Source organism: Bufo gargarizans, chromosome 3 (assembly GCF_014858855.1).
Source record: "Bufo gargarizans isolate SCDJY-AF-19 chromosome 3, ASM1485885v1, whole genome shotgun sequence".
NCBI classification, from domain to species: Eukaryota; Metazoa; Chordata; class Amphibia; order Anura; family Bufonidae; genus Bufo; species Bufo gargarizans.
Window position 1 is genome coordinate 339,551,759 of NC_058082.1, and position 72,089 is coordinate 339,623,847.

Below are 72,089 nucleotides of genomic sequence, written 5' to 3' on the forward strand. Positions count from 1 at the left end.
CAGGTCAGGAGAGTTGGCAGGCCAATTGAGCACAGTAATACCATGGTCAGTAAACCATTTACCAGTGGTTTTGGCACTGTGAGCAGGTGCCAGGTCGTGCTGAAAAATGAAATCTTCATCTCCATAAAGCTTTTCAGCAGATGGAAGCATGAAGTGCTCCAAAATCTCCTGATAGCTAGCTGCATTGACCCTGCCCTTGATAAAACACAGTGGACCAACACCAGCAGCTGACATGGCACCCCAGACCATCACTGACTGTGGGTACTTGACACTGGACTTCAGGCATTTTGGCATTTCCCTCTCCCCAGTCTTCCTCCAGACTCTGGCACCTTGATTTCCGAATGACATGCAACAGTCCAGTGCTGCTTCTCTGTAGCCCAGGTCAGGCGCTTCTGCCGCTGTTTCTGGTTCAAAAGTGGCTTGACCTGGGGAATGCGGCACCTGTAGCCCATTTCCTGCACACGCCTGTACACGGTGGCTCTGGATGTTTCTACTCCAGACTTAGTCCACTGCTTCCGCAGGTCCCCCAAGGTCTGGAATCGGTCCTTCTCCACAATCTTCCTCAGGGTCCGGTCACCTCTTCTCGTTGTGCAGCGTTTTCTGCCACACTTTTTCCTTCCCACAGACTTCCCACTGAGGTGCCTTGATACAGCACTCTGGGAACAGCCTATTCGTTCAGAAATTTCTTTCTGTGTCTTACCCTCTTGCTTGAGGGTGTCAATGATAGCCTTCTGGGCAGCAGTCAGGTCAGCAGTCTTACCCATGATTGCGGTTTTGAGTAATGGACCAGGCTGGGAGTTTTTAAAAGCCTCAGGAATCTTTTGCAGGTGTTTAGAGTTAATTAGTTGATTCAGATGATTAGGTTAATAGCTCGTTTAGAGAACCTTTTCATGATATGCTAATTTTTTTAGATAGGAATTTGGGGTTTTCATGAGCTGTATGCCAAAATCATCAATATTAAAACAATAAAAGGCTTGAACTACTTCAGTTGGTGTGTAATGAATCTAAAATATATGAAAGTCTAATGTTTATCAGTACATTACAGAAAATAATGAACTTTATCACAATATGCTAATTTTTTTAGAAGGACCTGTACAGAGTGCAGGAAGGAGAGGGCACACAATTATAGATAGTGAGACCAGTGACTGCTGCTAATATCACTGACCTCGGCCATACTCACAGCTCACAAGGGGTTAAAGCTCCTGAACTGTTGGTCTGGCAGTAATATCATGTCTGTGATAAGAACACAGTGCAGAGGGGCCATAACAGGACAGACACTGGGATTGCACACAGTTTGTGGTTCACAGTGCTGCCCTGGCTCTGCTACATCCTCACATGTTGGCAGGATCCTCTAAGTACAGGGGAAACAGAGGGGGCAGAGCCTGCAGTCAGATCAGCCATCACAGCTTCCCCTCAGTCTCCCTTCCTCCTGCAAATGTTTCTTTATTTTAGCTTTAAACAAGTGTCCCTTCTAAGCCCCTGCCAGCCCGGCACCACCAGTCACAGAAGGAAAGCACCTCTGATACGAGTGCTTTAGGACCCAGACAGCAGCACACTCCTTCAGGCATGGACGAGTTTGCCCCTCCATGTCACGTGCCGGGATGGACGAGACAGGCAGCTGTGAGAACAAGACAGGAGGGGGCATAGCTGCCAATAGCAAGGAAACCAGGCAGATCTGCTTAAGAAGATATATTAGTAAGGGCTCATTCAGACGGCCGTATGCTGTTCGCAAAAATGTTCAGCATGTCCGCAAACAAACAGATTGCATTCCGTTTTTTTTGCTGATCCATAGTTATTAATAGGGACATGTCCTGATTTTCACTGACAAGTATAGGACATGTTTCATTTTTTTTGCTGAGCTGTGCAATGGAATAAAAGGGCCCCATAGAAATGGGGCCCCCATAGAAATAAGTTCTAACAGAGTGGCCAACCCCTTTAAGTTTAACTTGAGTCAGTCTAGCTTTGCCTAGTCTGGAGAAGGGAGCTCGCTTAGCTAAAGCCTGCTCTGGATTGGTCCACTTATAGTCAAGCACTAGATAGCAAACCGGAGGACAGCTCCAGTGCTATTGCAAAGGAGTATGACAAATTTCAAGGGGATGCATGAAAAAGTCTGTGGAGAATTACTGTCTGATCAGGACCTTTGGCCTCCATAGCCAGCCAGTGTCAAGGAGTTTCAAGTATTACAGTGCCCAAATACACCTGAAATGCAGACTGATCACCTCTGTGAAATTCCACATTCTGCAGAGGACATTTTTGGAGAATTTGTAATGCGAGTAGGACAACCTGTCTAAAAAAGGTGCAGCACTATGTCTGACATTTGGGGACCACCCCATGGTTGGATCATCTCAAACATTCTAATATTGCAACCCCAAATTCTTGGGTACTCTACAACACCAGTCAGCTAGGGAAGTGCAGCATAAGCAGAATAGCTCTAAAGCCATGAAACCTGTGACATTGGTGACAACTTGCACTTGTGTAAGGATTGCCTGTCTATGCATGCTGAGAACTGTGTCTAGTGTATTTGAACTTAAATCCTCAGTAAAAAAAAAAATAACTGTTTGCTGATAATCTGGCCTGCTTGAAGGGGTTGTCCAGGATTAGAAAAATATGGCTATCTTCCAAAAACAGCACCACACCTGTCCATACGTTATGTATGGTATTTCAGCTAAGTCCCATTCACTTCAAAGGAGATGAGATGCAATACCAGAGAAAACCTATTGACAGGTATGGTGCTGTTTTAAGAATAAAACAGACATGTTTTTCACACTGCATTGACATTCACAACTGCACCAAGGGATCCTGCCTTGCACCTGAAATCCACCAACACCAAGGGCACCTCAACCGTCTTCAAGCAGGAGAGTCCTAAATGCAGAGAGTGCCCCAAAGGGAGTAAAAGGTGCACTTCTCATTAGTGCACGGCCCAAGGAGTGGCAGAACCCTGAGTACTACTAGGGAGCATTCACACGACCGTAAGTGTTTTGCGGTCCGCACCTGGCCAGCGCTATATAGGGAGTGCCTATTCTTGTCCGGACATGTATAGGACATGCTCTATCTTTTTTTGCGGGGCCACAGAACGGAACAACAGATGGGGACAGCACACGGTGTGCTGTCCACACCTTTTGCGGCCCCATTGAAATGAATGGGTCCGCACCTGTTCGCATATTTGCAGAATGGATACGGATCCATTTATACGATCGTGTGAATGCTCATCTCCCTGGATTTAGATCAGTTCTAGCCTGGTAAAGATCTTATCAACTTGGGATTAATGTTAGTGGATATTTGTCCTTTACAGTTATTTTATTTAAAGGGAATCTTTCAGCAGATTTGTACCCGACACTCTGGAGTCCGAATTCCAAGCAGTAGCACCCAGCCGCCTACAAGTAGGGGCCCCGCCCCCTACTTGTGATCCATCTGACATCATCTTCTTGACTCCTTCTGTTCCTGTACTTGCCGGCCGCGCTGCGAGTAGTAGCCTGCGCGGGCATGAGTTTGTTCAGTCACTTTGGGCAGAGTGAGCGGCACGCAGCTACGAGACCCTGGTGTATTTAATTTAGCCTGTCTTTCAGAAAAGTTTCTCCTGGGATTTGAACTCCCAACCTTTCACATCAGAGGCAATGCATTTACCCACACAGCTATGAGAGCTGTATAATCACAAAAATAAAAATCAATCAATCAATCTTCTACTGTAGGTAACTTTGATACCTAGTGTACATCCATACACATGACAGCTGCCCCAACACACCCAGCCTGCTACATCCATACACAGTGTACTGGGGCAGCTGTCATGTGTATGGATGTACACTAGGTATCAAAGTTATCTACAGTAGAAGTTTTTATTAACTGGTTATACAGCTCTCCTAGCTGTGTGGGTAAATGCCTTGCCTCTGGGACAGAAGGTCATGGGTTCGAATCCCAGCATAAACTTTTCTGAAAAACAGGCTAAATAAGAACACGAGCACAAGAGGCTGGTGGGAACGCAGTCCGGAAGAGGCCTGCATCGCATCGCTGACATAGAGGTAAGTATAAAAGTTTTATTTTTATTTTTTTATACCGGACTGTTACTTTACTGCCACGAGGGGGGGGGGGGGCCTATTGGCACCATAATACTGGCACATGGAGGGGGGAGGAGAGAGGCATTTTATACTGGCACATTAGGGGGCAGGGGGCAGGGGGAGAGGATGGCACTATGATATTAGCACATGGGGGGGGACAAGAAATGGACATGAATCATGAGGGGCAGAAATGTGAAATGATGGGGGGAGGCAAGAAATGGACATGAATCATGAGGGGCAGAAAAGTGAAATGATGGGGGGGGGGCAAGAAATGGACATGAATCATGAGGGGCAGAAATATGAAATGATGGGGGGGGGCAGAAATGTGAAATGATGGGGGGTGGGGGGGGAGGCGCCAAAATGTAGATTCGCTTGTGTTGACAAAAATCCTTGCACCGGCCCTGACTTCGTGCACGCAATCCCGCGAGACCAGTGACCTCCAGAGGTGGGTCTCGCGGGATCATGTGCCGAAGACACATGATCTTGGCAAGAGCCAAGACAATGTGGACCTGGAGCACAGCGAGGAGCAGAACCTGGTGAGCACCCATGGCAACCGCACTCTGTCAATCTATACTAGGGTGTCAGAGGCTGCAGGACAGTGACTGGCAGCAGGGTGGCACACACTTGTGTACAGGGGTCAGGGCACACCTGCTGCTTGACTCCGGGCCATAGATTCTGACTGGCACAGGGTGCCCAGCAGTGGCACATGGAGCCTAATAGAAGGCAGACTGTCTAAAGGGCTCTGAATAGTACAGGGTGCAGGACCTACTCTATACTGATGAGGGACAAGCAACATGAAACAGCTGTCTGTGGGTGGATGTTTGGCTTGGCTGTTTCCCTTGTCATGTCCCAAGGCTTAGTTAAAAAGTTGGACTTTGACTCATAGGAAGCTACTTCCTCAAGGTGGTACAAGTGAGATGGTTCTCTTTCCCTGGAAAATACCTTGTTGCATATTATTTTTCCATGGTGTTTTGCCAATAAGTTTCCATACACAGATAGATAGATAGACGTGGCAGTCTTTTACTTGTAGTTCAAGGGCTTTTGTTGTGTTAAAGGGGTTGTCCCATCACACCTTTCATAGACAAGATGGGAATAACCACAGTAAACACCTTACAGAAACAGTCGAGTGGCTGGTTCTCTGCTGTTTCCATAACTTTCATAGCAGTGAATGGAGCTAAGCAAACAGTGTAGCGCAGCAAGTTACGCTGTTTCCATAACTCCTGAGTTATGGAAACAGCATAGCCATACCTTATGGGAGTTATGGAAACAGCATAGCCATACCTTATGGGAGTTATGGAAACAGCATAGCCATACCTTATGGGAGTTATGGAAACAGCATAGCCATACCTTATGGGAGTTATGGAAACAGCATAGCCATACCTTATGGGAGTTATGGAAACAGCATAGCCATACCTTATGGGAGTTATGGAAACAGCATAGCCATACCTTATGGGAGTTATGGAAACAGCATAGCCATACCTTATGGGAGTTATGGAAACAGCATAGCCATACCTTATGGGAGTTATGGAAACAGCGTAGTATCAATCATTTGGCCATTTATTTAACTCACCTTACCCTGCCCGGCGCTTGCTGTAGCAATTTCCATCTCGGCAATGAAAGGCGAGATGGGACAACCCCTTTAAGTTTCAATTTGAATTTTGCTGCAACAATCTATTTAACACATTAAAGGTGTTTAAACACCTTGTTAGACTGACGCTATCTCTCCCCGTTCCCCCATAAACATGAATGCTTGGGGAAAGAGGAGAATCCCATTGCTATACTCCTCTGCTAATGCCTTATCTCCAGCAAGAATGGAAGAATCAGGTGCTGAAATTCAACATGGCCAGTACAGTACTTCTTCCCCATACATATTAGATTGTTGGCTGGGTTTGGCCAACAATACTCTATGTGTATGGGGGCTCTTAGTGTCGAGGTACATCCATAGCTAGACAGGCAGATAGCGAAATACCTAGAATGTTCTTTTCAGGAGTCTAGGTGAAATCCCAATTCACTGGTCCCTTCTTAATCTTTACTCAGACTGGGCTTGCTTTCACTCAAATATAATGCCGTGTATATCATTTGATTATATAATTGGTCTCTATATCTGTCAACATTTAATAGAATTTTACAGCATGTTATATATTTATATATAATTATATAGAAGTTATGAAAAACTATGAAAATGCCATTTATGTTTACCTCATAGATGCGCATGGATGACACCCGTGGTTCACTTTATTTTCAGGTATTTCTGAGGAATTCATGACATTCATATATTTTACGTTTATGTACAATTTTGAAAAATATTTATATCTTTGACATTTTATGTTTCTTGTCACACGACATGTTCTTCATTGATACACCTTGGTCTGACAAGCCCTATAGCGCTCCTCAAAGCCTTCTTTTGACTACAGTATGCGTGGTTAATATTTCACATTTGCTGCACCCTTCCTGTGCGCTGCAAACATTTGAGAAATGTTTAGACTTAACACAAAATGTCTACCTAGCTCTTTTGTTCTGTCCTAAAATTGTAGAGACTCCTGAAGCTATTAGCTGAATTAGGCAACAAACAGACACTCATGTATACAAATATGCTTTTAATGATAACCATCCCAAACTATGACGTTATTCAGAACTTGCCTACAGCTACTCTTGATTATGCTGACCCCTCACCACCTAAACCACAAAGGCATATTTCTCTTTTAATGGCCCTACCCTACTGAACACCATGACTGTTCCACCCTGTGTATATTTAGCAGAAGCTTTGATAAATAACATTTTCTGACCAAATATTAATGTTGCTAATATTTCACAACTTTTGATATTAAAGTTAATTTCCTCACAAATAATATGTAGCTGAGGAAGTAATAACAAAACTCTAACTATAAAGGGGTGATTAAAAATAGCCCTAAATAACTTCTCAAATGTTGTTATTTCTTCAAATTTCTCCTAGTCAAGTACAAGTTCTACCTAATTAATTGTCAACCTGATTTAATGCTTAGAGAAGTAAGTCTAATTTGTTTAGCCTCACAAGAGACCACAAAGTTCTAAAAAGCATTATGCAGGTACCAGCAGCCTGTCAACAAATGGTGAGAAGGGCATCACGTGTTTGTTGCAAGCTCATGGTGCCTGGATTGTTTGTGTTGCACACCTAAAAGAGAATGTCCAGGGATAAGGTGTTTTTAGGTAATGCTGGTAGCCTGCCTCAGTATGTGAAAGACTCATACTTGCCTGCTCCCTACTGCTTCAGTCTTCCTTGACGGTTCTGGATTGTCCATCTTCCGGGCCCTGGCTTGTATTATTTTGGTGTAGCATAGGCCTGTTCATATGCTCCCCTTCAGGCAATGACTGGATCCAGCAGTGATATATCCACAAGTATCACATCACCGCTAAAGCCAGTCATTGACTGCAATGGAGCTTGTGACCATGCCCATAGTAACATAGTTTATAAGGCTGAAAAAAGACATCTGTCCATCTAGTTCAGCCTGTTATCCTGCAAGTTGATCCAGAGAAAGGCAAAAAAAAACAAAAAAACTGTGGGGTAGAAGCCAATTTTCCCCACTTTAGGGGAAAAAAATTCCTTCCTGACTCCAATCAGGCAGTCAGACTAACTCCCTGGATCAACGACCCCCCTCTAGTAGCTATAGCCTGTAATATTATTACGCTCCAGAAATTCATCCAAGCCCCTCTTGAATTCCTTTATTGTACTCCCCATCACCACCTCCTCAGGCAGAGAGTTCCATACTCTCACTGCTCTTACCGTAAAGAATCCTCTTCTATGTTTGTGTACAAACCTTCTTTCCTCCAGACGCAGAGGATGTCCCCTCGTCACAGTCACAGTCCTGGGGATAAATAGATGATGGGATAGATCTCTGTACTGACCCCTGATATATTTATACATAGTAATTAGATCTCCCCTCAGTTGTCTTTTTTTCTAAAGTAAATAACCCTAACGTTGATAATCTTTCAGGGTACTGTAGTCCCCCCATTCCAGTTATTACTTTAAATGAAACACAGAGAGAGAATGCACCAAACAGACATAACACTGACTATGCTGGCAAGACATGAATGAAGGTATTAAAAGCTGAGACTTTTGCCAATATATTCCAGTCATGGAGATATCGGAGCCCATCATGCACCACGTCACGGTTCTCAGCATGGCAAGGGGTCCTAACCGCTGCTCTAACTGTGGTGTGAACACGGTCTGGGGGTGATATAATTCAGCTCGCAGCCAAGCTTCCCACAAACGCCCAGCATGGATACTGCGGTAGTACGATGTGAATGAAGCCAGGCCGCGAGCCACACCCACACCAGACCATGTGATGGAGGTTACCAGGTGCAAAGGAGTGTTTGAATGCCAGGTAAAGGCAAACGCACTCAAATCTAACAAGGCAGAAACCAAAAAACAAAAAGATATATATAGTGGCAATTCTGGAGGAGCTGCCAAACCCCTGACACTGTGGCGTGTCTTTTATTGGGGGAGCAGCCCGACCGCATGTGGACCGCAGTAATCGACTAACCCCAGCAAAATATGCATACAATGGAGGATGTCGGCGCGGTCCACATGCACCACAAGAGCAAACTACACAGAATGTAGCAATCATATGAAACACAGAGAGAGAATGCACCAAACAGATATAACTGACTATGCTGGCAAGACATGAATGAAGGTATTAAAAGCTGAGACTTGCGGTCGGGCTGCTCCCCCAATAAAAGACACGCCACAGTGTCAGGGGTTTGGCAGCTCCTCCAGAATTGCCACTATATACAGTTATTACTTTAGTTGCCCTCCTCTGAACCCTCTCCAGCTTTGCTATGTCTGCCTTGTTCACAGGAGACCGAACTGTACACAGTACTCCATGTGTGGTCTGACTAATGATTTGTAAAGTGGTAGGACTATGTTCTCATCACAGGCATCCATGCCCCTTTTGATGCAACCCATTATCTTATTGGCCTTGGCAGCAGCTGCCTGACACTGGTTTCTACTGCTTAGTTTGCTGTTCACTAAAATTCCTAGATCCTTTTCCATGTCAGTGTTACCGAGTGTTTTACCATTTAGTATGTACTGGTGACTTGCATTATTCCTTCCCATGTTCATAACTTTACATTTGTCAGTGTTAAACCTCATCTGCCACTTATCTGCCCAAGCCTCCAATCTATCCAGATCCCTCTGTAGCAGTATACTGTCCTCTTCCATGTCAATTACTTTACACAGTTTAGTGTCATCTGCAAAAATTGATATTTTACTGTGCAAGATCATTAATAAATATATTGAAGAGAATAGGGCCCAATACTGACCCCTGAGGTACCCCACTAGTGACAGTGACCCAATCTGAGTGTGTACCACTAATAACCACCCTCTGTTTTCTATCCCTCAGCCAGTTACTTACCCACATACAGACGTTTTCTCCCAGTCCAAGCATCTCATTCTATATACTAACCTTTTATGTGGTACAGTGTCAAATCTTTAGTCAAGATATTTGACATCCATCGATTCGCTGCTGTCAAGTCTAGAACTTACTTCCTCATAGAAACTGATTAAATTAGTTTGACATGACCGATCCCTCATGAAGCCATGCTGATATGCCCATGCTGCACTGAAAGAAAACAAGCCAGGGACTGGAATATGAACACACTGGGGCAATCAAGCATAACCAAAATGGCTGGGAGCAGATCTGTATGAATCTTTCACTTACTAAGGCAGGCTGCGAGCATTAGGTAAAAACACCTTGTTCCCGGACAACCCTTTAAGTATATCTCTCACTCTGTCGGCACTTGGATAGACAGACACATAGATAGAAGTATGCTAATACATTCTATATATGTTAAATATGTGCTAGAAAATAATAATAAAAATCAACCAAAATGAATTACAATAAAAGTGATTACTGAATAAGATAAAGTTTGTTATGCTTTTGTTACATAGAAACAAAAAAAATCTACAGATATTGGTGATTTCCATAATCGTAATAAGAATTGAGTTAGCACTTAATGTAAACAGTATTGTGTATGTAGTTGCTAGGTTTGGGGAGGTGCCAACGCTACCCTGGGTCCCCCAGGACACCATCGAGGTGTCACCACGTGTTGCTGCTCTCCAGAGGGGATGGTAATAGGAAATACGTCCAGAGAGTCAGGGTCTGCAGTAAACTATTGTGCTTCTTTACTAGAGGAACTCAAGTGCAAAACTATACAGGCAACGCACTGAGCTGGCTTCTCCAGTCTCTTTCCTGGCAGAGCAAAGGCCTGAAAAAAAAAAAAAAACATACAATAAAAGGTACTCATAACCTATCTAGTAAGTCCGTTTGGTGTGTATACCAAGTACCTAAATATCCCAATATTGTAACTGTCAAGACTCCAAAATTATCACCAAAAAAACACAAAATAGCCACAACATACTAAAGATATGCAAAAATATGAAAATCTTTATTGAGTTAGTACAATGCAATAGCAATACATAAAATAAGCATGAGAATCACTGGCCAATATACACCATGCAGGGTTATAAAGGTAATGGTGTTAACATTTGTATTACGGCAAAAATGGAAATGTTAATAACCGGATGTAATGGTCACCAAACAGGTGGGGCAGAAACTACCAGACATAGAACCCTAGCCCTACAGAACCATACATTAGGCCAAAGTCAGAATAACAAGAGTAACTTTACCTATGATGTGTGTGTCCAGGATGGATTCAACCCAATGTGCATTTTAGCATACCTTCGCTATACAATGTACTGTGCTGTGCTTGGTGAGTTGGGGGAAGGCGTTAATACACGCACTGGTGCCTTCTCAAACAAATGATCAGTGGGGGTTAAGATTTATAGCACTTGCTGTCCTTTTTTTCCAACTCAGTCAACACCAAAACTTTTAGGCAGATTTGTTATGTCACATGGTTAATGTAGCATTAGCATATTCTACAGCACTCTACACAGATTATAATCACAAAAATCCATGACCCTGTGTGGGGCTCACTGTTTAATTTCCTGATATCAGACATACACGTTACAGACAGTTTCATAGGAAGCCAAATAATCTGGAGGAAACCTATGCAAACTTAAAGAGAACATACAAAATTCATGGATATCTTTTTTCCAGACAGATCTGAAGACAATTCACAAGTCATTGATGTATTAGTGATAAGATGGTCTCAAAGCAAGGCAGACATCTGTGTTCTTCTCATTTTAAGATATTTAAATGGTACCTCTAGTCAAATGTTACAGTAGACATGTAGCATCAAGTATGAAGACATTGATTGAGATGTATCATCTCCATACAACAGAAAACCCAGGTTTGAGCTTTTTAAATTTGATTTGTGCAAAAATGTTTGTGCACGTGGTGTTCTACTGCTGCCTGCAGCACTTTCTGAAAAGGGGGCATGGTGGGGAGTGGTCTTGGCAGGGCCAATGGCTCCAGCAGATTTATCATCATTTATGCCTGTTTCTTGGTGTAAATGATGACTGAAATCTATGGTAGCTACAAGCTGGAGGAAATGTTTGTTCTGTATTTTTATCCAATTTTTATAAAAAGGGTCAGCCAGTTTCTGGTTACTGTTGACCAATGTGTTTGTAAGATGATTATATGGCTCTTACTAATATAGTTTTTGTTGAAATCTGCACCCTTTTTTATATTCCATAATGTATGCCCCCTTGTTTGCCAAGCCTTTTGTGCTGTCCACAGAGAGGTCTTGTGCATAAAATGGCTGCTGATGGAGGGTCATGTGACCAGGCAAATTATCTCCATGTGATGATACCTCAATTCAAATTTACTGTACCTACCATCTGCACTTGCAATGTTGTAAGTTTGGTGCAATGTATTAGGGTGAAGGAGAAATTACCATTGGTCTGGTCATATGACCCTCCATCAGCAGCCATATTATGGATAGCACAGATTTGCCTAACAATGGGGCAAGGCTGATGAATGATCAAACTGCACAGTACCATATAGTCATTTTACATACACATTGGTCACAAGTAGCCAGAATGTGGCCAACCCCATTAACTGTCACTTTCCTTAGTCTTAGAGGGGGACTAGAAGATTTGTTTAAGTCATGACGAGGCACACACCTCATCATAAATTAGGCACATCTTTTGGCAGTCTGTGTGCCTAAACTGAAATCTATGCCAGGTCCTAGCTGGCGTGTATTTCAGAAAACTGGCGTAAATGTGTTTGGGCCAATTGCCCTGCCAACACTATGCTCCCACCACGGCCCCTTTTTGGAAAGTGGTAAGGGAGTTTAAAAAGATGGAAACCCGGTTTCTACAAATTCTTTATGCATGAAAAAGGGGTGATAAAAAAAACCAAAAGACTTTTCTAGTTTTATAATAAAAAAAAATAAAAAAATAATATATATATATCAAATATTAGATATATCAGATCTTATTATGTATGGTGTTGCACAGGAAACGTGAAAGGGGTTGTGAAGGTTCCTAAATTTTTTTTATTTAATTGTTTAAACCTCTTCTAGTCACCTACAGAGCATAATGAAGTACCTGTCAACTTTTCCTAAAACTTCACTTCAATCTCCATGCTCCCGCTGCACTCCATTGTTTACAACCTGAACTTCTGGGTTGGGGGCGTAGATGAGCAGCAGCCACAACACTTCCTATAGTGTTGTGTGCTGCTACAAAAACTCCACCCACTACAACCTCCATCATCCCCTTGCCTACTCTGCTTGTGGATTGAGAGTGTCGACCAGCCCATTCCAAGATCACATTCCAAGTACAGTCTCCACAGAGGATGCAGTCACATGACCACTCTCCCAATGTTTTTGCAAATATACCTATACCTAAATATTTTATATATTGGTTTTTTTTTTTGCTTGATAAAAAAAACAACAGGTGGATTCTTTGCTATATATAATTTTTTTTAAAAGAGGACCTTTCATCTGTTTAGCACTAGTCTAATTAGGGTCTTAACTTATAGGGCTGCCCCCACTGATGTTATCGCACCTGTTGTCCCCTGTTGATTTCGGAGCCTTATATTCTAATTAGCCAACTTGGTTATACTAGGCAGAGACTGGAGCGGTTCTCTTCTCCCTGGCTGTGAGCACATCCAATCAGAGCGCACTGCTCACAGCCAGGGCGAAGAGAACCGCTCCTGTCTCTGCCTAGTATAACCAAGTCGGCTAATTAGAATATAACGACTAGGAGCCGAAATCAACGGGGGACAACAGCGGTCTTTGAAAAAAAAAAAGTCAGATGACATCAGTTCAGTGGGGGCCGCCCTATAAGGTGAGACCCTAATTAGACTAGGATTAAACAGATGAAAGGTCCTCCTTAAGGCGCTCTGTGTATTCTACTTCCTGTCCAGACTCTTTAACCTGCTTTGTTTGGACCTCTAGCACAGCACATAGCCTAACTTAACTTTCAGTCAAACTATTCACTCCGACTAGAGAGGGAAGGGGGTTAGTGACTCAATTCGAGCATCACACATTACACTGATGAGTGCGATGCTCTTCTGTGGCCATTTATATCAAGGCCTATCAAGTGAACAACAGAGCTGTCATAGTGTCATCCCAATTCTACAATGTACTGTTATATTAAGATATATGCCCATAACAGCAGCAGTAAACTGAGGATGGGTCACCTACAGTTGCAAGAAAAAGTATGTGAACCCTTTGGAATGATATGGATTTCTGCACAAATTGGTCATAAAATGTGATCTGATCTTCATCTAAGTCACAACAATAGACAATCACAGTCTGCTTAAATTAATAACACACAAATAATTAAATGTTATCATGTTTTTATTGAACACACCATGTAAACATTCAGAGTGCAGGTGGAAAAAGTATGTGAACCCCTAGACTAATGACATTTCTAAGAGCTAATTGGAGTGAGGTGTCAGCCAACTGGAGTCTAATCAATGAGATGGGATTGGAGGTGTTGGTTACAGCTGCCCTGCCCTATAAAAAACACACACCGGTTCTGGGTTTGCTTTTCACACGAAGCATTGCCTGATGTGAATTATGCCTCGCACAAAAGAGCTCTCAGAAGACCTACAATTAAGAATTGTTGACTTGCATAAAGCTGGAAAGGGTTATAAAAGTATCTCCAAAAGCCTTGCTGTTCATCAGTCCACGGTAAGACAAATTGTCTATAAATGGAGAAAGTTCAGCACTGCTGCTACTCTCCCTAGGAGTGGCTGTCCTGTAAAGATGACTGCAAGAGCACAGCGCAGACTGCTCAATGAGGTGAAGAAGAATCCTGGAGTGTCAGCTAAAGACTTACAAAAGTCTCTGACATATGCTAACATCCCTGTTAGAGAATCTACGATACATAAAACACTAAACAAGAATGGCTTTCATGGGAGGATACCACAGAGGAAGCCACTGCTGTCCAAAAAAAACATTGCTGCACGTTTACAGTTTGCACACGAGCACCTGGATGTTCCATAGCAGTACTGGGAAAATATTCTGTGGACAGATGAAACCAAAGTTGAGTTGTTTGGAAGAAACACACAACACTATGTGTGGAGAAAAAGAGGCACAGCACACCAACATCAAAACCACATCCCAACTGTGAAGTATGGTGGTGGGGGCTCATGGTTTGGGGCTGCTTTGCTGTGTCAGGGCCTGGACGGATTGCTATCATTGAAGGAAAAATGGATTCCCAAGTTTATCAAGACATTTTGCAGGAGAAAAGGCCATCTGTCCACCAGCTGAAGCTCAGCAGAAGATGGGTGTTGCAACAGGACAACGACCCAAAGCATAGAAGTAAATCAACAACAGAATGGCTTAAACAGAAGAAAATGCACCTTCTGGAGTGGCCCAGTCAGAGTCCTGACCTCAACCCGATTGAGATGCTGTGGCATGACCTCAAGAAAGCGATTCCCACCAGACATCCTAAGAATATTGCTGAACTGAAACAGTTCTGTAAAGAGGAATGGTCAAGAATTACTCCTGACCGTTGTGCAACTACAGGAAACGTTTGGTTGAAGTTATTGCTGCCAAAGGAGGTTCAACCAGTTATTAAATACAAGGGTTCACATACTTTTTCCATCTGCACTGTGAATGTTTACATGGTGTGTTCAATAAAAACATGGTAACATTTAATTCTTTGTGTGTTATTAGTCTAAGCAGACTGTGATTGTCTATTGTTGTGACTTAGATGAAGATCAGATCACATTTTATGACCAATTTGTGCAGAAATCCATATCATTCCAAAGGGTTCACATACTTTTTCTTGCAACTGTATATAGAAGTGTTATCTGTCTGTGCTGACGCTTACAGAAGGATAATATTTTGAATTTAATGGTAAGTAATGCAGAACAGCCATATAAAAAAAAACTGCAAACATTTCTAAAAACAAATTTTCTATGTATAAACATTTCTGACGGAAGTGTCCCTTTATTAAGTGATACATGTAAGTGCACTAGAATGTCAGTTCTATAAATGGCCTACAGCTGCATTATAGGAAACCTTATTGAATCCCTATATAGATGGTTACTGACAGACGTAAAGTAAAGGCCATTTATGACCACAGTCTATTGAGAGGAGCAAGAAGGTGATGATTTTAGACCAGATTGAAATGCAGGTGTGACGTTACACTTCATGGTCACAGGAGATGAAAGACTAAACTATGTGTAAAAGCAAACAAAATGGATGTTTGTATTGTCCCAAGCTCAATACAGATTGTGTGTATTCTTTTCACTCATCTACCATCATATAGCATACTGCGCCTTTTGTGTGTAATCCCGCCCCTGTGCTGTGATTGGTTGACTTGGCAAGTCTGTTGTAAACAGAACGGTTTAATTCCAAACTCCAGGAGCAGGAACATAGAAGTCAGTGTAATATACAATTAGGATAGGAATTGGATAAAGCAAGAAGGTAAGAAAGACGAAAAGTATTATATTGGTAAATCCTGTATATGTTTGTGTGTTTGCTTGAATTTTGTTTTATATACTAGAGATGCTAAAACTGATTCTCCAGGTTCAGGATTCTCAGCACATCTGGCTGATTTGTATGCAGATGTATAGCACAATGGAATTTGTTATGTAACTGGTTTATTTGGTAAGGTAAATGCAATCTCAGGCAATAAATTGACCCTTATATTCTTCTGTCCCTCTAGAATGATGAGGCATTTTTTCATTATTATTACTTTAGACTTTTCAGGCTTTTTCGGTTCCTAAAAAGTTGAAATTTGATGTTATTTTTGGCTGATTGTACCTCTCTCTCTCTCATTGTAGGACAGAACATGAACCCGTTGCTCTGGCTATCCCTCCTGGCACTCTGTTTGGGAGCTGCCAACTCCCAAAGTCAGTAATAATTATTTTCCCAACAAAATTAAGACTAATTTTTAAGTAAACGTTTAATGATTGCTATAGCAGAAATTTCAACATCAGTACAGAATTGTTTTTATAGATTTCATTCATTTTGTAGAATTTGATAATTTGTGATGATAAAAGTTTGATTACATTATTTCATCTTGACTTGACATGAAATGATACACTTGTGTTATAATTCCTCTAGTATTTATTAGAGCAGACTACAGATTGTCTGGAGAGAATATTTTAGACTCTTTTGGAGACTACATCACACAGACTACATCTGTGTTGGAGACTACATTAGGAGCCTCTGATGTAGATTCTGTCATGATGGACACCAAGATAGAAATCCGATGAACCTCATTATAGTTAATAGTGCTGGCGGACGCTGTTGACGTCCGTCGTATCACATTTCCATGATTGCCATTATTTTCATTTTTCTGTTCCTATAACAGAACAGAAAAACAGAAATATGAGCACAAGTGCCTACAACTCTATAATATGGAAGGAACAGTGTCTCTATACTGGCTCAATGCACACGGCTTCTAGGCTGATTCTAGCATTTCTGCTGCCTGAGGCAAAATTTGATATGCAGAAATATGGCCCAGCCCCACCCTGTACCCGCTAAATAATGAATATTACATACAGTGCTATCACATATACCGGAAAATACAGCACCACATACCTCTTACATCCAGTTATGTCCCCTCTGATGTAGATGTTCTCTTTTCTAATATTCTCCATTGCAAACCGACTGCCATGATGACGTCCTTCTGAGTTTGGCTCCAGGTCTCCCACTGATTCCGCCCTGTTGTCTCACAGGCACACTGACATCCTTGCCCCTGATAATGATGATGCCCCCTCTTCACCCGGCTCCCACGTGCGATCGGCTACATCATCATCTACAAATGTTTGGTCATCACTTGTGTCACCCTCACCTTCTTCTTGCACACATCTTTGACCTCTCGCAACATGTGTTCCCTGTCATCATCTGTAGTTGCACGCCTAAAGGAGTGTGCAGCAGACCTCTCCTCCAAATCTTGACTGGCCTGTGACTGCTAACTGTCCTCACAAAGCTCATAGTCGATGAAAAGCAGAGCAGACACGGCAGCTATCAATAGCAGCAGCAAAAGCAAGGCAGGTTCAGGACAGGTGAGGGCATAGAGGCAGTTCCCTGGCCATGCCAACTATGTGTGGTGCCAGAGGAACCCACTGATTCCTGGCTGTGTATATCTGTTGTCAGTTGAGATGATGTTGATGAGCGAGTCAACCATTCCAGTACAGCTGGATTGTTGGTCAAAACATGATCGCTGGATGATAGTGGCAGCTCTGGCCTGTTGCTGCGGCTGCTAACACCCCTCTTTTTTTGCTGCTATTTGTGCAGCAACATTTTTGCCATTGCCCGTTCCTTTGGAGAGTCGGGCAACTGTCTGTTGGCCGTAGTGTATTGCTAGCAGAAGGGATTAGCTATGATAAACTTTGCTCCACTGCACATTTATGTACAGGGTAATAAATTACACCTGCCCATAATATGGACGCAACGTAATGCTACAGCTAACAGAGGGGATTAGCTATGATAAATTTTGCTCCACTGCACACTTATATACAGGATGATAAGTTACACTTGCCCGGATTAACTCTGAATGTCGGTGCAGTGCACAGAGATGCACACAGGAATACACTCTCTCATCACTTTTCCTGTATTTACCCTGCCATCTCCCTGTTCTCTTCCTCTCCAATATTGTTCTATTAACAGGTTGCATTAACACTGTCCCTAGCTCAAGATCGCTTGCATACCTTGCAACTTTAGAAAATTGCAAAGAGGAATAACACATGCGCCGTGCATAGCAATTTTTTCCATACTAGGCCATGCCTCTAACCCTGCCCAAAGCATAACTATACACACCCAGTCCCTTTAATGCCCCCACATAGTAATTATTCCCCCCTTTGTGCCAGCACATAGTAGTAATGCCCACACTGCGCCCCTTCACAGTAGTAATGCCCATATGTGCCCGTTTAGGGTAGTAATGTCTACATTGTGCCCCTCATAGTAGTTACGCACAAATTGTGCCCCCTTCACAGTAGTAAGGCTCACATGTGCCCCTTCACAGTAGTTATGCAAATATATGTGCCCTGTTCACACTAGAAATGCCCCCTCATAGTAGTTATGTCCAGATGTGCCCCCTTAGAGTAGTTATGCCAAGATACGTGCCCCCTTCACAGTAGATATGCCAAAATGTGCACCCTCAGAAACAGTAAATACTCACCTGGTTCTATGCAGTCAGAATTTCATATTGGGCTTGTGGATCCCTAAAAAAAAAAATATTTGATTTATGAATAGCACCACTGACACCACTCTTTTCTGGTTTGATTTGGACGAATCTTGTAAAATGGCACCCAGCGCATAAGCAATCAGTAGTGTTCTGTTAGCAGCAGGCAGGAGATAATTGCAGTCAGTTGCGGCCAAGCAATAACCACAGTTTGCGGCAGCAACGATAAAAGTAGATACAGCTAAACCTGACACTGTATCAGAGAAAGTGGATGAGCGAGTGAAAATGAAAACATTTGTAAACAATTAACAAAACGAGATAGGAGCTGTAATTTAGAGCACTAGAGTGCGTTATATACCAATTTCCAGGGCAATTGGAGCAACTTTGGTTCGCAACGAATAGATTCGAACCCAAAACAACCTTTTTGAAAAATTCAGCAAATCCGAAACGCACAGAATCTTAGAAGATTCGGTAAAATTCTGACACTGACAGCACTGATTGGATAGTGTCAGACTGTGCAGAAACACCCCCCAAACTGGTAACACCCATCTGTATCTTTATCCATAAACCTCTTGCAAGAATAATAAAAGAATGGCACAACATAGACTCATGAGAATAGATGCTCTGGGATTGTCATTGTGTGTGGAATACAGTTATTTACTAAAACAGGCATGTCAAGAAAGGTGAAAGGTCCCCGTTAAAGCCCCTTTGCCACATCACACTGGTATTTTAAATGGCACAAATTAGGTGGGAGGCACTGTTATACTCTATGGGTGGAGGACAGTTCCCGATCTGATTATATGCATTTCTTTATTGAACTGTTTCCCAATGCTAAATCTGCATAGTACCTCTGACAGATGTATGGATTATCTTATACTAATACACTATTAGGCAATGTAGAAGTCTTAAATATCTAGACTGTGATAATTCAATTAATCCTGGTTTTGTCAGACAACTTTGCCATGCCAATCCTTGATGTACTTTCATTATGCAGCACCATTTCGTTTCTTGCATGAGACATTTCTACATGTATATGACATGCATATGTACTACTGTATGTTTACTTTATAACATGTGTACCGCATCCATCATTTGTTCAGTTCTGTCCTCCACCATGTCCCACACATTACATGTGCCATTTATAATATTGGCGTTTCTTATGGACTGAGGGGCCTTAAATCCCAGGCACAAGGGCCCAGGTGTGACTACTACACCTGCATTCCATATATCTATACATGGAGCCTCTTTGTTGGAGGTCCTGCTATTCTATAGATAATGCTTTTCATTTTTCAGTAACTACTATGTTATTTGTCTTTCTATTTAACACAGATGCAAAGACTTGTGCTTCTTGCCATCCTACGGCTGCTGTGTGCACCCAGAAAACAGGTTATGTGACCTGCAGCTGTATTTCTGGCTATGTTGGAAATGGAACGAACTGCGCCCTTATTGCCTCATGCACTACAAGTACCTGCTGTTCCCAAGGTTATTACTGGGATAACAGGATAGGGTATAAAGTCTGCACAGACATCAATGAATGTGCAGATTCAACACTGAACAAGTGTGTCCCATCAACGACTTGTGTAAACAGGGCTGGCATTTTTCTTTGTGGCAGCAGCAGAAATGTTGCATGCTCCAGTGCAACTTGTGCTTTTGACCAAGACTGTCTAAATGTTACTGGGGTTGTACAGTGTGCAGACCCATGCTTAAACTACCAGTTGCTGAATGGAACCAGTAGGTTGTCTACAATCAACTCCACCGGTGTATTCACCACCGATCGATACAACTTTGGTTGGTTCCGCTACACTGGAACTGGTTTAAGAATGCAAGAAGGTTGTGTTGGTGCTGTAAAATGTGGATCAGCTGAAGCTTTTACTCTTAATAGCACTCATCCAGCTATAGGACAAGGAATTTTCATGATGAGTCTGCAATCTAACACAGTAAGTGGATGCAGAGCAGCAGGAACCATTCCTGTGAAAGCCTGCCCCGGAGGATACTATGTCTATAAGTTCTCTGGAAGTTTGCAGTCTGAGGTTTATTGCACAGGTGAGAATCAATGACCCTATTTATAATATTGTTTTAAAAAAAAATTATAACATTTATCCATTATATAGCTTTTTTTATCATGGGGGTGTTATCAAAGGTCATTGTTTTATATCGGTCTATTATATCTCCTGCTCTGTCGGAAGATGCTCATAATTTATGAAGAGACACTTGCCTCATCAAAAATTAAGCACATTATACAGCAGTCTGTGCGCCTGCTTGTAGCTGGAGTAGATTTCAGTCTTCTTTTACTCCAGAAAATTGACATAAAACATCCTCACTTTCTCCATGCCAAGGGAAGAGTAGAAACAGTAATTGCTCCTACATTTAAGTGCAATGGCATTTAAAAGTGGCAAACACAAGGTTTGAAACTTCTTTACACCAGAAAACTGGTGTGGGGGAAATGATAAATCCTCTACATGACCACGCAAGTGCATGTGGTGAATAAACGCAAAAAACATTTTTCACAGTAACATCTTTCATTTGACATATTATCGACAAGGGGGTGATCCATTTCAGTGCAAATGTGCATACAGCCTGTATTCATGTGAACGGCCCTGCATCTTTGGTTTATCATATTTGCCTTCTATTCAAAAGGGATTGTTTGAAGTGGGCATTACCTTTAACTGCTTCTATACCATGAACAAAATGTACTTAGATTTATAGTCTAAATCTTATGCAGCAGAAAAGTTTTCAGTGTGTCCCTTCCTCCCTTTGTTAGTATTTATCATTCTGAATTACATATTTAAAGGGATAATTTATTTTCTTACTACATAAGTTATTATAAATGTTTAATTATTAATGTTTTACTTTCAGATCCATCTCCATTTGTTGTTCCAACTCTGCCTCCAACTACTACCACTACCACGACACCAACTACTACAACTCCAACCACTACCACCCCAACAACCTCAACTCCAACCACTACTACCACAACAACCACAACTCCAACTACTACCACTCCAACAACCACAACTCCAACTACTACCAGTCCAACTACCACATCTCCAACAACTACCACTCCAACTACCACATCTCCAACAACTACCACTCCAACTACCACATCTCCAACCACTACCACTCCAACTACCACATCTCTAACAACTACCACTCCAACTACCACATCTCCAACAACTACCACTCCAACTACCACAACTCCAACTACCACCCCCACAACTACAACACCAACTACTACAATTCCTACAACTACAACCACTATAACTCCTACCACTACTATTCCAACTACTACAACTACCACCCTAACTACTACAACTCCAATCACTACTACACCCCCACCACCAACTACCACATCCATTCCAACAACACCATTGAAAACTACCATTCAGCCACAACCAAATATCACTGTGACCACACTGAGAAGCAGCAGTATAGTCAGTGTCACATCCAAAACTGAACTGAGGAACCGCACAGAGATGTCGAGTTTAGAGCTGAATGAGACTACAACTGTCTATATTGAAGTGAAGACCATTAGTCCCACCACTGTTACAACCAATATCAACAGCTCAGCTATACCATTTTACTCCAGAACAACTATTGGGTTTGGTCCCCCCATGACATTCACCGAAAGACCAGCACCTCAAAACTCAGGAAATGAAAGTGTTGCTCCAAATCAGCAACCTTTTCAGGCTAACTTATACACCAGTACTCCAGCTCAAACCAAGACCATAACTGAGACCTTTACAGTTGATAATGGCAATTTTACAAGCACTACTACAACAACAACTATTACAACAGAGGAAGTCATTGTGATAGAACAAAATTTTTTGCCTTAAATCCGTCTGATGAGTAAATCACTAAAATATGTAACATATTATTCTACACTTAGACCCCTGTGTTCAAAATAAATAAAAATTTTAACCATATGTTGCTTGTGCAAAAACCAATAATAACTAAATACTAGTTTGTAGATCATTTTTCCTTGCATATCGAGCAACGTACCTATTCTATTACAGTCACGTAATTTATTAATCAGCGGGTGACATGGTATTAGTGAGTAGCCAACTGGTGTAGGAAGACTGATCTTGAGACTAGTTAGAACCAATGTTAAGTTACTTGCCATGTGAATCTGGAGAAACAATGTACCTGAATATTATAAAGACTCGATGTTGCTCTCTTTGTATCTTGAAAATAAAGTCATTGTAAAATGCATATGCTGAATGTTGGCAAGTTTTTTTCCTTACATCTGTGATTTTTTAGAATAATCTTAAGACCTCACGCACACTACTGTGTCCGTATTTCAGTCCTTCTGTGCACATTGCATTTATTTTCTCACTTCCATTAAAAGAAACGGATATTATCATCTGCAAAACAGACCTGTTCTATAACTTGCAGATGGAAAAACAGATCTGTAAAAATACTGATGTGTGTATGGCCCAGTAGAAATGAATGGGTCAGTGTGTCGTCTGCACAAAAGGCGGATAGTACGTGGATTAAAAATACTGTAATAAATGCCATACTGTTTACAATGTCTAATTTTAAAAGCTTTCATTTTCTGGCACTTTAAAATGCATTAAAATGGCAGCATTTTTTAAAAAATTTTTAACATCCACTATTATGGTGTTTTTGGTGCCATTTTTTATTTACCAAGGGTGTGCATAGAAATCATGGGGACCCATTACAAACCTCAGAATTGCCCCCCCCCCATTAAAAAGTACAGTTATTGCACTAGCCTAATAAGAACAGCATCGGTATGTTTTATGTGTGTATATATATTCTCTCTCTATATATATATATATATATATATATAATTAAGTAAAAGCATAAAAAATAAACCGTATAAATATAATATAGTGTCCATGGGTGTATCAAAATTAATTCATTTATCATAATCTATCAAGTTTTATAAAAAAATGTGAATAAACACGTAAAATACATATAAATATTCAATTCATGCTCAGGTGAAAATATCAAATGCATAATTAGTGTACAGGTGAATCAATGTGTGATAATTAAAAACACATTGTTTATCAAGACCAGTCGTGATTACCTTAGTGCACATGAGGATCTTGGCGTGGGCTCTGTGTAAGTGCGCTTGCGCGATGTGAGTATCCAACTTCCGCTCCACTTGGAGGGCACCGTTAGAACGCACATACCGCTTTCTCACTAAGACGTCATCAAATGATCGCCTCCCACAAAGACAAATCGCGCATGGCATACTAGGAATCACATGTAAAACATACGTCACATGACTATACCCCATGTGATCCAGCTCCTGGTAATCACCTGACAGGCGTTGTAACCAGGTAGCTGAGACAGCGTCCAGTCACATGATCGGGACCATATATTCACATAAAACTGAATTGAAAGTTCCAGCGTACCTCTATCTCCTGCGTGCCTACTCATCCCATTAGACCAAAATACTCATAAAAACAATCTCTACATTATATATATATATATATTTGTGGTCCTGGCTACGGCGCGAAGCCTGGAGAGTGTGACTTAACCTAATCTAGCTACAGTGGCTGGTGGTGTGCCTGTTGCCACGTAACGAGGGTAGGCCAAATAAAGGGGGCATACCCTATGGGAGATGTAAAGAGAAGGGTCGGGAGGGAGGGGCGAGAGAGGACGTGCACCCGGAGAGCTGGGTGGCTTGAGCTTAAGAAGCCCCCTACGCCCCTCCCACAAAAGCAGGCTGAATTCAGCCTGCTGCATTTGTGGTCCTGGCTACGGCGCGAAGCCTGGAGAGTGTGACTGAACCTAATCTAGCTACAGTGGCTGGTGGTGTGCCTGTTGCCACGTGACGAGGGTAGGCCAAATAAAGGGGGCAAAATACGAGTAGGAAAGGTGTAGGGAGCGACTCTTTATTGTGAAAGATGGTACTACAGAACTAAGTCAGAGAAAGCCGCGGCGATTTCGGCTTTCGGATGCGGGATGTATTGTGAGAAACAGGAGGACTTCCAGCGGCCCATCTTGCGGATGATATGGGCCGGGACCCCATGTTTGGAGGCAGCGGAGGCGGCTCCGATCCTGAATGAATGGCCCGTGATGGCCTGGGGGTTGAACCCTAACCCGGACGCGAGGCTGCGAATGTGTTTGACAAACTGCGAGGACGTGAGAGGTCGTGACGGGAAAGGAAGGAGAGGGCTGGCGGGAGCCCGATTACCCAGGGTGGTGAGTAACCTGTTGAGGACGGCCACGGGACACCAGGAGTTGGAAGTAGGGAAGTATTCTATGTGCACTGGGGGCCCGGTTTGTGAGGTTTTGGAGACTGGCAAGGTGAAAGTGAAATGCTCGTGACTACGGGTGAGTTGGTTTAGAGCAGGGCCTGAGTTGTGAGGAGAGGTGCCGGTGAATTCCCCGGGCCGGAGAAAGCCGTAAAAGCTTAGGTAGAGGGCGGCTTTGAGAATGCAGCTTCTGAAAGGGCCAAAAGGACTGCCGTCTAGGGAGGATGAGAGTTTCCTGAACAGGTCCCCTGAGACGGGTTGCCTGGAGAGTCCGGATTTGTGAGAGCTTTTTTGAATACCCCGCAGTGTGGCTTTGATGGCGTGGGAAGAAAAGATTGGGTTGCTGTCTGGCTGACGGATCATGAGGTGATGCTGGACTCCTGACAGATACGATCTGATGGTGCTGAAAGAGAGGTGTAGGTCCTTGTGGCAGTATGCCAGGAAAGCCATGATGAAAGCAGTTTCGCTTACGTTGCCCCTGGGGTGAAGGTGACGAAATACATCGAAGGCTTTCCAACCGGACTGGTAGTTCCTTGTGGAGTTTTCGGACAGGGACTTGCGGATGAGAGTTTGAGCCATGACTAGGTGCCTGTCTAGTCCAGGATCAGAGAGCCGAAGTCCGGGGGTGGAATCCCGATTCTCTCGGCTTGTGGCATGACCTGGAAGAAGAGAGTTAGGTTTAAGCGAAACAAGGCATCTGCTGCGACGTTCCTGATACCCTGGATGTGGGTGCAAGAAACATGGAAATTGTACTTGAGGGCAAGCCAGGCGAGCTTGCGTAGGAAGCGCATGACTTTGGGTGAGCTGGATCTGCCTTTGGAGATGATGTCGACGACCGTGTGGTTGTCGGTGATGAAACGCACGGGCATGTTGCTCCATACTTCGCCCCAGACTTGTGCGGCTGCCACGATGGGGTACAATTCAAGGAGAGGAGAGGACTGGATGGCTTGAGGGTCTGAGAGGATCTGTGAGGGCCAGGAATCAGCGAACCACTGGTGGCCGAATAAGGCGCCGAACCCGACGGATGCTGCCACATCGGAGTACACGGTCGGGCAGGTGGGACTCCAGCGAGGGACGAACATGGAGATGCCATTCCATGCTGACAGAAAGACCCTCCACATGTCAAGGTCGGCCAGGGCTTCACGGTCCAGTTGGATCAGCGAGTCCTGGGTTGTGGCTGTGGGTAACAATTGGAGGAGTCTTGCTGTGAAGGATCGTCCCTGTGGCATGATGCGGGTTGCAAAGTTGAGAGAGCCCAAAAGTGACTGCAGGTCGCCCTTGGACATGGTTTGGGAACCGATGTGAGCAGAAATGGATGACTGGAGCCTGACTAGTTTGTCCTCTGGGAGTCTGGCTTCCATTCTGCAGGTATCAAGCGTGATACCCAAGAAGGTGAGGACCGTGTTAGGGCCATCAACCTTTGATGGCGCCACTGGGACCTGTAAGGCGGAAAAAATGCTGAGGAGGCTTTCCAATCTGTCGGGCACGTGGTTCGAGTTCTCGACCAGTAAGAAATCGTCCAGGTAGTGTATGACTCTGGGACAGCTGCCGTGGTTTACCAGGATCCAATGGAGGGCCTGGGCGAACTGATCAAAGAGCCAGGGGCTGCTTTTTGACCCGAACGTGAGGCGGGTGGCAAAGTAGTACTGGTCCCTCCATTTGATCCCGTGAAACCTCCAGAGGTAGGGTTGGATTGGTAGAAGCTTAAAAGCGTCCGAAATGTCCGCTTTTGAGAGCCAAGCACCTGCCCCTACCTGTAGGATGAGTTGGATGGCTTGGTCCAGGGAAGAGTAGTGCATGGAGTATTCTTCTGATGGTATCAATGAGTTGAGGCTCGGAGGGCTGGATGCATGAGGCGCTGACAAGTCATATATTAATCGTTTTTTATTGGTATTTTTTTTGCAGACCAACCCGATGGGGCTCACCCTGTAGACCTGGAAGGGAGGGGTGGGAAAAGGCCCTATGATGAAACCCTTCTGCAGCTCGACCTGCAGAAGGGAATCCACCGAGGCCGGGTCCGTCATGGCTGACATGAGAGTGGGGGTCTTCCAGGAATCCCGAGGCAGGGTGACCAGGCCGGTGTGGAAGCCTGTTGAAAAACCGGAATGCAGGAAATGGACGAAGGCGGGATCGTGGTGGGTATTGAGGAGGGAGATGAGAAGCGGGACATTAATGTGGGCCAGTCAGCTTTTGGCCGAGCGCTGGGAGCAGGAGGACTGGGGGTGGGCCCGGAAGCAGGTGGAACAAATGTGGAGCGCCTTACATTTGCTATAGTTGCAGAAGCTGGAGTTGAAGTTATTGCACAACTGGTTTTTTCCCAGGTACACGATAGGGCGACCTAATTTGTCCAGGAGCGGACCCGGTTTCTGGGGGGCAGAAGTGCTGGGCTGCTGTTTGGGCAGGGGGGAGGCGTGGGAGTTTGGGCACCAATCGGAGGCATGCAGGACTGACTGGCAGTAGGAGCAAAAAGGAGACCTGAGACCTGCAAAGTGTCTGCAGAATAGCTCCATGTCGAGGGAGGCCCAGTTGGTGATATGCTGGAACTGGGCGAGGGCTGCAGCTGCCTTCGCCGAAAATGACCGGTGATAGTCATAAAACGCGAATCCTCCGTATTTGTGCCCAAGCTCCGTGACCCTGTATAGGTATTCGTCCAGCTCCTCTCTTCTGGCTGGGTGTGCCGCGCAGATGATGTCGCGGTAGAGGCTGAACGCGAGCACGAACTCTGGGATGGAGAGTTTTTTGTTCAACCTGGAGTCTTTGGCCTTCAGGACTACGGACACATCCCTGCAAGCGATGGTCCGGTTTTCCACCATGTCGTGCGTGGAGATGAGGACCGCAGCCAGGTTCACGTCCTTGCCTGCGAGAATGTCCCTGCGCAGGTTTTCGGGGACGAAAAAGAAGGGTGCTATTTCGGGCGCCCCGGACAACCTACTTGGGGAAGACGGCTGGGAAGTGGAAGTGGAAGGACCAGGGGCGGGACTGGAGGGTGCGGCAGGTGAAGCGTCCCTGCTTTCGACTGCCTGGAGCCTGGTGTTGATGTCACAGATGGAACTGGACAAATTATTGATAGTGGCGTGTAGTTGCGTCAGTGACAACTGTATGGTAGACATGGAGATCTGCTCCGTGGACCCTGTGGATGGCTCAGGAAACAATAGGCGATATAATCCAGCCTTTCGGGCTGTGGCCAAATGGCGGATTCCTCGCATGTTCAGCTCGGCAATCATCTTGGGGATGGTCCATGTCCGGTAAGAAGAGCGACTTGCTCGTTCTGATACCGCGGACTCTACGGTCGATAGAGCGTCCTCGAGATCGGAAACGTGGGACATGTTAGAGCTGAAAAATGAAGAGGGAAAAGAAAAAGCTGGAGGGGGAAGCGAGGTGGGTGCGGGTGGTGTTACAGAGAGAAGCGCGTAGCGGGACGGTGGTGCCCTGCGTCAGGGGCGAGGCCGGAGGACGCGAGGTCCCGTTGCTGGGCGTGGTTTATCAACTTACCTTAAGATACTGGAGCCGTTAATGCCGCGAATAGAGGGGATGGAAAAAGACCTGGCGAAGCCGAGATTATCCCTAGTTCACCTGAAAAGAACAGTATATGATGCCACGATTGGCTATGCCGGGCGGCCAGAATAGCGAATCGTGGCCGCTACTTACCTGGAAGACAAAAATGGGATCAAAGGATTCTAAGGGAGCACTCACGGAGTAGCTTAGTCACCTGAAAGGACAAGACCGAACGTATTGATTTGGGAAAAACCGCAACTGGTGTGTGACCAGAGGTTTCCTGGGATATGACCGGGCCGGTGCCGGGAATGACGCGTGACTGCTGCGGCGGCAAGCCAAGGAGTGGGAAAACACGTGCCATGGGTGGGGTTGCGTTCCGGCGGAACTGATGGAGTTGTAGCGAGGGATGGCTGAGTGAAATGTGAGCCAGGGCGATCCTGGGTGGACGGGTTTGAGGGGCGGTTTCAGGGCGTACCTGTGAAGATGACTGCTGGGACAAGGTGGGGCCTGGGCGTACCACCTTGAAAACACATGGGTTGCGTGACCCGGAAAAAACAAAGAGAGAGACGGACACAGACAGGTGGAGTGGGAAGGACGGAGGGAAACAAGTTTTGCATGTGACAAGCGACGAGAGAGAGGAAAGAGATGAGAAGAAAGCAGGGCGTTCCTGCGGACAGAAAAGTAGTGGGAGAAAAAAAAATAAAAAAATGTTTTCCTCTGTCCTTTTTTTTTTCCCTTTGAGGGAAGGTGGGGGGGGGGGGGGGGGTGAGTGGACTGGGATGGCATGGCCGTGGGTGCATGTTTTTTTTTTTTTTTTTTTCGTGAGCAGTGTGTGCTGGGGTGTGTGAGTGGGGGGCACCTGGTGGCAGCGCAGCACTGGGATTGCGCTGCGTCTGCCCCAGTGTGTTCATGAGGTGGTTTGTTTGAGGGCCACGCCATCACCCCCCTGGAACGATGGGTATTTATGAAACTAGTCTGAAATGTGATGTGTGTCATGACAGTGCTGAGAAATGATTAGCCTCAAGGGCTTTATCTTGACAATTTAAAAGTGTTGGTCCAGCAGCGGCGCAGTGTGAACACGGCTGACAGTAATTTCACTGCAGATTGCTTGGCCATGAATGCCCGTGACTTGGGACGGTCTGTGATGCATGTCAGGGACCCGGCGTGCGGTGGACCGTGGCGGGCGGAAGCGGTCGTGGATGCCGAGCCCGGCCAGCCCCCCCCCCGGCAACCTCCGACCCGCCGTGGTGGAGCGGTGCGTTCCACGCTGGGACGCACGGCGGGCGGAAGTCGCGGGAGTGGGCGGACCGCCGCGATGGACCCGGGGGGAGCCGACGGGGTCCTGCGGGGGGGAGGCGGCAGGTAGGAGGGGGATCTGTGGAGCCCTGGGGACTGGGAGCGCCGGTCTGAGTGTGGGGGCAGGTGGATCGTGCCAGCGCCCCCCGCCGACTTCCGCCCAAGCGTCCGGCGGCCACGTGATGCGCTCCACGCTGGAGCGCATGGAGGCAAGGCAACGGCGGGCGAAGGAGCGGACCGGCGGGGGGGGGGGGGGGGAGAGGTGGAGGCGCGGGGGGAGTGGAGGTGGAAGCAGGAGGGGGATGAAGGACAGCTGGGGCAACTTACCAGGCGGCGGGTTCTGGCGCACAGAAACGCCACACGTGCGGGCAGCTCGGCCGGAAGTCAGGACTGACAGGTGCAACTCCTCCTACCAAGCGGAAGGCGAGAGAGGACGTGCACCCGGAGAGCTGGGTGGCTTGAGCTTAAGAAGCCCCCTACGCCCCTCCCAGAAAAGCAGGCTGAATTCAGCCTGCTGCATATATATATAGAAAAAAGTCCAGCGGGAGCACCATCCGGGGTATGGGTGCAAGGTCCAACAAAAGGTAGCGGCAATACCCAATAAGTATAAGAACGAAAAAAGTGGGACTGCACTCCTGAGTAGTAAAAGTGAAAAACTTTTATTCACCCATATTGTGGCAAACTTGCGATGTTTCGGCTCACAAGTGGTCCGCTGCAGGCATCCTCCACTGTATAAATTTTTGCTGGGGATCGCCATTAGCAACGGGCCACAAGTGCAGGATCTGCTCCCCTGGGTATAGATGTACAACTGCATATGGGGTTGAGCACTTCTTGCCTTTTGACACCACGCCAATTTTTGTAGTTTGTATATGAATGTGACAGTAGTTGATGCACACGGCAATAACGCAAGCAAATTCAGATTTGTGGTGAATCAAATTTTCCCTAAATTTCGGATCGAATTCCACTTCTGATGCTTCAATTCACTCAAAAATAATTATATTAGTTACATATATATTAGTTACATAATTATGTGTTAGTTACATAAATATTACTTCATATTTGAGCGGAGATCCTAATACTGAGTTTTGCTAAAAGTTGCAATATGGGCAATCACAATACATTAGTAAGTGCTTTGTGTTATCTTTGTCTACATGATAAATGCCATTTTCTGTAGTGACACAAACCCTTTAACCACCTCAGCTCCCCTAGCTTAAACACCCTTAATGACCAAACCACTTTTTACAATTCTGCACTACACTACTTTCACCGTTTATTGCTCGGTCATGCAACTTACAACCCAAATGAATTTTACCTCCTTTTCTTCTCACTAATAGAGCTTTCATTTGGTGGTATTTCATTGCTGCTGACATTTTTACCTTTTTTGTTATTAATCGAAATTTCAAAAAAAAATACATTTCTATATACATTTTTCTCTGAATTTATTGTTCTACATGTCTTTTGGGTAAAAAAAAAATGGTTTGGGTAAAAGTTATAGCGTTTACAAACTATGGTACACAAATGTGAATTTCCGCTTTTTGAAGCAGCTCTGACTTTCTGAGCACCTGTCATGTTTCCTGAGGTTCTACAATGCCCAGACAGTAGAAAACCCCCACAAATGACCCCATTTCGGAAAGTAGACACCCTAAGGTATTCGCTGATGGGCATAGTGAGTTCATAGAACTTTTTATTTTTTATCACAAGTTAGCGGAAAACAATGATTTTTTATTTTATTTATTTTTTCTTACAAAGTCTCATATTCCACTAACTTGTGACAAAAATTGAAAACTTCTCTCACCCAGCATGGGTATATGTAAAAAGACACCCCAAAACATTGGCCAACTTCTCCTGAGTACGGCGATACCACATGTGTGACACTTTTTTGCAGCCTAGGTGGGCAAAGGGGCCCACATTCCAAAGAGCACCTTTAGGATTTCACAGGGAATTTTTTACACATTTTGATTTCAAACTACTTCTCACGCATTAGGGCCCCTAAAATGCCAGGGCAGTATAAATACCCCACAAGTGACCCCATTTTGGAAAGAAGACACCCCAAGGTATTTTTCATGATGGGAATAGTGAGTTCATGGAAGTTTTTTTTATTTGTCACAAGTTAGTGGAATATGAGACTTTTGTAATAAAAAAAAAAATCATCATTTTCCGCTAACTTGTGACCAAAAAATAAAAAATTCTAGGAACTCGCCATGCCCCTCACAGAATACCTTGGGGTGTCTTCTTTCCAAAATGGGGTCCCTTGTGGGGTAGTTATACTGCCCTGGCATTTTAGGGGCCCTAATGCGTGAGACGTAGTTTGAAATCCAAATGTGTTAAAAATGCCCTGTGAAATCCTAAAGGTCACACATGTGGTATCGCCGTACTCAGGAGAAGTTAGGCAATGTGTTTTGGGGTGTATTTTTACATATACCCATGCTAGGTGAGAGAAATATCTCTCTAAAAGTCAACTTTTCCCATTTTGTTATACAAAGTTGTCATTATAGAGAGATATTTCTCTCACCCAGCATGGGTATATGTAAAAAGACACCCCAAAGCACATTGCCCAACTTCTCCTGAGTACGGCGATACCACATGTGTGACACTTTTTTGCAGCCTAGATGCGCAAAAGGGTCCAAATTCCTTTTAGGAGGTTATTTTTAGACATTTGGATCCCAGACTTCTTCTCACGCTTTAGGGCCCCTAAAATGCCAGAGCAGTATAAATACCCCACATGTGACCCCATTTTGGAAAGAAGACACCCCAAGGTATTCAATGAGGGGCATGGCGAGTTCATAGAAGATTTTTTTTTTGGCACAAGTTAGCGGAAATTGATTATTATTTTTATTTTTTTCTCACAAAGTCTCCCTTTCCGCTAACTTGGGACAAAAAGTTCAATCTTTCATGGACTCAATATGCCCCTCATCGAATACCTTGGGGTGTATTCTTTCCGAAATGGGGTCACATGTGGGGTATTTTAGGGCCCTAAAGCGTGAGAAGAAGTCTGGAATATAAATGTCTAAAACATTTTACGCATTTGGATTCCGTGAGGGGTATGAGATTTTATTTTTTGTCACAAGTTAGTGGAATATGAGACTTTGTAAGAAAAACCTAAAGATAAATAAAATCTATTTCTGCTAACTTGTGCCCAAAAAATGTCTGAATGGAGCCTTACATGGGGGTGATCAATGACATGTGTTTTGCGGATCCGCGGTGTCCATGTTTTGCGGATCCACGGATCTGCGGATCCGCGAAACACATACGGACGCCTGAATGGAGCCTTACAGGGGGGTGATCAATGACAGGGGGGTGATCACCCAATATAGACTCCCTGATCACCCCCCTGTCATTGATCACCCCCCTGTAAGGCTCCATTCAGACGTCCGTATGTGTTTTGCGGATCCAATCCATGGTTCCATGGATCCGTATGTGTTTTGCGGATCCACGGATCCATGGATTGGATCCGCAAAACACATACGGACGTCTGAATGGAGCCTTACAGGGGGGTGATCAATGACAAGGGGGTGATCAGGTAGTCTATATGGGGTGATCACCCCCCCTGTAAGGCTCCATTCAGACGTCCGTATGTGTTTTGCGGATCTGATCCATGGTTCCGTGGATCCGCAAAACACATATGGACCTCTGAATGGAGCCTTACAGGGGGGTGATCAATGACAGGGGGGTGATCAGGGAGTCTATATGGGGTGATCACCCCCCTGTAAGGCTCCATTCAGATGTCCGTATGTGTTTTGCGGATCCGATCCATGCATCCATGGATCCGTGGATCAGTAAAACACATACGGACGTCTGAATTGAGCCTTACAGGGGGGTAATCAATGACAGGGGGGGTGATCAGGGAGTCTATATGGGGTGATCACCCCCCCCTGTCATTGATCACCCCCCTGTAAGGCTCCATTCAGACGTCCGTATGTGTTTTGCGGATCTGATCCATGGATCCGTGGATCCGCAAAACACATACGGACCTCTGAATGGAGCCTTACAGGGGGGTGATCAATGACAGGGGGGTGATCAGGGAGTCTATATGGTGTGATCACCCCCCTCTAAGGCTCTATTCAGACGTCCGTATGTGTTTTGAGGATTCGCGGATCCATGGATCGGATCCGTAAAACACATGCGGACGTCTGAATGGAGCCTTTCAGGGGGGTAATCAATGACAGGGGGGTGATCAGGGAGTCTATATGGGGTGATCACCCCCCTGTCATTGATCACCCCCCTGTAAGGCTCCATTCAGACGTCCGTATGTGTTTTGCGGATCCGTGGATCCGCAAAACATGGACACCGCGGATCCGCAAAACACATACGGACATCTGAATGGAGCCTCACAGGGGGGTAATCAATGACAGGGGGGTGATCAATGACAGGGGGTCTACAGGGAGTGCAGAATTATTAGGCAAGTTGTATTTTTGAGGATTAATTTTATTATTGAACAACAACCATGTTCTCAATGAACCCAAAAAACTCATTAATATCAAAGCTGAATATTTTTGGAAGTCGTTTTTAGTTTGTTTTTAGTTTTAGCTATTTTAGGGGGATATCTGTGTGTGCAGGTGACTATTACTGTGCATAATTATTAGGCAACTTAACAAAAAACAAATATATACCCATTTCAATTATTTATTTTTACCAGTAAAACCAATATAACTTCTCAACATTCACAAATATACATTTCTGACATTCAAAAACAAAACAAAAACAAATCAGTGACCAATATAGCCACCTTTCTTTGCAAGGACACTCAAAAGCCTGCCATCCATGGATTCTGTCAGTGTTTTGATCTGTTCACCATCAACATTGTGTGCAGCAGCAACCACAGCCTCCCAGACACTGTTCAGAGAGGTGTACTGTTTTCCCCTTCTTGTAAATCTCACATTTGATGATGGACCACAGGTTCTCAATGGGGTTCAGATCAGGTGAAAGAGTAGGCCATGTCATTAGATTTTCTTCTTTTATACCCTTTCTTGCCAGCCACGCTGTGGAGTACTTGGACGCGTGTGATGGAGCATTGTCCTGCATGAAAATCATGTTTTTCTTGAAGGATGCAGACTTCTTCCTGTACCACTGCTTGAAGAAGGTGTCTTCCAGAAACTGGCAGTAGGACTGGGAGTTGAGCTTGACTCCATCCTCAACCCGAAAAGGCCCCACAAGCTCATCTTTGATAATACCAGCCCAAACCAGTACTCCACCTCCACCTTGCTGGCGTCTGAGTCGGACTGGAGCTCTCTGCCCTTTACCAATCCAGCCACGGGCCCATCCATCTGGCCCATCAAGACTCACTCTCATTTCATCAGTCCATAAAACCTTAGAAAAATACTTTCTTGAGATATTTCTTGGCCCAGTCTTGACGTTTCAGCTTGTGTGTCTTGTTCAGTGGTGGTCGTCTTTCAGCCTTTCTTACCTTGGCCATGTCTCTGAGTATTGCACACCTTGTGCTTTCGGGCACTCCAGTGATGTTGCAGCTCTGAAATATGGCCAAACTGGTGGCAAGTGGCATCTTGGCAGCTGCACGCTTGACTTTTCTCAGTTCATGGGCAGTTATTTTGCGCCTTGGTTTTTCCACACGCTTCTTGCGACCCTGTTGACTATTTTGAATGAAACGCTTGATTGTTCGATGATCACGCTTTAGAAGCTTTGCAATTTTAAGAGTGCTGCATCCCTCTGCAAGATATCTCACTATTTTTTACTTTTCTGAGCCTGTCAAGTCCTTCTTTTGACCCATTTTGCCAAAGGAAAGGAAGTTGCCTAATAATTATGCACACCTGATATAGGGTGTTGATGTCATTAGACCACACCCCTTCTCATTACAGAGATGCACATCACCTAATATGCTTAATTGGTAGTAGGCTTTCGAGCCTATACAGCTTGGAGTAAGACAACATGCATAAAGAGGATGATGTGGTCAAAATACTCATTTGCCTAATAATTCTGCACTCCCTGTATATGGGGTGATCAGGGGGTTAATAAGGGGTTAATAAGTGACAGGGGGGGTGTAGTGTAGTGGTGTTTGGTGCTACTTTACAGAGCTACCTATGTCCTCTGGTGGTCGATCCAAACAAAAGGGACCACCAGATGACCAGGTAGCAGGTATATTAGATGCTGTTATCAAAAAAGCGTCTAATATACCTTTTAGGGGTTAAAAAAATTGCATCTACAGCCTGCCAGCGAACGATCGCCGCTGGCAGGCTGTAGATCAGCTAGTTTACCTGCACTTCCTGTGAACGCTCACAGGAAATCTCGCGTCTCGCGAGATGACGCCCCGGCGCGTCCAGGAGGAATAACAGGGCCGCCGCAAAGACGCAATCCTGTATGCGACGTTCCTGTACTGGTTAATGTTTTAGTTTAACTGCTTGTATTTCATCAGTTGTACATCAGAGGGCACTCTTCTGCAGCAGAGAAACTTTCCGGTATTACATCTACCCTTGCTAGGATGTATAGTATATGCATCCACTGTGGAGGGTTACCGACTGTACAGTATTTTAAAGCTGAATTTAAAGCTTAAGCGATTGAACTGTCTGTGTAGGCACTATATACAGTGGATATAAAAAGTTTACACACCCCTGTTAAAATGTCAGGTTTCTGTGATGTAAAAAAATGAGACAAAAATAAATCATTTCAGAACTTTTTCCACCTTTAATGTGACCTATAAACTGTACCACTCAATTGAAAAACAAACTGAAATCTTTTAGGTAGAGGGAAAAAAATATATAAAAATAAAATAATACTTTGTTGAATAACCTTTTGATTTTATTACAGCACTCAGTCTTTTGGGTATGAGTCTATCAGCATGGCACATTTTTCTTTGCAAGATTTGCCCACTCTTGTTTGCAAAAACACTCCAAATCTGTCAGATTGAGAGGGCATCTCCTGTGCATAGCCCTCTTCAGATCACCCCACAGATTTTCAATCGGATTCAGGTCTGGGCTCTGGTTGGGCCATTCCAAAGCTTTAATCTTTTCTGGTGAAGCCATTCCTTTGTTGATTTGGAGGTATGCTTTGGGTCGTTGTCATGCCGATAGATGAAGTTCCTCTTTATGTTCAGCTTTCTAGCAGAAGCCTGAAGGTTTTGTGCCAATATTGACTGGTATTTGGAACTGCTCATAATTCCCTCTAGCTTAACTAAGGCCCCAGATCCAGCTGAAGAAAAACAGCCCCAAAGCATGATGCTGCCACCACCATGCTTCACTGTGGGTATGGTGTTCTTTTGGTGATGTGCAGTGTTGTTTTTGCGCCAAACATATCTTTTGGAATTATGGCCAAAAAGTTCAACTTTGGTTTCACCAGACCATAACACCTTTCCCCACATGCTTTTGGGAGACTTCAGATGTGTTTTTGCAAAATGTAGCCTGGCTTGGAAGTTTCTCTTCGTAAGAAAAGGCTTATGTCTTGCCACTCTACCCCATAGTCCAGACATATGAAGAATACGGGAGATTGTTGTCACATGTACCACACAGCCAGTACTTGCCAGATATTCCTGCAGCTCCTTTAATGTGGCTGTAGGACTCTTGGTAGCCTCCTAGACCAGTTTTCTTCTCGTCTTTTCATCAATTTAGGAGGGACGTCTAGTTCTTGGTAATGCCACTGTTGTGCCATATTTTCCACTTGATGATGACTCTGTTCACTGTGTTCCATGGTATATCTAATGCCTTGGAAATTCTTTTGTACCCTTCTCCTGACTGATACCTTTTAACAATGAGATCCCTCTGATGCTTTGGATGCTCTCTGTGGACCATGGCTTTTGCTGTGGGATGCGACTAAGAAAATTTCAGGAAAGACCAACTAGAGCAGCTGAACTTTATTTGGGGCTAATCAGAGGCACTTTAAATGATGGCAGGTGTATGCTGACTCCTATTTAACATGATCTTGAATGTGATTGCTTAATTCTGAACACAGATACATCCCCAGTTATAAGTATGCTTATGCAACCACATTATTTTAGTTTTCTTCCCTCCACCTAAAAGATTTCAGTTTGTTTTTCAATTTAGTGGTACAGTTTATATTTTTACAGCACAGAAACCTGACATTTTAACAGGGGTGTGTAGACTTTTTGTATCCACTGTAGGTTTAGCATTTTGCACTTTTTAAGAAGTTGTGTTATTAGTTTTCCTAAAGTTCAAATATTTGCTGCTTTCGCAAAAACTAGTTTCTTATTCACAGTTTCCACAGACAACACCTTTTATTGTCAGCAGTTAGGCTGGGCTCACATCGTGTTTTTGTTGTACAGTACATTTAATATACTGTATACAAGAAACATATATTTAAAGAATGAATCAGGTAGATGCCATACAGTGGCTTCATTACCATGGAGTCTCATTGTAAAAAAAATTATATGTTAATGTATCTTTTTTGTTGGACACTGCAAGATGGAAAAGTATAGTGTACTACGCTTCTTCCCCGCCCCCCCCCCCCCAACATACTGTATGTGTTAAAAATAGGGCAAAAACATGCAGTAAACCCAGGCTTAGGGGGCATTCACATGTTATTTTGTTCTGTATTCGATGCAGACCCATTAATTTCAATGGAGCCGCAAAAGATGCGAACAGCACACAGTGTGCTGTCGTCATCCATATGTCCATTTCATGGCTCCCAAAAACAAAAGAAAAATAGAATAGCGCGAGACCTATTGAAGGGGAAAATACGGGATGCACACAGCAAATATCCACGCTTTGCGGATCTACAATTTGCAGACCGCAAAACCAATACGGTCGTGTCAATGCCTCCTTATACTGGCAAAATCATTTGCTTCTATCGTTCATGCCTCATGCTCTACTGATTTTACTTTTGCAGTGAACGGTAATCATGTTAATAGCTTAAAACAATAACATGCATCTGTTGATCTAAGAATGGTTCTTCGAGGGTTACAATGCTTTGCTTATTTTCCAAAAACAATATAACAAAAACAAGGACAGGTGCACTCTGTGGTCTTACTAATAGGGTTGAGCGAACCCGAACTTTACGATTTTATGACCTCGCACCCGAACATTTCAGTAAATGTTTGGCAGCCAATCAACAAGCGTTTAACTAGTGTGCCCTTAGAAGCCATCACAGCCATGCCCACTAATGGCATGGCTGTGATTGGCCAGTGCAGCATGTGACCCAGCTTCTATATAAGCTGGAGTCATGTAGCGCTGCATGTCACTCTGCTCTGATTAGCGTAAAGATAGGATGCTGCTGCTGTGAGGGAGAGATTAGGAAACAATTCTTGTGTTCTTGGTGTTAAATCTGCAAACTACATCGATTGTTTTTGTGGGTGCTACATTTTTGTACCCCTGAGCCCAGTGCCACAGAGAAATAAACTTTAATTAGTCTCTTTGTTAGGTAGGAGTCGGCGACCATTTTTGCAAATGCAGTGCACTTGCAACTGCATGTGTGCCAGGGACATTAAATCCTGTTCTGGTAGCTCAGTGGGCGACATCTAAGCATTTATTAAGGGCACCTGCACTGCATATGTGCCAGGGGAAGTGAAAATAATATAGGTAATCTGTCTGTGACTTCAGGGCCCCAGATGGGGGACATATTCAGATTTTTTCCTGTAAAGTACCCCTGTGCTGAATATCTTACAGGGAAAATCTATTCATGAAAACCATCTGTTAGATTCCAGGGGGACAAATTCCCTTTTTTGGGCGGTAAAGTACACCTGCGGCCTGCAGTGTATACCTGCCAGTGAAAATAATTCAATTACATTAGGCTACTTTCACACTAGCGTTCGTCGGTCCGCTCGTGAGTTCCGTTTGAAGGGGCTCACGAGCGGACCCGAACGCAGCCGTCCAGCCCTGATGCAGTCTGAATGGAGCGGATCCGCTCAGACTGCATCAGTCTGGCGGCGTTCAGCCTCCGCTCCGCTCGCCTCCGCACGGACAGGCGGACAGCTGAACGCTGCTTGCAGCGTTCGGGTGTCCGCCTGGCCGTGCGGAGGCGTGCGGATCCGTGCGGATCCGTCCAGACTTACAATGTAAGTCAATGGGGACGGATCCGTTTGAAGATGCCACAATATGGCTCAATCTTCAGGCGGATCCGTCCCCCATTGACTTTACATTGAAAGTCTGGACGGATCCGTACGAGGCTATTTTCACACTTAGCTGTTATATGCTAAAATAATGCAGACGGATCCGTTCTGAACGGAGCCTCCGTCTGCATTATTATGATCGGATCCGTTCAGAACGGATCCGATCGAACGCTAGTGTGAAAGTAGCCTTAGGCTACTTTCACACTAGCGTTCGGCTGTCCGCTCGTGAGCTCCGTTTGAAGGGGCTCACGAGCGGACCCGAACGCTTCCGTCCAGCCCTGATGCAGTCTGAATGGATGCGGATCCGCTCAGACTGCATCAGTCTGGCGGCGTTCAGCCTCCGCTCCGCTCAGCAGGCGGACACCTGAACGCTGCTTGCAGCGTTCGGGTGTCCGCCTGGCCGTGCGGAGGCGTGCGGATCCGTCCAGACTTACAATGTAAGTCAATGGGGACGGATCCGTTTGAAGATGCCACAATATGGCTCAATCTTCAAGCGGATCCGTCCCCCATTGACTTTACATTGAAAGTCTGGACGGATCCGTCCGAGGCTATTTTCACACTTAGCTTTTATATGCCAAAATAATGCAGACGGATCCGTTCTGAACGGAGCCTCCGTCTGCATTATTATGATCGGATCCGTTCAGAACGGATCCGATCGAACGCTAGTGTGAAAGTAGCCTTAGTCTGTCACATATTTGTATGACCTAAAGCAATTTTTTTTCTCTTTCTGTTACCGGCACTGCATATCTGACAGTCAAATAAAACCAGTAAATACTGCTGTTACATTGTCGGTTGACAAATTCCCATTTTTTGTGTTAGAAAGTATATTTTTTGGCCTGCGCTGCATTTCTGACAGTCCAATAAAACCGTTAAATACTGCTGTTACTTTGTTGGTTAAAAAAAAGCACACTTTTTGTGCTAGATTGTACATTTGCAGTCTGCGCTGCATTTCTGACTGTCCAATAAACCACTTATGGACCAGGCTAATTTTCACCTTAAGAACCAGGCCAATTTTTGCAAATCTGACCAGTGTCACTTTATGTGGTGATAAATTTAAAACGCTTTGACTTATCCAGGCCATTCTGAGATAGTTTCGTCACATATTGTACTTCATGACACTGATAAAATGGAGTAAAAAAATTTATTTTTATTTATAAAAAAATACAAAATTTACCAAAAATTGGGAAACATTTGCAAATTTTTAAGTTTCAATTTCTCTACTTCTATAATACATAGTAATACCTAAAAAAATAGTTATTACTTTACATTCCCCATATGTCTACTTCATGTTTGGATCATATTGGGAATGATATTTTATTTTTTGGGGATGTTACAAGGCTTAGAAGTTTAGAAGCAAATCTTGAAATTTTTCAGGTCTGAAGTCACTTTGTGAGGCTTACATAATAGAAACCACCCAAAAATGACCCCATTTTAGAAACTACACCCCTCAAGGTATTCAAAACTAATTTTACAAACTTTGTTAACCCTTTAGGTGTTCCACGAGAATTAATGGAAAATAGAGATACAATTTCAAAATTTAACTTTTTTGGCAGATTTTCCATTTGTTATATGTTTTTTTCCAGTTACAAAGCAAGGGTTAACAGCCAAACAAAACTCTATATTTATGGCCCTGATTCTGTAGTTTACAGAAACAGACCATATGTGGTCGTAAACTGCTGTACGGGCACACGGCAGGGCGCAGAAGGAAAGGAATGTCATACGGTTTTTAGAAGGCAGATTTTCCTGGACTGTTTTTTTTACACCATGTCCCATTTGAGGCCCCCCCGATGCACCCCTAGAGTAGAAACTCCCAAAAAGTTACCCCATTTTAGAAACTACGGGATAGGTTGGCAGTTTTGTTGGTACTAGTTTAGGGTACATATGATTTTTGGTTGCTCTATATTACACTTTTTGTGAGGCAAGGTAACAAGAAATAGCTGTTTTGGCACAGTTTTTTTTGTTGTTGTTATTTATAACATTCATCTGACAGGTTAGATCATGTGGTATTTAACTTTTTTTTAATTTATGTAAGTTTTACACAAAAATCATGTTTTAGTGTCTCCATAGTCTGAGAGCCATAGTTTTTCAGTGTATGATTCTTGCAGCATGAAATGACGGTTTGATTGGCACTATTTTGGGGTGCGTATGACTTTTTGATCATTGCTTGCTATTACACTTTTTGTGATGTAAGGTGACCAAAAATTGAATTTTTTACACCTTTTTTATTTTTTTAACGGTGTTCACCTGAAGAGTTAGGTCATGTGATATTTTTATAGCACAGGTTATTACGGACCGGGCGATACCTAATATGTATAATTTTTTTAATTTACTTAAGTTTTACACAATAACAGCTTTTTTTAAAGCAAAAAAACATTATGTTTTAGTGTCTCCATATTCTGAGCCATAGTTTTATTTTTAGGGCAATTGTCTTAGGTAGGTGCTCGTTTTTTGTGGGATGAGGTGGCGGTTAGATTGGTACTATTTTGGTGGGCATACGCCTTTTTGATCGCTTACTGTTGTACTTTTTGTGATGTAAGGTGATAAAAAAAGATTTATTTAGCACAGTTTTTATTTTTTACGGTTTTTATCTGAGGTCATTTGATATGTTTATAAAGCTGGTCGATACGGACGCGGCGATAACCAATTTTTTACTTTATTTGGGGGAAATTACTTTTTTTTTTTTACTTGAAACTTTTAATTTTTGGGGGGGAGAACTTTATTTTTTCAACTTTTTTTAACTTTATTTTTTGTCCCACTTTGGAAATTCAACCTTTGGGGTCTGATCCCGTTTACAATGCATTCCAATACTTCTGTATTGGAATGCATTGGCTGTATGAGTAATACAGTGTGTATTACTCATACAGCTTCCGGCCTGTGAGATCCAGGGGGCTGGATCTTACAGGCTCTTCCCGAAAAGGCATCGCCAATGCCTAAGGAAGGCATCGCGCTGCCTTCCATGCCATCGGGTCCCCCTTACGGCCGCATGGGGACCCGATGGCACCGCCGATCACCGCTGCAACCTCCAGTAAAAGCCACACGGGAGGGTCACGGGCAGGCATCTTGATCCGATAACCGCCAGCCACGCGGCGGTGATCAGAAATACACAGGACGTACAGGTATGCCCTGTGTCCTTAAGTACCAGGACATCAGGGCGTACCTGTACACCCTGTGTCCTTAAGAGGTTAAATACTGCTGTTACATTGTTGGTTAAAAAAACTCACTTTTTGTGCTAGATAGTACATTTGCGGCCTGCTCTGCATTTCTGACAGTCCAATAAAACCAGTCAATACTGCTGTTACATTGTTGGTTGACAAATTCACATTTTTTGTGACCGTGAAGTAATTGTATTAAATTTGCCTGTCACACTGTTGTGTGAACTCAAGAAATTATTTCTCTTTATTACATCGGCACTGCCTTACACTTAGTTAACTTAATTGTTGACTATTGGCGGTTGCATTGTCACCTGACATAAACCATCTATTAGTTTGGTGGGTGAACGCAAAGAATAAGGAGAGCGTCAAATAAGGGACGTGGTCCTGGTGCTGCTGGTGTTGGTGGAGCTCCTGTTGTAGGGAGAGGACATGGTCGATCTATGCCCGCTACACGCACAAGTGAAACCCCTTCCTCAGGTGCGAGTAGGCGACAGAACCTGCAGCTGTAGAACCGAATGCGGCTCTACGAATGGTGAGGCCAGAACAAGTACAGGCGATAGTAGATTAGGTTGCTGACAGTGCCTCCAGTTCCTTTGCATTGTCTCCCACCCAGTCTCCTGCTGAAAGATCAGAGTGAGCACCTGCATCCGATGTTCATCAGTCTTTCACCTCACCCCCTTGCAAATCAGCCAAGCAGTCTCAGCCCCAAGTTATGCAGCAGTCTCATCTTTGATGACTCTGCTAGCAGGGTTTTCCAAGGCCATCCACCTAGCCCTGCCCCATAAGTGAAAGAGATTGAGTGCACTGATGCCCAACCACTTATGTTTCAAGATGAGTACATGGGAGGACCATTGCAGGACGTCTCGGATGATAACGAAACACAGGTGCCAACTGCTGTGGCTTTTGAAAGTGTGCGGACTGACAAGGAGAGCAGGGGTGAAGACTGGGTGGAAGATGATGTGGAGGACAATGAGGTCCTCGACCCCACATGGAATCAAGGTCATGCGAGTGACCTGTGTAGTTCGGAGGAAAAGGCAGTGGTCGCACAGAGCCACCAGCACAGCAGAAGAGGGAGCAGGGTGCAAAAGCTGAGCGGCCGTCCCCTAGACAGTACGCCTGCTACTGCCCACCGCACCAAGGGACCGAGCACACCAAAGCCAGCTCCAAGAAGTTCCCTGGCGTGGCAGTTCTTCAGTCAATGTGCTGATGACAAGACATGAGTGGTTTGCCTGCTGTGCAATAAGAGCCTGAAGAGAGGCAAAAATGTTCTAAACCTGAGCACAACCTGCAGGACCAGGCATCAGCTGCAGTGGAGTAGAGACCTCGAAAACCAAGAAAGGTCTCTAGCTCCTCCTGCTTCCTCTTCTGCTGCAGTCGCGGCCTCTTCATCCTCTGGAGTGACAGCGGCACACCCCACAATGTCCCATGGACAGCTGTCTATCTCCCAAACACTGGAGCGAAAGAGGAAGTATACCCCCTACCCACCCGTGATCCCTGGACCTGAATGCCAGCATTTCCAAATTCCTGGCCTTTGAAATGCTGTCATTCCATCTGGTGGACACGGACAGTTTTAAGAATCTGATGGCGGTGGGTGTCCCACAGTACGTTGTGCCCAGCTGCCACAAATTTTCTAGGCGAGCCATCCCTTCCCTGCACAACCAAGTAGGGGACAAAATTAGGTGTGCACTGCGCAACACCATTTGTGGCAAGGTCCACCTAACTACGGATACGTGGACAAGTAAGCACGGTCAGGGACGTTATATCTCCCTAGCAGCACACTGGGTAAATGCAGTGGCGGTTGGGCCTGAGGCAGATAGCAGTTTGGTACATGTCCTTCCACCACCGAGGATTACAGGGTTTTTCTCTTTGCCTCCTGTTGCTTCCTCCTCCTACTCCACTTCCTCATCCTCTATTAGTCAGCGTAACACCTTCACCACCAACTTCAGCACAGCCTGGGGTAAACGACAGCAGGCAGTTTTGAAACTTATCTGTTTGGGGGACAAACCCCACACCGTGCAGGAGCTGTGGACGGGCATAGAACAACAGACAGATGAGTGGTTGGTGCCAGTTAGCCTCAAGCCCGGCCTGGTGGTGTGCAATAATGGGCGAAATCTCGTAGCAGCTCTGGGCCTAGCCGGTTTGATGCACATCCCTTGCCTGGCACATGTGCTGATTTTAATTTAATAACTTGACCCACCCTCTCCACCCAAACAGATTTCAGCCATTGACCCCCCTTGGATGGGGTATTTGTGGTATCCCTTTCTCGGGCTCCCTCTCCGGCATGGAACCCTTATTCAACGTTACCCATGATCACCATGGTAGGCACATAAAGGAACATCGAAAGTTGATAGGGAAAATATCCAATTAGATCGTGGATGTCATGGGGACATGCGATCAGGCAGAAGTTATGTAGAGTCAACAAAGCGGCAGCAGGGCCTCTTCTGTATAATGTTTCCTCATCCAAAATACCGCAGTTACATTCCCTGTAATTTTTTATTACTTATTCTAATAACAGGGCATCTTAAGAGTCCTGTATTGTTATTTATTGTCACTACCTCCCCGAGTTGGGAGTGGGTACTTGCCAAACGCCTCCTGCCTTCCTTCGATTCTGCCACTTTAATAACTTGTCCCACATCTCCACCCAATCAGATTTCAGCCATTGACCTCCCTTGGATGTGGTATCCCTTTCTCAGGCTCTCTCTCCGCAATGGAACCCTGATTCCCCGTTACCCGTGATCACCATGGTAGGCGCATAAAAGAACATCGAAAGTTGATAGAGAAAATATCCAATTGGATTGTGGACGTCACGGGGACGTGCGACATGATGGAGCAGTATGTGTGCACACGCTTACACGTACTGAATGACGGGTCTGCCCCCTTCAACTTCTGGGTCTCCAAATTGGGCACATGGCCTGAGCTTGCCCTTTACGCCTTGGAGGTGCTGGCCTGCCCTGCAGCCAGTGTATCGTCTTAACATTTGTTTAGCATGGCAGGAGGGACTATCACAGACAAGCGCAGCCGCCTGTCCACAGCCAATGTGGACAAGCTCCTGTTCATGAAAATGAACTAGGCAGGGATCCCACAGGACTTGTCCATACCTTGTGCAGAATAGACATGTATACCGGCCTCACCCAGTCATTGTTGTACTCCACACTTTCTCTTTGTTTTATTTTTTATATTTCCCAATGTTTTGTGGTCTACCCAAATTTAAACAAAAAAATTAAATAAAACAAAAACATGGGTTGGCTACCTCCTCCTCCACCGCTGCTTCCACCTACACCGCCACATCCACCACCTCCTCAACCTCCTACTCCATATGGACCTCGTTCTCCTAGATCAAGATTAATATTTTTGTATTTTTACGTATTTTACATTATTTTAAGTCATTTCCCTATCCACATTTGTTTGCAGAGCACTTGCCATGATCGTAAACACATTTTGCTGCCTTTTGCAGTCCTCTAGCCCTTTCCATTACTTTAGAGCCATTTTAGTGCTCCAAAGTTTGTGTTCCCATTGACTTCAATGGGGTTCTGGTTCGGGGTTGGCACATTCTGACTAGGAGTTTCTACACCTCCCAAAAAATTGCTCGGGCTCAGACATGTCCTCCAAGTAGTATATGTTGGCTAATCTCTAAATTTTACACCAATATGAGGGTTAGTAAGACCACAGAGTGCACCCGTCCTTGTTTTTGTCATATTATTTTTACTGTTTATCACATCCACACACTTGCTATCCTGTGTAGGATGTCCATTGTGGTACTTTGGTCCGCTGCAGGCATCCTCTATTGTATGCATTTTAGCTGGGGATTGCCATTAAAAGCAGACAAGTGCAGGATCTGCCCCCCCCCCCCCCCCGTATAGATGCACCACTGCATATGGGGTTGAGCACTTCCTGCTCTTTAATACCACGCCATTCTGTAGTTTGTATATTTTACAAAAACAGTAGCTATCCATGGGTTGTATCTCCTGGTATTGCAGTTCAGACCCACTCACTTGAATGAGAATGAACTGATTACGACCACACGGTGCAGTTGCGATCTGGTCATGCTGGTTAGGCATCTCAGCATCTGATTTCCCAATAGAAGTCAATGGGAAAATAGGTTTCTGAAACTTGACACTTTCAAAGTTGTGATGACTGCACTGATTTCCGCTCGGTTAACTGCACATAAAACATGTCCTTCTGCTTGCGGCTGCTGACTGCATGGCAAATACAGTTGAGTAGCCGCTTGTGGTATATGTTTAACATTTTACAACATGTCAAGTTAATCAGAATGGTAAAGAAGCACAAAAATTCACAATAGTTCAAACAACAACCCATTAATGATTGCAGACGAAAAACAATCCCTAAATGTATGATAATGCAAGTGGTAACCAAATATAGTTGGCCGCATGTGTTCCCTAACTGCATCATGACCGCATTGCGACCACATAGGGTGGTCGTACCCTTAGTGTAAGACCATATGGGACGGCACTGATGCAATCACATTACAATTTGTATAGGGATTTGCTCTGGTAGGCAGGGTAAGCAGACGCAACACAGAGGCAAGACTAGGGTTGAAAAACAAAAGTTCATTGTTTATTCACACCAAAACAAGCAGAAAAGGAAAAACAACACTTTACAGGGTCTTGGTGTAAATTCACAGAGCAAGATTCCACAAATCACCTGGCTGTCCACAGCAGGCTGCTCTCATGCGGCTCTCAGCCTGGCAGCGTGGCGGGTCTCCACAGCTCCCAAAACACAGATATTCCACAGCTCCAGTATCACTTGGAGAATCACACCCTACGCAGCTGAGCTGCTGGCTGGGTTTTTAAACCCCAGCCCAAAACCTGGCCTGGACGTGGGGAACAGCCACCCACCCTGCTCTTTGGCTGCTCCCAATAAGAACCGGCCCGGATTGGCTTTACAGCCATACTAAGTACAATAGTGTCAGCGAGCACTAGCTGCCGCTGACACACAAAATGACCGGTTCTTATCTCACCGAGGCCAGGAACCTCAGTGGCACGTACCTTCCGTCAATGATGGAACCCTGCGCCTTCCTACATTTGCTATTGCTATATGGTTTGTGTATTAATCTGTTGTTTCCCAGCATAATTATGTGATCACTTACCAGGCAACTTCAAAACTTCAGCAGCTCGTCACATTTATTTTTGGCCGCATTCCTGTTGTGTCATTGCTGCCTCATATGACCCTGCCTCAACATACCTAGCTCATGAATAGATGTGGTGATGTTTCTGGAAGAAAAGACTCCTTTTTCTCTTTTTCTAATTCTTGATCAATCCTTTAATGTTGTATGTAAAGTGTCAGCAAATATAGGTTAATCTTTGTATAAAGAAATGTACAGTTCTTCAATATGCCTTCTATATTATTACAGTAAATACATAGTGGCACTCAGACAACTTTGCGGGTGGTGTTCTCAGTAGTGATGGACGAACATCGGCCGGGATGGTTTGCGAATGCGATCGCGCGAACGTGATCAACGGAAAATATTCAGGTGGCACCCACTAATCAGTGCAACAGGCTTTTTTAATCCTCAAGTGGATCGCTGGGTACATCAAAAGCTGAATACATGAGCGGTTGTAGCTGAAAACATCAGAGGCTGAATACATCAATAGCTGGATACATCAGAACGATGGGTACATGTATATAGCTGAGTACACAAATAACTGGATTCAAAAGCTGGGTACATATATATAGTATGGCATGGGACGGAGTTACATACAAACATGCAGTGGATGTAGTAGACCCAGATGAAGCGCTGATGTGCGAAACAGCCGTCGCCGAACCTCATCCACTGAATGTTTGTATGTAAGTCCGTCCCATGCCATACTATATATGTACCCAGCTTTTGAATCCAGCTATCTGTGTACTCAGCTATATACAGTACAGACCAAAAGTTTGGACACACCTTCTCATTCAAAGAGTTTACTTTATTTTCATGACTATGAAAATTGTAGATTCACACTGAAGGCATCAAAACTATGAATTAACACATGTGGAATTATATACATAACAAAAAAGTGTGAAACAACTGAAAATATGTCATATTCTATGTTCTTCAAAGTAGCCACCTTTTGCTTTGATTACTGCTTTGCACACTCTTGGCATTCTCTTGATGAGCTTCAAGAGGTAGTCACCTGAAATGGTTTTCACTTCACAGCTGTGCCCTGTCAGGTTTAATAAGTGGGATTTCTTGCTTTATAAATGGGGTTGGGACCATCAGTTGCATTGTGGAGAAGTCAGGTGGATACACAGCTGATAGTCCTATTGAATAGACTGTTAGAATTTGTATTATGGCAAGAAAAAAGCAGCTAAGTAAAGAAAAATGAGTGGCCATCATTACTTTAAGAAATTAAGGTCAGTCAGTCTGAAAAATTGGGAAAACTTTGAAAGTGTCCCTAAGTGCAGTCACAAAAACCATCAAGCGCTACAAAGAAACAGGGCTCACATGCGGACCGCCCCAGGAAAGGAAGACCAAGAGTCACCTTTGCTGCGGAGGATAAGTTCATCCGAGTCACCAGCCTCAGAAATCGCAGGTTAACAGCAGCTCAGATTAGAGACCAGGTCAATGCCACACAGAGTTCTAGCAGCAGACACATCTCTAGAACAACTGTTAAGAGGAGACTGTGTGAATCAGGCCTTCATGGTAGAATATCTGCTACGAAACCACTGCTAAGGACAGGCAACAAGCAGAAGAGACTTGTTTGGGCTAAAGAACACAAGGAATGGACATTAGACCAGTGGAAATCTGTGCTTTGGTCTGATGAGTCCAAATTTGAGATCTTTGGTTCCAACCACCGTGTCTTTGTGCGATGCAGAAAAGGTGAACGGATGGACTCTACATGCCTGGTTCCCACAGTGAAGCATGGAGTAGGAGGTGTGATGGTGTGGGGGTGCTTTGCTGGTGACACCGTTGGGGATTTATTCAAAATTGAAGGCATACTGAACCAGCATGGCTACCACAGCATCTTGCAGCGGCATGCTATTCCATCCGGTTTGCGTTTAGTTGGACCATCATTTATTTTTCAACAGGACAATGACCCCAAACACACCTCCAGACTGTGTAAGGGCTATTTGACCATGAAGGAGAGTGATGGGGTGCTGTGCCAGATGACCTGGCCTCCACAGTCACCGGACCTAAATCCAATCGAGCAGAGTGAAGGCAAAAGGGCTAACAAGTGCTAAGCATCTCTGGGAACTCCTTCAAGACTGTTGGAAGACCATTTCAGGTGACTACCTCTTGAAGCTCATCAAGAGAATGCCAAGAGTGTGCAAAGCAGTAATCAAAGCAAAAGGTGGCTACTTTGAAGAACCTAGAATATGACATATTTTTTGTTGTTTCACACTTTTTGTTATGTATATAATTCCACATGTGTTAATTCATAGTTTTGATGCCTTCAGTGTGAATCTACAATTTTCATAGTCATGAAAATAAAGAAAACTCTTTTAATGAGAAGGTGTGTCCAAACTTTTGGTCTGTACTGTACATGTACCCAGCGTTCTGATGTATCCAGCTATTGATGTTTTCAGCTACAACCGCTCATGTATTCAGCTTTTGATGTACCCAGCGATCCACCTGAGGATTAGAAAAGCCTGTTGCACTGATTGGTAAGTTCCACCTAAATATTTTATTTTAATTTGTTGGTATCATATCACTGCAGGGCAAAGCACTATCAGGTAGCACACTTGTACACCCCGTACATTAATAGTGACATTTACCAGCATTTGAAAAGGGGAACGATAGCAGTGCCACTCAAACTGTTTTCTCAAGAATTGTCATAGAAATGTTCACGAACTGTAAGTTCGCGGCGGGCCCCATTCACTTTAATGGCAGGTCAACCTGAAAAACCTTCAACTCATATTTGCAGCCACCAAATACTTAGTAGAAGTCTACAAATAGTCCCACAACATGGACAGTGACATACTAGAGAGGGATCTATGACAATAATTCCAACACAAAATATGTATCTTAATCAGGGGACATTTTTATGCATCTTAAAGGGAAATTCTCTGAAATGTTCCCTGTTGGAGCCTAGAATTTTTTTTATTTTAGGCCCCAGGAGTACAGGCCTTTAAAAATTAGGCATTCACCTGACAAAATAAATTCTGATTATGTGGCTCGAGGTACATTATGCGGTAAATGGATAAAAATTTTACTGTAGGCCACTGGACTACAGGCCCCAAACATTAGTCATTCACCGGACAGAAAAGATCAAGTGATTATGTGGCGGGAGTTATATTACACGCTCAATGAATATTAATTTTACTGCAGGCCAGTACAAATACAGGTCAAATACATATGTTTAAAAGAACTAAAAATATGAAATTGGATTAAAAACATGGAACAAGTATGTGGCTAGAGGTAGATGACACGATCATTGGATGTCAATTTTCCAGCGGGGCAGTATACTACAGGCCCCAAATATTATGCATTTAGCGTACATAAAAGAACAAGTAAGTATGTGGCTGGAGGTAGATGACACGATCATTGGATATCAATTTTACAGCAGGCCAGTGTACTACAGGCCTCAAAAATTATGCATTCAGCGTACATAAAAGAACAAGTAAGTAAGTATTGAAAGCCAGTACAAATACAGGTCAAATACATATGTTTAAAATAAATAAAAGTATAAAAATGGATTAAAAACATGGCTAACGAAATCCCCCCTCTTGAAAAAAAAACTAATGATAATAGTTGAAACACGTGGTCGTCACAGATGTTGAATTCCTCTGAGGCCCCAACCATTAGGCATTCAATGGACAGAAAAGGCCTTTTATGATGCTGTATTTACCTAAGACAGGGATCATGATTTGTTGTGGGTGGTTGCGGATATTTGTGGGCTTTCATGAGGAAATTTTATTAAACGTGGTCATCACAGGTGTTGAATTCCTTCGAGATCCATGCCTCATTCATTTTTAGCAATGTGTGGTAGTCCACACTGTCGTGAGCTAGGCGAGTGCGCTTATCAATCACGATCCACCCTGCTGCACTGAACGTCCTTTCGGACAGGACACTGGACAAGGGGCAAGCCAAGAGTTCCATGGAAAATTGTGCCAGCTCTGGCCTGTCATGGTCTTACCTTCTTACTGTTCTCCTTCGTTTGACATGTGCTGGCGGCCATCTTGGTTTCTGGGTTTCTTGTAGCCTCCCACCCTGCGGCTTCTCCTTCCCACTGGGAGGAGCTGGATGCCTAGCTCATATATATAGGAGGTCTGTGGCTTCAGTTCCTTGCTTGGTCCTCCTGTGTTCACATGCTTCTAAGACTGCTGCTGCTTCTGGTTCCTGATCCTGGCCTCGTCTGACTACCCCGTTGGTTCCTGATCCTGGCTTCGTCTGACTACCCTGCTGGTTCCTGATCCAGGCTTCGTCTGACTACCCTCCTGGTTCCTGACCTCTGTCTACGCAAGACCCTGCTTCGGTTTAGCCATCCGTTTGGACTTTTGCTTACAGCTTGATTTTCAATAAAGCCTTCTTATTTCCACTTATCTCTTGTTGTACGTCTGGTTCATGGTTCCATGACATTAGGACCAAGCCATGAATTCTGACGGTACAGGGCCATCCTCGCTACCTACGCTGGTTGCCAGACTTGATCAGCAGGATCACCTGTTGGGTCGGTTCGCTGTGGCGTTGCAAACCCTGCTTGAACGCACGGCTCATTTCGCTTCCGTTGCCGATGGGTCGGTTGTCGCTCCTGGGCCCGCTCCTACTGCCGCTCCGGTTGTTGCGCCAGAGTCTACCACGACACCTGTTGCTGCGGCTGCGGTGTTTCGGGGTATGACCGGTTCTGCCCCCCTTCCAGTGGCGTACCGCCCATAGAGGCAGACCACGCCACTGCTATGGGGCCCGCGGCACTGGGGGGCCCGTAGCGCAGATAAGGCCCCGCCCACTGATGACCTGCAGCCGGCTATGCGGCTGCTTTTCTCCCCAGGGCCCCCCCCCATGTTTAGCTGAATCGCCTCCCAGAGGCGCGGCTAAGTCCTCAACACCCGCCCCCCTCCTCAGCGCTGCGCTCTGAAACACCCGATCCTCCTCTCGTCGGCGTCCCAAATCCCGCGCAGGCGCAGTGCCGGCGATTGCCTGCGCCTGCGCTCTGATAATACGGCTGAGGGCAACAGCTTCAACATCGTCACTGGGCATGCGCCGAGCCCAGTGACGATGTTGAAGCTGTTGCCCTCAGCCGTATTATCAGGGCGCAGGCAATCGCCGGCACTGCGCCTGCGCGGGATTTGGGACGCCGACAAGAGGAGGATCGGGTGTTTGCAGAGCGCGGCGCTGAGGAGGGGGGCGGGTGTTGAGGACTTAGCCGCGCCTCTGGGAGGCGATTCAGCTAAATGATGGAGGCGTTAGTAGTTTTCATATTTAGGCGGGCACGGCACTAATCAGAGGGGCACCGTTCCTGGGCACCGTGGAGAAAGAAAAACGCCCCTCTGGGCTCCAGTCCTTACAGCAAGAATCGATTTTTAGAAGAAAGGACAAGACTGACATGGAAAAGAAGAACACAGATGGAAAAAAGGTACTTTATTAAACATGGATCCATGAGTACCTTTTTTCCATCTGTCTTGTTCTTTGGATTGTGAGTCTTGTCATTTCTTCAAAAAATCGATTCTTATGATATGTAAATGACGCTGTAAGGAGCCCAGAGGGGCGTTATTCTTTCTCCACTGTGCCCAGGAACGCCCCTGTGAAGTGCCGTGCCCGGCTAAATTTGAAAACTAATAACGCCTCCAAGTTCATCTAAATCGCCTCCCAAATCCGATCCTCCTCTCGCCGGCATCCCAAATCCCGCGCAGGCGCAGTGCCGGCGATTGCCTGCGCTATGATAAGATGACTGACGGCACTGCGCCTGCGCGGGATTTGGGATGCCGGCGAGAGGAGGATCGGGGTGTTTGCCGCAGAGCGCGGCACTGAGGAGGGGGGTGTTGAGCACTTAGCCGCGCCTCTGGGAGGCGATTTAGATGAACTTGGAGGCGTTATTAGTTTTCAAACTTAGCCGGGCACGGCATTTCAGAGGGGCGTTCCTGGGCACCGTGGAGAAAGAATAACGCCCCTCTGGGCTCCTTACAGCGTCATTTACATATCATAAGAATTGATTTTTTGAAGACATGACAAGACTCACAATCAAAAGAACAAGACAGATGGAAAACAGGTACTCTGTTAAACATGGATTCATAAAAAAAAAATTGGGGGTAAATTGCTAGTGACAGATTCCCTTTAAGGCTACTTTCACACTTGCGTTCAGAGCGGATCCGTCTGGTGTCTGCACAGACGGATCCGCACCTATAATGCAAACGCTTAGATCCGTTCAGAACGGATCCGTTTGCATTAACATGAACAAAAAAAAAAAACATATTTTTTTTTTGTTCATGATAGTGCAAACGGATCCGTTTTGACTTTACATTGAAAGTCAATGGGGGACGGATCCGTTTGAAAATTGAGCCATACTGTGTCAACTTCAAACGGATCCGTCCCCATTGACTTACATTGTAAGTCTGGACGGATCCGTTTGCCTCCGCACGGCCAGGCGGACACCCGAACGCTGCAAGCAGCGTTCAAGTGTCCGCCTGCTGAGCGGAGGACAGACGGAGCCATACTGATGCATTCTGAGCGGATCCGCATCCACTCAGAATGCATTAGGGCTGGACGGATCCGTTCGGTGCCGCTTGTGAGAGCCTTCAAACGGAACTCACAAGCGGAGACCCGAACGCAAGTGTGAAAGTAGCCTAACATGGCACCCCAAATAAGGAGACCTGCAGGCTGCAGCAGATATCCCATGTGACAGGTCACCCCCAGGAAACCCCTAACAGTTTCTGTAGGTCATGTATAAATTTGTTTAATGGGGGTGTGGCATGGGAGGAGCAAAGTCAGGAAGTGGGAGGGTGCCATGGTGGGTAGTGGGCGGGGTTAAGGGGCCCAATTCAGATTTTTGCTATGGGGCCCAGTGATTCCTATGTACGCCTCTGCCCCCTTCCACAGCGCTTTGGGGGAGAGCCAACTCAGTGCCGAGGTTTCCTTAACCAGGTGGGCATTTATTTCGAGTTGCTGCCACATGCCTTTCCTACTGAGAGATCAAAGGTGGGCTTCTTGATCTCGCTGCTCTCGGACAAGGCCTTGGCCTGGGCCAGCCCTTTATGGGAGAACAACAATCCGGTGGTTGCCGAGTTTTCCGGTTTTGTTGCTTCTCTTTGGAAGGTATTCGATGTGCCGGCTCGTGCTGCCTCTGCTGCGAAGCTCCTTATGTCCATCAGACAGGGTTCACGATCCGTAGCTGAATACGCCATTGAGTTTCGTACCCTGGCAGCAGAGGTGGGCTGGAATAATGAGGCTCTGGTCGCTGCTTTCTCTCATGGTCTCTCGGATGCCTTGAAGGATGAGGTTGCAGCTAAGGACCTACCAGTGGAGCTCGAGTCTCTTATTTCTTTCCTGATTTTGATTGACACCAGACTCAGGGAGAGACCTTCCTTTAAGGAGAGCCTGCGGAGGTCTTCTAACAGATTGGCGCCTACGTTTGCTGTCCCACCCGTGCCTCCCTCTCCTCCCACGCCTCCTGGGGATGACTTGTCTGGGGGTGAACCCATGCAGCTGGGGTTTGCTCGCCTGTCCGAGGGGGAGAGGGTACTCCGGAGACGCGAGGGCCGATGCATGTACTGTGGTCTCGGTGGGCATTTTCGGTTGGCATGTCCGAACCGTCCGGGAAACGCTCGCACCTGAGATCCTGTCGGGGGCAGATCTTGGGTGGAGTCTCCTCGTCCCCGGTTTCCCGTGTTGACAAACCACTGATCACTGTTGTCCTCTCCTGGGTCGGGGGCTCGGTGACGACCCAGGCGTTGGTGGACTCTGGTGCTGGTGGTTTGTTCATTGATAGTGTGTTCGCTGCCGCCAATTCCATTCCTCTGCAGCCTCGAGGTTCCCCACTGGCTCTTGAGGCGATAGACGGCAGACCCCTTCTGCCGCCACACGTGACTCATGAGACCCTTCCAGTGGGGATAGCCATTGGTGCCGTTCACAGAGAGTCGGTCTGTCTCCAGGTGATTTCGTCTCCACACTACTCGGTGGTCTTGGGGTACCCCTGGCTCCAGAAGCATAATCCGACTTTCGATTGGAGATCGACCGAGATCCTCTCGTGGTCACCGCAGTGTGGGGCTAGTTGCATCCATGGGCCTGTCAAGTTGCTGTGTACTTCCTCGGACTCTCTGTTGCCTCCTGAATACGAAGAGTACCGGGATGTATTCGATAAGGTGCACGCGGTTGTCCTACCTCCGCACCGCCCATACGATTGTGCCATAGAGTTACAATCTGGTGCCGTTCCTCCTCGTGGCAAAGTCTATCCACTGTCGGTAGCGGAGAATGAGGCCATGGAGGAGTACGTGAGGGAGGCGCTTTCACGCGGACACATTCGCAAATCCTCGTCCCCGGCAGGGGCTGGATTTTTCTTTGTGAAAAAGAAGGGCGGTGAGTTGAGGCCTTGCATCGATTACAGGGGTCTCAATCGCATCACGATTAAGAACGCTTACCCGATACCCTTGATTTCCGAGCTGTTCGATCGCCTCAAAGGGGCCACGGTCTTTACCAAACTCGACCTGAGGGCGGCATATAACCTGGTAAGGATCAAGGCGGGCGATGAGTGGAAGACCGCGTTTAACACCAGGACCGGTCATTATGAATCCTTGGTTATGCCCTTTGGGTTGTGCAATGCGCCCGCAGTCTTCCAGGAATTCATCAACGATGTTTTCCGTGACCTGTTGCAGCAGTGTGTGGTGGTCTATTTGGATGACATCTTGGTATATTCTGAATCCATGGAGGCCCACATTATGGATGTCAGACGAGTGTTGCAACGGTTACGAGAGAACAGGCTGTTCGGTAAGCTTGAGAAATGCGAATTTCACCGATCCCAGGTAACCTTCTTAGGTTACATCATTTCCGCTGAGGGGTTCTCCATGGATCCTGAGAAGGTTTCGGCTGTCTTACAGTGGCCCCAGCCGAGTGGTCTCCGTGCCCTGCAGCGCTTTTTGGGCTTCGCCAATTATTATCGGAAGTTCATCAGGGACTTTTCTATGCTAGCCAAGCCTCTCACGGATCTGACCAGGAAGGGCAGTAATTTCCAGGTCTGGCCGCTCGAGGCCATCCGAGCTTTTGAGGCTCTAAAGTCCGCCTTTGTGTCGGCTCCGATTCTGTCGCATCCCAACCCTGGGTTGCCCTTTGTCCTCGAGGTGGACGCGTCTGAGATGGGAGTAGGCGCCCTTCTGTCTCAGCGTAGAACACCAGAGGGTCCTCTGCTTCCTTGTGGGTTTTACTCCCGGAAACTGTCTTCCGCGGAGTGCAACTATCAGATTGGTGACAGGGAGTTATTGGCCATTGTGCAGGCCCTTAAAGAATGGAGGCACTTGCTCGAGGGTTCGGTGGTTCCGGTTCTCATCCTGACGGACCACAAGAATCTGACCTACCTTTCTGAGGCCAAGAGATTGACACCACGTCAGGCCAGATGGGCTCTGTTCTTGTCACGTTTTAATTACGTGGTCTCCTACCTACCCGGTTCCAAGAACATCAGAGCGGATGCCTTATCACGGCAGTACTCCGAGCTGTCCGGGGAGGAGTCGATTCCGACTTCGGTCATTCCTCCGAATCAGATCCTGGCCGCCATTCGCACTAGCCTGACCTCTCCCCTGGGTGAGCAGATTTTGGCGGCTCAATCTGGTGCTCCCTCTGGGAGACCCAACGGCAGGTGTTTTGTGCCTGAGGAGTTGCGCACTCGGTTGTTGCGAACCTACCATAACTCCAAGGCCGCGGGGCATCCTGGAAAGAATCAGCTGTCCTGGGCTGTTTCACGTCTGTTCTGGTGGCCTTCTCTACGTTCCGACATCGCCGCATATGTAGCGGCATGCTCCGTTTGTGCCCAGAGTAAGTCCCCTCGGCACCTTCCGTTGGGCCTTTTGCAACCCATAGCCACCGGGGAGCGCCCATGGTCACACCTGGGGATGGATTTCATTGTGGACCTCCCTGCATCCCGAGGCCATACGGTCATTCTCATGATTGTGGATCGGTTTTCCAAAATGTGCCACTGTGTTCCTCTCAAGAAGTTACCCTCTGCACAAGAGTTGGCCACGATTTTTGCCAGGGAGGTCTTCCGGTTGCACGGTTTGCCCAAGGAGATTGTGTCGGATCGGGGGAGTCAGTTTGTGTCCAGGTTCTGGCGCGCCTTTTGCTCCCAGTTGGGGATTCATCTCTCTTTCTCCTCGGCCTACCACCCTCAGTCCAATGGGGCCGCAGAACGATCCAATCAGGCCTTGGAGCAATTCCTTCGTTGCTATGTCTCCGATCACCAAGACAATTGGGTTGACCTCCTGCCTTGGGCTGAGTTTGCCAGGAACACGGCGGTGAACTCTTCCTCTGGGACGTCTCCCTTCATGGCCAATTATGGGTTCCAACCTGCCGTGTTACCGGAGGTATTCTCTCCCCAGGATATTCCGGCTGTGGAGGATCACCTTCCGTCCTACGTGCTTCTTGGGTACAGATCCAGAGGTCCCTTGAGGTCTCTGCGCAGCGCCAGAGACTCCAGGCTGATCGCAGACGAGCGCCCGCTCCTTCCTACCAGGTCGGAGACCGTGTATGGTTGTCCACCCGCAACCTCAACCTTCGAGTGCCCACTCCCAAGCTGGCGCCTCGCTTTGTTGGTCCCTTCCGAGTGCTTCGCAGGGTAAACCCGGTAGCCTATGCCCTTGCGCTTCCTCCTGGCATGCGGATGTCCAACGTGTTTCATGTCTCCCTGTTGAAGCCATTGGTGTGTAATCGTTTCACTTCCTCGGTTCCTCGGCCCCGTCCGGTCCAAGTGGGCAATCGTGAGGAATATGAGGTGAGCAATATCCTGGACTCACGCCTGGTCCGCGGTCGGTTGCAGTTTTTGGTCCATTGGCGTGGTTATGGTCCAGAGGAGCGTTCCTGGGTTCCCTCCGCAGATGTCCATGCTCCTGCTTTGCTCCGAGCCTTCCACGCACGCTTCCCTCAGAAACCGTTCCTTACTCCGCGGAGGAGGGGCCCTTGAGGGGGAGGTACTGTCATGGTCTTACCTTCTTACTGTTCTCCTTCGTTTGACATGTGCTGGCGGCCATCTTGGTTTCTGGGTTTCTTGTAGCCTCCCACCCTGCGGCTTCTCCTTCCCACTGGGAGGAGCTGGATGCCTAGCTCATATATATAGGAGGTCTGTGGCTTCAGTTCCTTGCTTGGTCCTCCTGTGTTCACATGCTTCTAAGACTGCTGCTGCTTCTGGTTCCTGATCCTGGCCTCGTCTGACTACCCCGTTGGTTCCTGATCCTGGCTTCGTCTGACTACCCTGCTGGTTCCTGATCCAGGCTTTGTCTGACTACCCTCCTGGTTCCTGACCTCTGTCTACGCAAGACCCTGCTTCGGTTTAGCCATCCGTTTGGACTTTTGCTTACAGCTTGATTTTCAATAAAGCCTTCTTATTTCCACTTATCTCTTGTTGTACGTCTGGTTCATGGTTCCATGACATGGCCACAGGTCAAGCCTGCACACCCAGTAGTCCAGGGGTTCCTCGCTTCTCAGAGCGTCCACATCGGCCCTTAACCTGACGTAGTCAGACACCTGTCAGTCTAGGCGTTCCCTGAGGCTGGATACGGAGGACAGCTGTCGATGGGTTTGCTGCAAGAATGTTCTCATATCTGAAGTGACCAACACATCTTCAATCCGCCCTCTTCTTGCATGCGCTGTAGGATTGGTACTCACAACTGTTTCTCTGTGGGTGAAAATTCCTGTGCCAGCGCCCGAAACAGCAGAATGCAGCATCTCTCGCAGCAAGGCCTGGAAATGCTGAATTCTGACATCCTTCTGTGATGCTGGTAACATGTCCGCCATTTTGTGTTTGTACCGGGGGTCCAAGTACGTTGCCACCTAGTACTGGTCCTTGCCCTTTATGCTTTTTATACGGCGGTCCCTCTTCAAACACTGGAGCATAAAGGCCCCCATTTGCACTAAACTGGAAGCGGTGGAGTGGCCTGGATCCTGCTCATTGTCCAGGAAAATGTCATCCTTGGTCTTCTCCCCCCAGCCACGGACAAAATCAAGGAGCCCAGAAAAGTTTAAAGCATGCTCTTCTTGCTCCTCCTCCGCCCCGGCACCATCCTCCTCTGACTCCTCTTCAGACTCCCGTTGACTTGTCTCAGATGGAGTAGTCCTCCCTGGGAATTCATCCAGCATTGCGACTTCCTCATCTTTCTGCTCCTCGACAGCTTGATCAATGACATGATGCAATGCACGCTCCAGAAAGAAGGCGTAACGTACGATGTCACTGATGGCGTCCTGGCTGCGACTGACCAGTTTGATGATGTCATCAAATGGCCACCGAAGTCTTCATGCGTCGCGCATGAGCAGGCACTGGTGCGGTGAAAAAAAATCAAGCTCACCAGAATCTGTCCTGCCGCAGAGTTCGTACAGGTAGTCGTTAACTGCATGTTTCTGCTGGAGCAACCTATCAAGCATATACAAGGTGGAGATCCATCGCGTCGGGCAGTCACAAATTAGATGCCTGACGGGCAGGTGGTTTCACTGCTGAACGTCAGCAAAGCGAGCCATGGCCATGTAAGATCTTCTAAAATGGCCATAGATTTTCCTGGCCTGCCGCTAGATGTCCTGGACCCCAGGGTATTTGGCAATGGATCGCTGCATAACTAAGTTCAGGATGTGTGCCATGCAACGGCACGTGTCTCATTTTGCCCTGTTTCAGAGTACTCAGCAGATTGGCACCGTTGTCGCACACCACTTTACCAACTGTCAAATTAAGCAGGGTTAGCCACTGATCGTCCAAAAAGCTGAAAGGAGTGCAGGACCAGTGTGGCTCTTGGCTTCCAGGCACAACAGCCGCAGCACAGTATGGCACCGTCTCACCTAGCACGTCGAATAGGTTCTGGGGAGCTTGGGGGGCACAGCGGAAGAGGTGGTAGCAGTGGAAAAGGAGGAGTCAGCCGAGGAGGAGATGGAGTAGGAGGAGGAGAAGAAGAGGCAGGCCTGCATGCAGTCCGTATCGGTAACACCAAATCCACACGGGTGCCACAGGTTGCATACTTGACGGCCGTCAGAAGGTTCACCCAGTGGGCAGTAAAAGTTATGTACCTTCCTTGCCTGTGTTTGCTAGCCCATGTCTCTGTGGTCAGATGTATCTTGGCACCGTAACTGTGTGCCAGAGATACATTCACTTGCCACTGAACGTGGCCATACAGCTCTGGGATGTCCTTCTGAGAGAAATATTTCCTTCCTGGGACCTGCCATTGCGGCGTGCCAATGGCCACAAAGTTTCTAAAGGCCCCTGAGTCCACCAGTTTATATGGCAGTAGTTGGCAGGCTAGCAGTTCCAACAAGCAAGCGGTCAGCCGTTGGGCAAGAGGGTTATCCGGCATCATCATCTTTTTTCGCTTGAACATTTGGGCCACGGAAGCCTGCCTTTTGCAAGATGACGACGATGGCACGGTGGGGTAGAGGACAAATTAGGAGGAGAGAGGAGAAGGAGAAGAGGCAGGATGTGGAGCATCGGGAGTGTGGCTTTGTGGGTTCTGATGCTGTTGCTCCCTATAGGCTCGGAGATGGGAGCCAGGTGCCTTCTTAAGGCGGTCGTCCCTAGTTGAATTTTGGGCTTACCGTGACTTATGCGCTGACAGCACAGGCTGCAGATGGCAACAAAAAAGCCCACACTGCGGAGCCATGTGCTGGCATTCTGGGAGTGCCAGATGTGACCGTGCATGGGGGATGGCTCGTTCCAGATACATTAGCAGTTTATGTTTTGCCTCCTGTGCACTGTAAGTTCTGCCTGCTTCTGGAGTAGGCAGCAACAGTGGGGACCACCCTCCTTGGGCTGATCTGGGTACTATCGTCCGACTGCTGGGTGACGACCGTTGATACCTCCTCTTCCTCATCCGATGCTGTAACAATCTGAATACGAGTTACCATCTGTCATTCCCTTATTCCCATGAAATAATATCACCAAGAATACACAGAGTAAAATATCGCTAGTGTCACATAATAATCCACACAGGAGCCAAAGCTTACTGCTGGAACAAGACATGTTTAATGGAGAAGCAAGGGCATTCAATTTAAACAACATCAACCTCCTCCTCTGAGCCAGCGAGACAATGGAGGGGATATGGTGGTGGAGGGTGCAGATAGAGAGGAGAAGGAGGGTGCAGAAGCCGAAGGCTTAGTGAGCCACTCAACCAAGTCTGGTACGTCCTTTAACGTAATCGCACGCAGTTTCTGCAAATTCCCACTAAGGCTCCGGCCTGGTGCACCTGCCCGACCCCTACCACCCCTGTGGAATGGCCTGCCTCTTCCTCTCCCTATAGAAGAGCAGTATTTGTGGAAGAAGGTATATCACCGCAGACATATGCTGCACTACCTAAATGCACTATATAGAACGTATATTATTGGTATATAAAATCCCTGCTTTAATCAGTTTTTTTTTGGGGGGGGGGGGGGCAACTGGCAGATCACACCAGTAGAAATTGCTTCTTCAAATAGTGTTTGTCACTCTGTGTAGATGCGGTTACAACTGCTGCACAATACAATTGCACTATAATATACTTTCTATGTTAGAAAGTATATTATAAGTATATTACACCCCTCACTATGTCACACCTATTGATAGCAAACCTATACAAGTCCTTAAAAGGACTTCTGTGGCCCTATTAGCTAGCGTTTGGTGTCCCTAACAGTCTGTCCCTGCTCCACACAGCAACCTCTCCCTACACTGGCAAAAGACGGAATGTAAAATGGCGGCCAGATCAGGTTTATTTATAAGGTAGGGGGTATGTCCATGTGCCAAAACTTTTCAATTGGCTGTCCTGTACCACCTGATGGCTGTGTCATGGGTCAAAGTTCTTCACAATGTAAAAGAATGTGGCGGGCGCAAATATCGCCATATGTTCGCATGTTCAGTGAATCGCGAACGCGCAAAGTTCGCCGTGAAACGAACTCCGGGCGAACCGCAAGGCCATCTCTAACCAGCAGTAACTTGAACTTTAAATCAGCTCTATGATCTTTATTACCTTACAATGAAGCTCCGGTAACAGGCAGAACAGGCGGCTGCTTAACGTCACTCACTCATATGATGTGCCTGCTCTGCCTGCTTTATTCATAAAGTGGGCAGAGCAGGCGCATCACGTGACCTAGTGACGTACGCCGCCTGCTCTGCCTGTTACCGGAGCTTCATTGTAAGGTAATAAAGATCATAGCGCTGATTTAAAGTTCAAGTTACTGCTGAGTAAGGAACAGTGTTTAGATATTATACTGCTGTGAGCGGCGGGGCCGGTATAAGAGTACAGGGACTGCATCGGCCATGCCACGAGTTGCCGCCTACAGCCCCTCCTCCCTCCCGGCTGATACATCGCTGCGCTGTGAAGTATCGCAGCCAGTGATGTATCAGGGACTTAACTGCGGCGGTGCGGGAGTGTGCGGGATTTGAATAAATTAAGAGAGGGGCGGCGCTGGGATCCAGTATTTGGAGCGTAGCAGCACAGGGGGGAAGGACTGCTTCCTTCTCCCCTGTGCTGCCTTATAACCGGCGTATAAGACGACCCCCGACTTTCGAAAATAATTTCTAGTGTTAGAAAGTCGTCTTATACGCCGGAAAATACGGTATGCACAGTATTATATTTATTTTGTGCTCATTATCCATATATGATGTGGATTGCAATATAAAAGTATGAATTGGGTGTACATAATACTTTTCGTTTTGGAAATAGTGCAGCATGCTGTATTCTATTTAAAATGTCTGCAGTATGCTATTTCATACAGAGTTTAAAATCATGGGTGTCAAAAGTCTATTTTACATTGGCATCTGTCGTAGTTATATATTTGATTTGAAAGATATAGAAAAACACCATAATATATATATAATTATTTATGACTTCTGTTTTTCAGACCTTGCCAATAGAATCTTGTGATGAGATTTTTGCTGATGATGAATTAGACAATCAAAAGGGGTGCCTGGTGTCGGATCCTGATAGATGAGATATTGATGACCTCATATAGTCCTTTAGAATAGAATAGATTTTTTTAAGCCGGACAAGTGTTTTAGTGGCACCATTTACTATGATTTTTTTAAGCCGGACAAGTGTTTTAGTGGCACTATTTACTATTTAAATAAATTTAAAAGGGCCGACTCGGCTATTTCCGTCGGCCCTATAGAAATTAATGGGAGCCTGGGCCGCACATGCACGGTATGCTCTCATTCACTTCTATGGGAGCAGCTTTTGGTAGTGGACGGACACTGGGAAATCTGGGGTGCTCCAGCCACAGCTCTTCCCGCTCTGTTTTTGTTGTATGTGCGGGACCCGCACCTATCAGACAATGGGGGCATATCCTAGAGATATGCCCCCATTATCTGAGATGGAAATACCCCATTAAAACCATATCTTTTTCGATGTCAGTACAATGATACCAAATTTATACATTTTAAATATATACATGTGAAACTCTAAAAATTTGAATATCGTGCAAAAGTCCATTTATTTCAGTAATGCAAATTAAAAGGAATTGCAATAATGCAGCTTAAAATTTGAATTTTGTGAAAAGGTTCAATATTCTAGGCTCAAAGTGTCACACTCTAGTCAGGTAATTAATCCATACCCCCTGAGCAAAGGGTACCTTAAAATTGTGACTTTGGGGTTTGATAAGCTGTAAGCCATAATCATCTAAATTATAACAAATGCTTGAAATATCTCATATATTAGTTTCACTTTTTAAGTTGGATTACTGAAATAGATGAACTTTGCACGATACTAGTTTCACCTGTGTATATAAATTGTATTTTATATATATATATTATGTGTGTGTATATATATATATATATATATATATATATATATAAAAAACATATTTTAATTTAATTCATACCATAGTGGTGTGTAAGTTATTTTTATACATTGTTTGGGTGAGGTTAACCGATGAAAAAATTGTGACTTGGCAATTTTTATTTTTTTTATTAATGCCATTTTCCGATTGGGTTAAATATATTGTATTTTAAATTTTCTAATGCAGTGATGCCCATGATTTATTTTTTTATTACCGTTAGTGTTCGGGAAGGGGTCTAAGTACAGAGATCTATCAAAGTCCGAACTTTGCAACACATGTTTGTAGAAGCTTTTCATGTCAGGAACAAAGAAGTTTTCTGAGGACCTCAGAAGAGGAGTTGTTTATGATCATCAGACTGGAAAAGGTTATAAAACCATCTCTGAATAGTTTTGCTTATAATAATCTAGTCTGAAATAATTTATAACTTTTAGAAAAATATGAATGTTTTTCAACTAACTTGAAGGCCTCTTTCACACGAGCGTCGAGGGTGAGGGCCGGATGCAATGCGGGAAATTGAGCAAGTGCAATGCGTTTTAATGCGTTTTGCACGCACATGAGAAAATACTGTTTGTGGTACACAGACCCGAACCCGGACTTGTTCACTTCACAGAAGTTCGGGTTTGGGTTCGGTGTTCTGTTGATTTTATTATTTTGCATTATAACATCGTTATAATGGAAAATAATAGCATTCTTTTATACAGAATGCAAATTAAAATGTCCATTGATGGTAAAAAAAATTATAAAATATTTACTCAATTTCATAACTTTCTAGCTCACCCAGCTCAGTGTGATATATACAATCCCTCAAACAGGGTCAACGTACTCAATATATACATACTATTTAAATGTTTATTTTAATTTTTATTAAATAGTAGAATTAAATCTACAGACTTACAAACACCACATAAATAAAAAAAATGAAACATTAGATTTCTATTAGCACATAATGTGCAGACTTTGTATGGTACAGAAAATAAATAAGGGAAACCATAAATTGGAAGGGGATGTGGCTCATACAGACTATCAAAATGGGAGAAAGCACAAAAAACTTCACGTACATCAGTGCAGGTTCCATAGTTATACCCAAACATGTAACACATTAATTACAGGACGAGGGATAGGACTTCTGACAGAACACAAAGGAAAAAGAACAGGTGAGGGGGAGTAAGTCCAAGGATGGTAGGGAAGGGGGAGAGACCATTAGGGGGATGCCAGGTATGTATCCTAAGGTAGCCATATCGCTTGGAATTGTTCCACTGAGTTTTTAAGGGATGCCGGTAGACATTCCTTGGACCTGAAGTCGCTGACCCTGTCTAGAAGCATGGACTTGGTGGGAGGGGTAGTCTGCTTCCAGGATTTGGCGACACATCTCTCACATCCACCAAAATCGGGTGATATTAGGGCACATCCAAAGAATATGGTACAAATAACCTACGTCCAAGCACCACCAGCAGATAGACAGAACTGTGGGGTTTATGGAATGTATGAGTGCAGGGGTATGAAACCAGTGCATTAGTAGCTTATACTGCGTCTCCTTTTACGTGGTGCAAATAGATGATTGGGCCATTTCATACAGTCCGCCAGGCACTGCAAGAAAGAGGCGATCCAAGTATCCACGTATGTATGATGTGGAATTTCGCCCTCTGCGGATGTGGCCAAAAGGCGGTAGATGAGGGACCTCTAGTCCCGGTGCCCAGTCGGCACAGACTCTCAAATGGGGAAGGGAGTTACAAAACCAAACTAGCCAAAGGCAGAGCTCACATAGTGACGAACCTGGAGGTAGTGAAGTCCCTCCGTCGCCGGTACTTTCGATTGGTCCTGAAGCTGCGCAAAGGATCTCAGGGTCCAAGTAGACGCATCAACAATGTGCACCAGGCGGAAGAGACCCAATGATGACCTGACCTGGACCATAGGGGTGGCCAAGCTGAAGGGAATAGCTGGGTTGTAAAGAAAAGAGGTCATAGAGGAGTATTGGGAAGCTAAGGCAAATCGGCTGTGGCAGGAGTCCCAGGAGGGGAGTGTGGGGGGCTACAGGGGTTTGCTGCCACAGCAGGGTGTTCGGATGTACCGGGGCAATCCAGAGATTTTCAATTTCTACCCACTTTGTGTATGCCTGTTGGGACACCCAAAGAGGGACGACACGCAAATGAGAAGCCCAGTAATAGTGCATAATATTAGGGGCCGATAGGCCACCTCTATCTGTAGCCGTGAACATGACCTTACGGGGGATGCGGTGAAGTTTACCTTGCCATATGAATTCAAGAATGGAGGAGGCATGGTTCTGACATAGGGATTAGTACTGGGAGGGTCTCAAAGTAATAAAGCAATTTTGGGAGGAGGGACATCTTCACCAAGCTATGCGGTCTAAAAATGATAAGTAAACGGGTTTCCATTTTGCGAGAAGGGACTTAAGTTCCTGGAAGAGGGAAGGGAAGTTATTGGAGTATAATAAGGCATACGTAGGAGTAATATGAAACCCTAGGTACTTCAGCTTGGTATCCGACCATCAATAAGGGAAGTTGGTCCAGAGCAATGTTAGATCACGGGCGGGTAAAAGGACTGGTAGTGCCTCTGTCTTAGAAGCATTGACCTTGTATCCCCAAAGGGCGCCGTATTGAGATAGGGCCTTTAGTAAGTTTGGTAGTGTAATGTGGGGATTGGTCAGGGTGAGGAGGGCATTGTCCACGTAAAGGGAGATCTTAAATTCCTTATCCCGTACTTTAAGTCCCTAAATGTCAGGGTTCAGTCATATGTGTGCCGCAAGGGGTTCTATACACAATGCAAAAATAAGCAGTAAAAGTGGGCAGCCCTAACATGTACCATTAGAGATATTAAGCGGAGTGGAGGGGCTGAAGGGCAACTTGACAAGCGCCAAAGGCTCAGAGTAAAGGCTGAGAATGGCTTGTACAATAGGTTCTGCAATGCCAAAGGTTTGGAGGGTTTTGAAGAAGAAAGACCAGTCAAGCTGGTCAAAGGCCTATTCTGTGTCTAGACTCAGAATAACTGTGGGGGTTCGAGGTACGTGTCGCCACATCAATCAGATTAACAACCCGGTGAGTGTTATGTCCTACCTATCGATAAGGGATAAACCCCACCTGGTCCTTGTGGACCAGGGTGGGGATCCACACATTCAGGCGAGCAGCGAGAACATGAGTGAAAATTTTAAGGTCTACGTTAAGAAGTGCGATCAACTTGCAGGATAACAGGCCAAACTGGATGGACAAATGTATTTTTTCGGCCTTATGTACTATGTTACTATGATCGGTCTATAGTTAGCGCAGTCATGAGGGTCTTTGCCCATCTTGTGGCTGACTACAATATGGGATGACAGCATAGACGGCGGGATTGGGGAGCCCAGTAGAAATGAGTTGAGTAAGGCCAAGAGGTGAGGGGGGGGGGGGGTTCTGATTGAAATGTTTTATAGTACAGGTCCTTGAACTCGTCAGTTCGGGATTTGTCTCGGGTGATACGGGGCTGTTCTGAGCGGTGACCGATGCTGGGGAGTGCTTGGCCAGTTTACAAGAGGACAAGTAATTCCGGATGTGGAGTATTGGGGGTGTGTGCAAGTGTTTATCGGTAAGATTATACAGTTTTGAGTAGTAATCACGAAAGCATCGAGCTATCGCATCAGAGTGGTATTGGGGGCAGACAGCTGTGTCTTTTACCACCTGGGGAGCACGCTTGGAGCCAGTATCCGTAACTGACGGGCCTAAATAGTGTGGGCTTTATTTGCCTTCTCGTAATATCGCTGTTTGGAGTAAGGCAGCATGTGCTCCATATTATACATAAAGGCTTCTTTTAGTTTTGCACAGGCTTCTACTAGCTCCCAGAGAAGGGAAAGGCTTAGTTGGGATTGTAGCGATGTAATTTGTGCAGTGATTTTTCAAACTTTATTTATTTATCTTTGTCGCAAATCCAGAGCAATATGTTGGCCCCGAACAACCGCCTCATGGGCTTCCCAAAACACAGACTGGGATGGAACCGAGCCAATGTTTTCTCTGAAAAACATACGGATGTACCCCGCAATGTCCGTGTGGGTGGACGGCGATTTAAGTTGGAATCACAATGACAGGTGCGTTGAGGTACAGGTTGAGGAGAAAGGGTGAGGGTGACAGAGGCGTGATCTGACCAGGAGATAAGTTCAAAGGAAACATCACACATCATCTTTAGGGTCAGAGCATTGCCAAAAAAGTAATCTATCCAGGTATGAAGTTTTTGGGGGGTGAAATAGAAGGTAAACATTCTACCCGAGGGGTTGTCCACCTTCCATAGGTCATAAAGGGCTAAACGTCTGATCACGCTATGGAAATTCCTAGCTAAGCGGGATTGGGTCAAGGGCGGGGGGGGGGGGAAAGGGAGGTTGGAGAGAAGGGACAACCAGTCTGAATTTTTGGAGAAAAGCATGTTAAAATCCCCACCCAGGATCCACGCGGCCAGAGGCCCCACCCAGTTTGCATAGGACCCGACGCACAAACGAAAGATGTTGGGGGCATGCACATTTCAGAGAACGATGGGGCGACCCTGATAAGTCCCTTCTAGAATGACATAGCGGCCAGCGGGTTCTATGTGGGAGGAGGATATTGAAATGGGACAGGAAGTCGACAACAATATGGCAACACCTTTCGACGACTACGATTAACTAGGAAGGTGTGCGGGTAGTGGTGCTTGGCAAAAACTAAGGATCCTGTCTGGTTGAAGTGGGTCTCTTGAAGAAAAGTAACATCTGCCCTTAGGTTGCGGAGCCCCCGGGGCACCAAACTCCTCTTGGCATTAGAGCCCAGTCCCTTGACTTTCAAGGTGACACACCTAACCATTGAGGTACAGTAGTATAGCAAGATGTCTTACCAGCTATGAAGGTAGTAGCAGAGGGGCGGGAGGTGATCTCTCCAGGGAGGGAGCTTCTTCCAGACTGTTCCTTGTGAGAGAGAGTGGGAGCAAGAGAGAGACACGGAGGAGGGAGATGGGAGAGGGAGAGGGAGAGTGTGAAACGACAGGGAGTAAGGGATGACACCGACACAAGACTTCACAGAAACAAATAATAAACTATATCCGTAGAATAAACAGACTAAGAAAAATAATTCTGAAGAGGGACCAACCCCGCCGGATCAAAATCCAGCAGGGTGGACTCACTGAACCCCACTGTCTGGAGACCAAACCAGTCACGTCACAAAAGGATGGGGGGAATAACCTGAACAGAACCAACTGGTCAAGAATAGAAAAAGGAAAAACAATTGTAAGCAACAGGCGTCGACTACACCACAATTATATCTTCCTAGGCCTTGAGTGGGCTATAACACTGGAGTCCCCAAAAAATGAACAAGGGAAAAAACGGAGTGTCCAGGTACACCGGTGAGTCCATCAGCGATAGGGAGTTGCTCCTCTGGGTTCAGGTAACACCAAGCCAGGTGAAGGGGGCGCTCCCACAGGGAACACCACATAAATTCTATCATTAAAAACGTGTTACATGCTTGCATATAATGTCCGCTTTGTCTGGACGTGGCACTGTAGCAATGTTCTTAGGGTATTCAGATCTAACAGAAGACCACTGGTATTGCTTTTCCTCCATTAACAGGGATATAACATCCCTCATTATGTCAAACAGAAACACTTGTGTAGTAGGTTCATCAATTTTTTTTAGGACCCAGGACTTTCTTGCCTCACAAACTCCATATCATTGTGTTCCAACTGGCTCTGTACTATAGGCAGCATTTTTAACAAGTGCTTTTACTCTTTGAACATTGTAATTGTGGTCGAGGGCAGCCAACTGTGTGTGTGCTTTCATCGCATATATTTGAACGTGCAGTATCTTTGGATGATATTTCAGGCATGCGCTATGAAATACTTAATGTTCGCCTGTATGGATTTTCTACTGTGGCTGTCAATCTGTCAAGAAAATCAGAAGGACTACTTATCCATTTAGTGTTGTCATACAATTCTTTTAGTGGTAGGTGGTTACATTCACTATACTGCCCCTCTAAATTCCAAGAATGAATGTTGTTCACATGAAACAAAAGAGATTTCCACTTTTTTATAAGAATTTCTCCATCTTCCAAGCAGGTACGTGACCAGTACCACACATGTATCTCACAATTCCTATATTTTGAAGCCATTAACACCTTATTTCCAATTGACTTTGACAGGTGGCAAACATCAAATTGATGAATGACACCTGGAAAATTATCCTTTATGCATTTTCTAATTGAAATGTGCCTGTCTGTAACCACCATCTTTACAGTTATATTTTTTAACATGATTTCTGACAATGCTTTTTTACATCCAATATTTTTCAAGGCCAACTGAGGAAACTTCTGCTGTCACTTGATCAATGGAAAAGGAAACAACATCCATACGCAATACTTGGCTGAGAAGCCAGGACTATGCATTTGTCCATCACCTGCCAAGCACAACGGTTTATGATGAATAGCCTGAAGTACTGATTTTTACACTTCAATCCAAAAATTATTAATGCAGGGAAAAATATAAAGTTTCTGATTTTTATAAAAAGTAGTTTTTCCTATCGCCTTAATCTTGAGCAAATTAAACATTTGTTGGGCTTTCAAAAAACTTGAGGCACTAAAAAGAATGGCAGCTGACAATATTACATTTCCTAACGGTTTCAATCCATGTCTTGGCTGGCTTTCCCACAATGATTTTCTGTGCCCTGATTGACAAAACACTTCCACAGACAAATAAGATCTAATGCATATATTTTTTTATACTTAATTAATGGAGATTTACATTTATTTTTGGAAGGGCAAGGTATCATTTTTATAAATTTTTTCAGACATGATTGAAAAACTAGAAACTTTTCTTCATCAACATGATTGCAATTATTGTGTTCTAAGGATAGGAACTCGGTGTCATGATAGATGTCATCACTCTCACTGTCACTTGACTAATCTTCATCATCACTGCAATCCCTGATATAAAAAGTTGGGTCATTTGGGTCCTCCGATGTTTCACTACTGATAGACTGCTGAGAAAATGGAATTTCATCTAGAAAATCATTATATTTCTGTGAAGAAAATTCTGCTACTTCAACTACTTTAGAAATATCATTACTTATTTTCTAATAAAAAAATAAGAACATTTTGAAAGTATTGATCTATTTTAATTTACTAAATATATAAATGAAAACAACTATAATGTGTTATCACTCATAAACCGCCCACAATACATGAGAAAAAAAGTTGCTAAAATATAAGTGTGTTGTAAGTGATAAAAGTAATTTTACTGCAGTTACTGTAATGTTTAGAGTTGATGGAGACTAAGCATTTTCAAAATTTCCTGACAAACACTTTAATACATTTTGTGCTGAAAATACCAACCATTGTTAAGTAGTAGCATTGTATCCTCAAGCTGACTTTTATCACCTACCCCACCGGCAGATATATGATGAATATGCTTATAGAACAATATTAAATAAATTATAGCAGCACTCCAAATATAAGTGAAAAAACAGTGGATGGTTTATTAAC

The 72,089-nt window shown here is 45.2% G+C and overlaps 1 protein-coding gene across 1 annotated transcript; it reads left to right on the plus strand.

The window, feature by feature from the left end:
• The first annotated feature begins 16,218 nt into the window (after positions 1-16,218).
• On the plus strand, positions 16,219-22,418 carry LOC122931575 (mucin-2-like). The gene is made up of 3 exons (XM_044285650.1): positions 16,219-16,306; positions 19,915-20,628; positions 21,442-22,418. Exons 1-3 carry the CDS (start codon positions 16,246-16,248, stop codon positions 22,416-22,418), a joined length of 1,752 nt encoding a protein of 583 aa, XP_044141585.1. The 5' UTR covers positions 16,219-16,245.
• Positions 22,419-72,089: the final 49,671 nt, after the last annotated feature.

What these genes read in the sequence shown, in the direction of transcription:
- LOC122931575 (XM_044285650.1), top strand. Translation starts at nt 16,246, where the DNA reads ATGAACCCGTTGCTCTGGCTATCCCTCCTGGCACTCTGTTTGGGAGCT. An exon ending in GGGAGCTGCCAACTCCCAAA is followed by an intron (nt 16,307 to 19,914) that starts GTCAGTAATAAT and finishes TATTTAACACAG; the next exon opens with ATGCAAAGACTTGTGCTTCT. An exon ending in GTCTGAGGTTTATTGCACAG is followed by an intron (nt 20,629 to 21,441) that starts GTGAGAATCAAT and finishes TTTTACTTTCAG; the next exon opens with ATCCATCTCCATTTGTTGTT.